We start from the raw sequence: 72,089 nt of genomic DNA, 5'->3' as shown, positions 1-72,089 counted from the left end.
CTCAGAAAGTCATAAAGCCTATTTTTACAGGGACATCAGACGGCCCTTACTATTCTTTAAAGGCCAGCAGTCGGCCCTAGCTATTGTTAGAGAGCCATCAGCCAGCTATGCTTTGTTGTTCCCATTATTAACAAGTGGGTCTCCTATACTGTTATTGCGTATCCAGTGATGGCAAGGGCTGCCAAAAATTTAGACGCAACCCAATACCCCTTTGAAGAGACATAGAGGAGGGTCTCAGTAAAAAAAATGTTCCCATTTTAAAGGAGCGGGTCTCCTATAGTGGTAATGCCCATGCAGTGAGTCCAACGGCTGACCAATTTTAGGAAAAATACCACTAAGAATTTAAAGACACATGGAGCAGGGTCACAGTAGCAAGGTACGACATGTTCCCATTAAAAAGGAGAGGGTCTACTATACAGTTATAGGGTGTGCAGTGAGTCCAACGGCAGACCAATTTTAGGAAAAAGCCCACTAAGAATTTAAAAACACATGGAGCAGGGCCTCAGTAACAAGGTATGACATATTCCCATTAGAAAGGAGAGGGTCTGCTATACAGTTATAGGGTATGCAGTGAGTCAAACGGCTGACCAATTTTAGGAAAAACCCCAATAAGAATTTAAAGATACACGGAGCAGGGCCACAGTAACAAGGTACGATATGTTCCCATTAGAAAGGAGAGGGTCTGCTATACAGTTATAGGGTATGCAGTGAGTCCAATGGCTGACCAATTTTAGGAAAAATCCCACTAAGAATTTAAAGACACACAGAGCAGGGCCACAGTAACGACAAATTCCCTTTAGAAAGGAGAGAGTCTCCCATAGTGTTGGCCAATGCAGTGAATGCAAGGGCTGCCAAAAATTTGGAGGCACTTCAATGCCCCTTGGAAGAGACGTGGAGGAGGGCATCATAAAAAATGTTCCCATTATAAAGGAGCGGGCCTCCTATACTTATAATGCCCATGCACTAAGTGTATGGGCTGACAAACATTTACTCCTCGGGGGTATACATGAACATACTGTATAAAAAAAAATTTTCACGGGCATCATACACACCCTTTAAAAAAAATATGTGGGTGTTGCATCACGGCCCATTGTCACCCTGGTGATATGGTGGTGGTGGATGAGGACAAGAGCAAATAGACAAAATCAGGAAGCGTATACCCATGTGTGGTTGTGAAAAGGTGCATGGGAATACACCTCCCAAGAAAAGACACTGGATTTGAGTTTATGTTACGCTGCTATCATTCGGTGGTGTTGAGAAATCTGGCCCAATCCAGCCCTTGTTCATTTTTATAAGAGTCAGCCTGTCAGCATTTTCAGTTGACAGGCGGATGCGCTTATCAGTTGTAATTCCACCAGCGGCACTAAAAACCCGCTCTGAAAAAACTCTGGCGGCAGGGCAGGACAGGACATCCAAGGCATAGAGAGCCAGTTCATTTCACGTATCCAGCTTGGATACCCAATAATTATAAGGCACAGAGGAATCACAGAGGTCATTGGTACGGTCGGCAAGGTACTCCCTCAGAATCTTCCCAAACTTTGCACTCCTTGTGAGAGTACCCCGCGCCTCAGGGCCTGTGCGATGGGAGGGTCTGAGAAAACTCTCCCAGAACTTCGACAGTGTTCCCCTGCCTCTGCTGGATTGAAGTTGTGTCTCTCTCGCCTGTACTCCTTGGTTGTCCAACGAAGTGTGCCCTCTGCCACCAGCATTTTCAGATGGGGATTTTTTTAATAGTTCTGCAACAAGGGCTTTCTGGTACTGCCCCATTTTTGTAGACCTGTCCACCTCAGGAATAAGAGATATAAAGTTCTCCTTGTAGCGTGGGTCTAGAAGTGTCACCAACCAGTCACCTAAAATTTTGAGAACGCGAGGGTCATGGGAAAGGCAGCGTAACATAAACTCAGCCAAGCATGCCAGACTACTAGCAAGCAAGACTTCCGTGTCCTCACCAAGATGATGACTGACCATGCTCTCCTCCTCCTCCTCCTCTCTGTCCTCTTGCCATCCATGCTGAACAGACGGTATGACAGCTGTGCAGGTAGTACTGTCTATAGTGCTTGAAACTAGCTCCTGTCCTCCTCCTCTTTCTCATTGTCACCCAATCCACGTTGGGGTGAGATGAGGCTTGGCTGTGTGTAATCACCCTGTATGGTTCCTTGCTCCATCTCATCGTGCTCCGCCTGCAATGCATCCTCTTTGATTGTGAGCAGAGAGAGTTTCAGGAGACAGAGAAGCGGGATAGTGACGCTAATTATGGCGTCATCGCCGCTCACCATTTTGGTGGAGTCCTCAAAGATTTGGATGATGGTACATATGTCTGACTTCCATGTCCACTCCTGAGATGTTATGTGTGGAGTCTGAACTGAATACCGACGGCCTTGTTGCTGCTGGTACTCAACAACTTCCCTCTTCTGCTCACGAATATTGTTGAGCGATACCTTCCGATATCGGGAATTATCGGATGGGATTGGATTGGACCGATAGCAAAAAAATATCGGATATCGCTGATTCCGATACCGGAAACCAATGCAAGTCAATGGGACACAAATATCGGAATGAAAATAAACCCTTTCTTTCCTTGTAGGTTAATTCTACAAGATGGAAAACAACTAAGAATAATGTAGAATGTATTGGGGGAGGTGGAGGAGACATTAAAGGCATAGAGGTTTAGCCCAATCAAATGGAATAGCAGGAATTAATATTTTTTTTAAGACGTTTGGAGTTACAAAGATATTGACTATGTTAAGCTTTTTTATATTTGGTCAGATATTTATGTTTCACTACTTCCATGCTTTTCACCTTCTTTTTCACTTCTCCCACACTTTCTCCTTCATCATCCTCAGCAGCAGCATCTTTTTCATAAACTTCTTTTTCACCTTATTCATCTTCTTCTTCTTCACCTTCTTCCTATTATTCTTTTTTTTTACATTCTTCATAATCTTCTTATTCAATCATTATTCTTCTTCATATTCTACTTCTTCATCTTCTTCATATTCTTCTTCTTCATCATATTCTTATTTGTGACAGGCATTCCTGTAGTTGTTATATATAAAAGTTTGAAGATTACACTTTCCGTTCTGCCTGTCACAAAAGATTTACAAAAGGATTTGTCCGCGTTCAGTGTGGCCTGCAGCAGCAGGTATTTTCCAGGGGCACCACGAGGAGGAATGGACTCACCCCCATACACTGCTTAGTCTTCTTCTGCTTATAATTTAGATAATATCTTTTGCTCTGATTTTTAGTCTTATGCTTAATGTTCTTCTGCTTTTTGTTCCGCAGCTTCTTGTTCTTCTTCTTCTTGGTCTTTTGTCCCTTGTTCTTCTGTATCTTGGTGGTTGTCTTCTTGCTCTTTGACCTCTTGGTCATCTTCTTCAGGGTTATCTTCTTGATCTTCTTTGGGGTGGTCTTCAGGGTTGTCGTCTTCAGGATCGTCGTCTTCGGGGTCATCGTCTTCTTCGGGGTGGTCTTCAGGGTCGTCGTCTTCAGGGTCCTCGACTTCTTCAGGGTGGTCTTCAGGGACGTCGTCTTCAGGGTCGTCGTCTTCGGGATCCTCGTCTTCTTCGGGGTGGTCTTCAAGGTCGACGTCTTCAGGGTCATCATCTTCGGGGTCGTCGTCTTCTTCGGGGTGGTCTTCAGGGTCGTCGTCTTCGGGGTCCTCATCTTCATCTGGGTGGTCTTCAGGGTCGTCGTCTTCAGGGTCGTTGTCTTCTTCGGGTGGTCTTCAGGGTCGTCGTCTTCAGGGTCGTCGTCAGGGAGATCTAGAGTGATTACCAAAAACCATTTCAAAAAGCTTGAACTTGGAAATGTAGCAGAAGGTACAAGAAAGCTGAGGAACTGCCGAGAACCAGCTGACGGTATTGGAACCCGGATGGGTAGTAGATGGTACAAGAGCCAATGGAACTACTGAGGACCAGCTGATGGTACTGGAACCCTGTTACTAAGCAGCAGGTACCTGTGCCAGAAAGCACTAGCAAGGACCAGCAGACATTGGTGGAATTCAGATACCGAGAAGGAGGCACCTAAGCCAAAGGCACTGCCGAGAACCAGCTGACGGTACTGGAACCCGGATGGGTAGCAGAAGGTACACATGAAAAAAAAGTTGCAAGGCCGCGAACCGGCCGGAGTTAACGAAACCCACAGTCCTACAGGGGGTGCTTGTCCTATTGGTACTATGGAACCAGCCTTCATTACCCGATCCCACAGCCCACATAGGAGTCACCTAAACTGCAGGCACCATAGAGTCAGCTAACCCGACCACAACACGACAGGACAATGTATTGGAGGCAAAGTGACTTTGACACTACCCGGAAACAGCTGGCGTGCTGGAACCAGGCTGGGCAGGAGGGAGAACCCGTGCCAAAGACACTGTCGAGAACCAGCTGATGGTACTGGAACCCGGTTACTAAGCAGGAGGTACCTGTGCCAGAAAGCACTACCAAGGACCAGCAGACGTTGGTGGAACTTGGATGCCGAGAAGGAGGCACCTAAGCAAAAAGCACTACCAAGAACCAGCTGACGGTACTGGAACCCGGATGTGCATTATAAGGTACAAGAGCCAATGGAATTACTGAGGACCAGCTGTTGGTACTGGAACCCGGTTACTAAGCAGGAGGTACCTGTGCCAGAAAGCACTACCAAGGACTAGCAGACATTGGTGGAATTCGGATACCGAGAAGGAGGCACCTAAGCCAAAGGCACTGCTGAGAGCCAGCTGACGGTACTGGAACCTGGATAGGTAGCAGAAGGTACACATGAAAAAAAAAGTTGCAAGGCCGCGTGCCGGCCGCAGTTACCGAAACCCACAGTCCTACAGGCGGTGCTTGTCCTATAGGCACTATGAAACCAGCCTTAATTGCCAGATCCCGCAGCCCACATAGTAGTCACCTAAACTGCAGGCACCATAGAGTCGGCTAACCCGACCGCAACACGACTGGACAACGTATTGGAGGCAAAGTGACGTTGACACTTCCTGGAAAAAGCTGGTGTGCTGGAACCAGGCTGGGCAGGAGGGAGTACCCGTGCCAAAGACACTGCCGAGAAACAACTGACGGTACTGGAACCCGGATGGTTAGTAGAAGGTAGAAGAGCCAATGGAACTACTGAGGACCAGCTGATGGTACTGGAACCCGGTAACTAAGCAGGAGGTACCTGCGCCAGAAAGCACTACCAAGGACCAGCAGACGTTGGTGGAACTTGGATACCAAGAAGTTGGCACCTAAGCCAAAAGCACTGCCGAGAATGAGCTGATAGTACTAGAACCCGGATGGGTAGCAGAAGGTACAAGAGCCAATGGAACTACCGAGGACCAGCTGATGGTACTGGAACCCGGTAAGTAAGCAGGAGGTACCTGTGCCAGAAAGCACTACCAAGGACCAGCAGACATTGGTGGAACTCGGATACCGAGAAGGAGACACCTAAGCTAAAGACACTGCCGAGAACCAGCTGACGGTACTGGAACCCGGATGGGTAGCAGAAGGTACAAGAGCCAATGGAACTACCGAGGACCAGCTGATGGTACTGGAACTCGGTTACTAAGCAGGAGGTACCTGTGCCAGAAAGCGCTACCAAGGACCAGCAGACATTGGTGGAACTCGGATGCCGAGAAGGAGGCACCAAAGCCAAAGGCACTGCCGAGAACCAGCTGACGGTACTGGAACCCGGATAGGTAGCAGAAGGTACACATCAAAAAAAAAGTTGCAAGGCCGTGAGCCGGCCGGAGTTACCGTAACCCACAGACCTACAGGGGGTGCTTGTCCTTTTGGCACTATGGAACCAGCCTTCATTGCCAGATCCCGCAGACCACATAGGAGTCACCTAAACTGCAGGCACCATAGAGTCCGCTAACCCGACCGCAACCCGACAGGACAACTTATTTGAAGCAAAGTGGCGTTGACACTACCCGGAAACAGCTGGCATGCTGGAACCAGGCTGGGCAGGAGGGAGTACCCGTGCAAAAGACACTGCCGAGAACCAGCTGACGGTACTGGAACCCGGATGGGTAGCAGAAGGTACAAGATCCAATGGAACTACCGAGGACCAACTGATGGTACTGGAACCCGGTTACTAAGCAGGAGGTGCCTGTGCCAGAAAGCACTACCAAGGACCAGCAGATGTTGGTGGAACTTGGATACCGAGAAGGAGGCACCTAAGCCAAAGGCACTGCCGAGAACCAGCTGATGGTACTGGAACCCGAATTGGTAGCAGAAGGTACACATTAAAAAAAAGTTGCAAGGCCACGAGCCGGCCGGAGTTACCAAAACCCACAGTCCTACAGGGGGTGCTTGTCCTATTGGCACTATGGAACCAGCCTTCATTGCCAGATCCTGCAGCCCACATAGGAGTCACCTAAACTGCAGGCACCATAGAGTCGGCTAACCCGACCGCAACACGACAGGACAACGTATTGGAGGCAAAGTGACGTTTACACTACCCGGAAACAGCTGGCATGCTGGAACCAGGCTGGGCAGGAGGGAGTACCCATGCCAAAGACACTGCTGGGAAACAGCTGGTGGTGCTGGAACCCACGGTAAATACTAAAAGCAGAGTGGAGCCAGAGGCCTAATTGGAGCAAGTTTGAAATCAGTAGTAATGTGAATGTAGACAGAGCAGGAGAAATTGCCGGGCACACAGCAGGGGATCAGCTGACAATACTGAACCCCAATAACACTGGAGCAAGTGTTGACTGTGCAGATGGCACTTCTGCGCAGCAACTGGCGGTGTAGGAGCCCAGGGTAAATACTGAAAACAGAGTGGAGCCAGAGGCCTAATTGGAGCAAGTTTAAAATCCGTAGTAGTGTGAATGTGGACAGAGTAGGAGAAATTGTCGGGCACACAGCAGAGGATCAGCTGACCTTACTGAACCCAATAACACTGGAGCAAGTGTTGACTGTGCAGATGGCACTTCTGAGCAGCAACTGGCGGTGTTGGAGCCCAGGGTAAATACTGAAAACAAAGAGGAGCCAGAGGCCTAATTGGAGCAAGTTTAAAATCCGTAGTAGTGTGAATGTGGACAGAGCAGGAGAATTTGCCGGACACACAGCAGGGAAACAGCTGACGTTACTTAACCCCAATAACACTGGAGCAAGTGTTGACTGTGCAGACGGAACTTCTGAGCAGCAACTGGCGGTGTTGGAGCCCAGGGTAAATACTGAAAACAGAGTGGAGCCAGAGGCCTAATTGGAGCAAGTTTAAAATCAGTAGTAGTGTGAATGTGGACAGAGCAGGAGAAATTGCCGGGCAGACAGCAGGGGATCAGCTGACATTACTGAACCCCAATAACACTGGAGGAAGTGTTGACTGTGCAGACGGCACTTCTGAACAGCAACTGGCGGTGTTGGAGCCCATGGTAAATTCTGAAAACAGAGTGGAGACAAAGGCCTAATTGGAGCAAGTTTAAAATCAGTAGTAGTGTGAATGTGGACAGAGCAGGAGAAATTGCCAGACGCACAGCAGGGTAACAGCTGACGTTACTGAACCCCAATAACGCTGGAGCAAGTGTTGACTGTGCAGACGGCACTTCTGAGCAGCAACTGGCGGTGTTGGAGCCCAGGGTAAATACTGAAAACAGAGTGGAGCCAGAGGCCTAACTGAAGCAAGTTTAAAATCAGTAGTAGTGTGAATGTGGAATGAGCAGGAGAAATTGCCGGACACACAGCAGGGGACCAACTGACGTTACTGAACCCCAATAACACTGGAGCAAGTGTTGACTGTGCAGATGGCACTTCTGAGCAGCAACTGGCAATGCTGGAGCCCAAGGGATTACAGTTCAGGTGGTTGAAACATGAACACAACAAGAGACCTGGATACTGTTGCCAACAAATTATTTAATCTGGAAGAGGACTGGCAAATTCATGCGAGATCCACGCCTTGTTCATTTTCAGAAAAGTAAGCCGGTCAACGTTATCGGAGTATGGTCAGATGCGACGGTCTGTTAGTACACCACCTGCGGCACTAAAGACGCGTTCCGATAATACGCTAGCAGCAGGGCAAGCCAGCACCTCCAATGCATACTGGCTAATCTCTGGCCATGTATCCAGCTTAGAGACCCAAAACTTGAAGGGGGAAGAGCCGTCAGGGAGTACACTGACAGGGCAAGACATGTAGTTTGTCACCATCTGACGGAAACGTTGCCTCCTGCTGACTGGAGCCGTCAGTGATGGGGTAGTCATTTGTGGCGGGGACACAAAACTTTGCCACATTTGGGCCATACTGGTCTTGCCTTGTGCTGAGGCTCTGCTTCTGCTCCCTCTTTGTGCAGAGCTGCCTCGATGCACTGAGCTGCTTTGTAAAGCACTAGCTGCACTGCTCTCGGGTGGAATGGAGAACATGATGGAATGCACCAGTGTGTCTTAGTACTCCTGCATTTTGCGCTCCCGCTTCAACTGTGTTATGAGGCTTTGTAAGTTGTCCCAGTAGCGAGGATCTAGGAGGGTGGACACCCAATAATTAGCCGTGTTGAGAATGTGGGTGATGCGGCGGTCATTTCTCACACACTGCAGCATGAAATCAACCATGTGCTGCTGACTGCCAACTGGCCAAGAAACGCTGTCCCCTGCTTGAGGCGTGATCTCTGCCTGCTCTGCATCACCGCACCCTCGCTCTAGATACTGACTACTAGAGCATTGTGTACCTCCCTCCTCTAGACAGATGTCTTCCTCCTCCATTGACTCCTCCTCATCCTCCTCACAAAGTGTTTCCTGCCTAGGCCTTTGTGAGGAACCACGTTGCGCAGACTGTACAGAAGCAGATGGCATTTGTGACTCCTCATCCTCCACCTCTTCCAAACCTCCTACCTTAGTGCTTGCAGTGTTTTTTCAAGCAGGCAGATAAGGGGGATAGTCATGCTGACTAGTGCATCATCTGCACTCACCATCTGCGTGGAGTAATCGAAGGCATGCAAAACGTGGCAGATGTCCTTCATAGAGGCCCACTCAGTGGTGGTGAAGTGTGAACGGCGCGCAGTGTGACTTGTTTGCGCCTGCTGCATCTGGTACTCCATTACTCCTGCCTGCTGCTCACACAACCTCTCCAACATATGTAATGTTGAATTCCACCTGGTGGGTAGGTCACATATGATGCAATGTTCTGGAAGGCATAATGGGCACTTCAGAGCTACAATGCGCGATCTTGCGATGCTGGAATGCCGCAAGTGAGCGCACTCTATGCGGACCATGTGCAGCAGTGCATCAAGAGCTGGATAGTCCCTCAAAAAACTCTGCACGACCAAGTTGAGCACATGTGCCAGACATGGGATGTGAGTGAGGTTGCCTTGGCCCTGAGCTGCCACCAGATTTCGGCCATTGTCACACACTACCATGCCTGGCTGGAGATTCGCTGGCACAAGCCACACGTCGCTCTGCTGCTTGATGGCATTCCAGAGCTCCTGCACTGTGTGGCTTCGATTCCCCAAATAAATTAATTTCAATACGGCCTGTTGACGTTTGGCCACGGCTGTGCTCATATCGGTCGTAACAGGTAACCGTTCACGGGTCGATGTGGAGGAAGACCGTGACGGCTCCGGCAGCACTGATTCAGAGGAACTGGAGTATGAAGAGGAGTCAATGTGTACAGACTGGATTCCTGCAATCCTTGGAGTTGGAAGAACATGAACAGCGCCACTCTCAAGATCTGTACCCGGCTCCACAACATTTACCCAATGGGCAGTGAGGGAAAGGAATCATCCCTGTCCATGCTTACTGGTCCATGCATCAGTGGTCAGGTGGACCTTGCTACTGACGGTGTTTTGTAGTGCATGTTTAATTTTTCCCTCCACATTCTCTTGCAGGGCAGGGACGGCTTACCTGCTGAAATAAAAGCGGCTGGGCACGTTGTATTCTGGGACTGCCAATGCCATCAAGTTACGGAAGGTGTCAGCCTCCACCAGCGTGAATGATAGCATTTCAAGAGCCAGTAGTTTTGCAATGCCAGCATTCAGAGCCTGTGCTCAGGGGTGGTTTGCCGAGTGTGGGCGCCTTTTCTCCCATGCCTGTGCTAACGATGGCTGTAGACTGGCCAGGGAGTGTGAGGATGACAGGGAACGTGGTGCTGTGGGTGGAATGACACTGTGTCTCTGTACAACACTGCCAGAGGTTCTTCCATGGCGATCCTGTAAGGAAGCCGAACCAGCTGTGTGTGAGCTGGAGTAAGAGGCTACAACATGAGCGGAAGAGGTGGCGCTGTAGGTTGGCCTAGGTCTTCAGTGTGTCTTTGAAACTCCACCATGTGCTTGGTCCCCACAAGTTTCCACATATTTGTGGTATTGAGGTTGCTGACACTTTTCCCTCTTTTCACTTTCTGATTACACAGCTTGCATTTGACAAAGCAAATGTCATCTGCAACTGTGTCAAAAAAGGACCAGGCACTGCAAGTCTTGGGAGCGCCCGGTTTGGGTTTTGGAAGAGGCATGCTCCTAATGGGTGCCGAAGTGGAGGCTACAGGCAACCTAGTCTGCCCCCTCCCTCTCCCTCCTTTTTGGGCCGTTCGGGGAATCTCTTCCTCAGAGCTGCTCCCACCACCTTCCTGTACCTCACGCCATGATAAGTCCAGGACCTCATCATCTACACTACCCTCTTTAAACAACTGCTTCTCCTGGGTAGTCTCGAGAGCACAGTACACACCAGAAAGTGGCACCTGAGTCTCATCATCAGATGCGTACTGAGGTGTGCTGACCATAGGCACTGGCCCACCCGCCTCTTCAGATTCAGAGAGACAAAGCGGTTGCGCATCACTGCATACTACCTCTTCCTCAAATTCTAGAATTCTGCTTGGCTAGCCCCCTCTTTTCAAGCCAAGAGATTCAGAGAACAGAAGTAGAGATGGCTCCTGTCCAGGGCTCTCTGACTGCCTGGGCAATTTGGCAGGTGGTGAAGAGACAGATGGGTGCTCTTCAGTGCTCAGGACCTGAGAGGATCTGGAACTAATTGAAGTCGATGCGTTAGCTGCCATCCATCCGAGAACGGCTTCAATTTGGTCCTCCCGCAACAGTTGGGTATGGGGAGCTCCTACAAAGCTGCGCATAAAGGACTGTTCCCTGGTAAAACTGGGAGATGCTGAGTCACTGGTGAACGCAGCAGGCACAGAATCCCCACGTCCTCTCCCTGCAGGCACAGAATCCCCACGTCCTCTCCCTGCAGAAACTCCATGCCCATGACCACGACCACATGCCTTACTCCCTGCCCTCTTCAACTTGGTAGACTGATAAAGATAGGCAGAAAAGTACTAAGGGCTTAGTGTGCTTATTCCTGAACAGCTACTAACAGGTATAAGAAACACTAATTTTATAAAGTGTGGACTAGACTTTAATATGAGCTAATGTGGCCTACACAACTGTAAAGTGGAGTGTTTGGTGAACTTTATTTAGGTTTTTTTTTTTCACAAAAAGACACTGGATGTGCCCAAAGATGTAAAACTGATAGTATCACAAACTTTTTATAGCTATTTCAATGCAGGAAGTTAACCTACAATGCAATAGATGAGGCTAAAAAAAAATAGGCTAATACTAATCTGGCTGGGGCTGCAGGGCACAAGGCTGCAGAAAGGCTCCTCTATCTACTCCTATATAGTGTGCTTGGAAGCAATCTAGCTGGATACCGATGGAACCACACTAATAGGAGAAATCAGGAAAAATGAGCAGCACTAATGCAAAAAAGCACAATGTATGAGGCAGTGACGCACGCTGAGCGGACTATAACCGGACGTGGCTGCAGAACACACTACAACGCGAGCTGCACTCACACACAGAGACCTCGCAGACAGCCGTGAACAGTGCAGAGAACTGTGCACTAGCGCTGCAAGGCAAAAGAAAGCTTCTCTATCTACTCCTATATAGTGTTTTTGGAAGCAATCTATCTGGATACGGATGGAACCAAACTAACAGGAGAAATCAGGAAAAATGAGCAGTACTAATGCAAAAAAGCACAATGTATGAGGCAGTGACGCACGCTGAGCAGACTACAACCGGACATGGCTGCAGCACACATTACAGCATGAGATGTACTCACACACAGAGACCTCGCAGACAGCCGTGAACAGTGCAGAGAACTGTGCACTAGCGCTGCAAGGCAAAAGAAAGCTTTATAAAGTAGCCTGGGGAAAGCACAATAAAGCAAATAGGTAGCTAAAACTGTCCCTCAGAACAGCAGCGTCCTGTCCCTAACTGAATTCACAGCAGAGTGAACCCAAAATGGCGGCGGTGGCTTTTATAGTGCATCATGACATCATTTCAGCAGCCAATCACAGCCATGCCATTAGTTAACAAGCCTAACATGCCTAACAGGATGTGCCCACACTTCTTAGGATCCTCATTGGCTGAATAAAATCAAACTGGCTAATTGCATTATGGGAACTTCCAATACCAGTATTCGATATTCTAAAAGGTTTGGAACTCAGTATCGGAACTCTGATACCGCGAATATCGGTCAATACCCGATATTTCAGTATTGACCGATACTACTCAACACTACTCACGAATCCTTCCCAACATCTGCAGTGTAGAGTTCCAACGCGTGGGGACATCACACACCAGTCTGTGAGCAGGAAGCTGCAAATGCTGCTGAAACACTGCAAGGGCGGCGGAAGCTTTAGCTGACTTTCTAAAATGGGCACACAAGCGGCGTACTTTAACAAGCAGATCCGTCAGCTCCAGGTAGGATTTGAGAAACCGCTGAACCACGTGGTTAAGCACATGGGCCCGGCATGGTACGTGTGTGAGCTCACCTCTGAGCCGCCACCAGGTTCCGGCCATTGTCACACATGGCCATGCCTGGCTGTAGGTTCAGCGGTGTGAGACACAGATCTGCCTGCTCTTTCAGAGCTGTCCACAACTCTTCAGCATTGTGCAGTTTTTCACCTAAGCATATTAGCTTCAGCACAGCCTGTTGCCGCTTGGCCGAGGCAGTGCTGCAGTGCTTCCAGCTTGTGACTGATGTGGTCATTTCGGAAATGGAGGCTAAGGAGGATGAGGTGCAGGAGCTGTAGACCATGGGGGTCCCTGATTGACCTAGGGCCCGCAAACCTTGGCGTCGGGAGGACGTGTTCAGTCCAAGGTCTGACTCGGTCCAGGCTTCCACTATGTTAACCCAGTGTGGCGTCAGCGAGATGTACCATCCCTGCCCACAAGCACTTGTCCACGTGTCCGTGGTTAGGTGGACTTTACCGGTAACTGCGTTGTTGAGACCACTGCTAATGTTTTGGGACACGTGCTTGTGTAATGGGGGACGGCACACCAGGAGAAATAGTGGCGGCTGGGGACCGAGTACCAAGGGACGGCTGCCTCCATCAGGTTGCGGAATGCTTCCGTCTCCACAAGCCTAAAAGGCAACATTTCAAGCGCAAGAAGTCGTGAAATGTGAGAATTTAGTAGTGTGGCCTGTGGGGCGTTGGCTGCACATTTGCGCTTGCATTCCAAGGACTGGGGTATGGACAACTGAACGCTGCGCTGGGACAAGGACATGGACGTGCTTCCTGATGCTGCTACTTGAGAGTGTACAATGACAGGTGCAGGGCAGGAGGCGTCTTCGCATGCACCATGGACAGGGGATTGGCTTGCATGCACAACAGCGGAAGAAGCAATGTGCCACTCGCAGACACTGTTCCTGGGCCCTCGGGTTTGGCCCACAAAGTTGGGTGCTTTGCTGTCATGTGCCTGATCATGCTGGTGGTGGTCAAGCTGGTCGTTTTGCCACCCCTGCTGATGCTGGCCTGGCAGGTGGTGCAAATGGCCTTTTTGAGGTTATCGGCAGAGTCTTTAAAAAACAACCAGACTCTGGAAGAGCTAATAGTTGTACTGGCAACTTCCTTCATGTTGGTGTTATGGGGAACGGTTGCCTGCCTCCTGTCTGCGGCCACCACACTGCTTGTTCCTGCCTGTTGTGGTGCTCTGCCTCCCTCACCCTGTGTTCTGTTGTCCTTGCTCTGTATGTCCTCCTGCCAGGTTGGGTCAGTTACTATATCATCCACCACCTTTTCTTCCACTTCCGCACCCTGGTCCTCCTCCTGACTTTCTGGCAATTGTGTATCATCATCGTCCTCCTCTTGTAACACTTTCCAACCCTTGCCTTCGTTTGACCGTGGCTGCTCAAATATTTGGGCATCACTACACTCGATCTACTCTTGCCCCGCTTCAAGTGGACCAGGCGAGAGGCCCGAATCTATAAATTGAAAAGTGAACAGCTCTTTAGAGTGTCCAGGTGTGGGATCAGTTGTCTCTGGGTACTCGGCATGGTCGGAGGAAGGAGGATCAGAGTGAGGAATATGCAGTCCAGACTCACAGCTACTAAGACTTGTCCATGTGGAAGACAGGGTGGTGGTTGTGATGGCTAAGTAACTGGAAGCATTTTCTGCTATCCAACCAACAACCTTTTGACACTGCTCTGAGTTCAATAGTGGTGTGCTGCGGTCCCCTAGAAATTGGGACAGGAAGGTCAGGCAAGAAGATGTGGGTGTTTGTTGTGGCACAATTTCGGCTTGCCCACGGCCTTGTCCCCGGCCTCTGCATGCACCATTACCATCACGTCCAGTTCCTCGTCCCTTGCCACGTGCCTTGCCCATTTTAAATGGAGGACAGCATCTTCCACGATCAATACAAATGACTGAGTTTGGAGCGAACTTATATGTGATCCGTGTGATAGAGAAAACACAGTTTTAAATACCTTGCCTGTAGGTAAGTAGTTTGAATAGCAAACTGCGGTGAATTGCTTCAATGACACTCTAAAGGAAATTTTTAATGGAGGCCAGAAATGGCTGTATTTTCTGACAATGTATATGTGATTCGTTTGATGGAGAAAACACAGTTTTAAATAGCTGGATTTCAATCGCTCTAATATGGAAAGGACCTGGCGTATTCTGCAGTGCCAGCAAGCAAATAGCACAGAAAAAATGGAGTTCTCTGGATAGTTTTTGAAGCAAATAATGAGGATTAAGAAAAGAAAAGTATTCCTGGCCCTTGAGACCTGGGCCTTTGTATAGAAATATCTAACAGCAGCAGAAGGCAGAATTGGAATGGAGCCTTTTGTGCTATATGCACTGCAGTCTGCTATATACACTGCCTGCCTATACACCCTGCCTGCCTGATATCTCTGCAGATGGATTAGACCTCAGAAGGAGAGTTTGTTAATATGGATATGTGTAATGTACAGTTTTTCTCCCTAAACTACCTAATACACAAGCAAATCTGTCCCTGACGCAGCAGCACCTCTCCCAAAACAAGCAAATGGCGCAGAAAAACTGTGTTCGCTGGATTGCTTTTTAAGCAAATAATGGGGATTAAGATCCTAAGAAACGTATTCCTGGCCCCTGAGACCTGGGCCTTTGCATAGAAATATCTAACAGCAGCAGAAGGCAGAATTGGAATGGAGCCTCTTGTACTATATGCACTGCAGTCTTCTATATACACCGCCTGCCTATATACCCTGACTGCCTGATATCTCTGCAGATGGATTAGTACTCAGAAGGACTGTTTGTAAAGTTGGATATGTGTAATGTATGGTTTTTCTCCCTACATTACCTAATACATGAGCAAATCTCTTCCTGACACAGAAGCAGCTCTCCCTACACTGTCTGATCTGGAGTGACTGACGATCATGGCAGCGCCAGGTCTGATATAGACCTGATGATGCTGTGCGGCCAGCGAATCACTGTAATGCCCACAACCAACATGTCTACGGCATTACAGTGCATAGCAAGTAATCCCTGCATGTTCATTAGCTCTCTAAAGAGCGCCAAACATGCAGGGAGGGCACCCGAGTTCCCGACCGAGCAACCCGGAAATACTCGGCGAGCGCCGAGCATCTCGAGCAGTGAGATGCTAGGGCGAGCACCGAGCAGTAGCGAGAATGCTCGCTCATCACTAGTAACTAGTGACGTTTGCGTATCTCTGCTGGTTTTGCACCAGTCGCACAACTGCTAGATAAAGAGAAGCTATTTATTTAACCAATATCATTTTTTTTTTTTATATCGACTTTATGACACACGACAACAGCAGACTCAGGGAAATTCCGGGTAACTAGTGACGTTTGAGTATCTCTGCAGGTTTTGCACCAGTCGCACAACTGCTAGATAAAGAGACGCTATTTATTTAACCAATATCATTTTTTTGTTGTTTTTTTATATCACCTTTAGAACACACAACAAATGCAAACCCAGGGAAATTACTGGTAACTAGTGATGTTTGAGTATCTCTGCAGGTTTGGCGCAAGTCGCACAACTGCTAGATAAAGAGACACTATTTATTTAATCAATATAACTTTTTTGTTTTTTTTATATTGCCTTTATGACACACGCCAACAGCAGACTCAAGGAAATTACTGGTAGCAAGTGACGTTTGAATATCTCTGCAGGTTTTGCGCCATTGGCACAACTGCCAGATAAAGAGACGCTATTTATTTAACCAATATAACTTTTTTTTTGCTTTTTTGTATCGCCTTTATGACACACGCCAACAACAGACTCAGGGAAATTACTAGTAACTAATGAGGTTTGAGTATATCTGCAGGTTTTGCGCCTGTCGCGCAACTGCTGGATAAAGAGACGCTATTTATTTAACCAATATAACTTATTTGGGGGCGTTTTATATCGCCTTATGACACACGCCAACAGCAGACTCAAGTTAATTATAGGTAACTAGTGATGTTTGCATATTTGTGCAGGTTTTGCACCAGACGCACAACTGCTAGACAAAGAGACGCTATTTATTTAACCAATATAACTTTTTTTTTGCTTTTTTATATCGCCTTTATGACACAAGCCAACAACAAACTCAGGGAAATTGCTGGTAACTAGTGACGCTTGCGTATCTCTGCAGGTTTTTTGGCAGTCGCACTACTGCTAGATAAAGAGAAACTATTTATTTGACCAATATAACTTTTTTAGTTTTTTATATCTCCTTTTTGACACATGCCAACAGCAGACACAGGGAAATTACTAGTAAAAAGTGACGTTTCAGTATATCTGCAGGTTTTGCGCTAGTCACACAACTGCTAGATAAAGAGACGCTATTTATTTAATCAATATAACTTTTTTTTTCTTTTTAATATCACCTTTATGACACACGCCTACAGCAGACTCAGGGAAATTAATGGTAACTAGTGAGGTTTGAATATCTCTGCAGGTTTTGCGCCTGTCGCGCAACTGCTGGATAAAGAGACGCTATTTATTTAACCAATATAACTTATTTGGGTTTTTTTATATCGCCTTATGACACACGCCAACAGCAGACTCAAGATAATTATAGGTAACTAGTGATGTTTGCGTATTTCTGCAGGTTTTGCACCAGACGCACAACTGCTAGAAAAAGAGATATTATTTATTTAACCAATATAACTTTTTTTTTATCTCGCTTTTTTGACACACGCCAATACCACACTCAGGGAAATTACTGGTTACTAGTGACGTTTGACTATCTCTGCAGGTTTTGCGCCAGTCGCACAACTGCTAGATAAGGAAACACTATTTATTTAACCAACATAACTTATTTTGTTCTTTTTTATATCCCCTTTATGACACACGACAAAAGCAGACTCAAGGAAATTACAAGTAAAAAGTGATGTTTCAGTATCTCTGCAGGTTTTGCTCCAGTCGCACAACTGCTAGATGAAGAGACGCTATTTATTCAACCAATATAACATTTTTTTTTCTTTTCTATCACCTTTATGACACATGCCAACAGCAGACTCAGGGAAATTACTAGTAACTAATGAAGTTTGAGTATATCTGCAGGTTTTGCGCCTGTCGCGCAAATGCTGGATAAAGAGAAGCTATTTATTTAACAAATATAACTTACTTTGTTTTTTTTTATATCGCCTTTATGACACACGCCAACAGCAGACTCAAGTCAATTATAGGTAACTAATGATGTTTACGTATTTCTGCAGGTTTTCCAGCAGTCGCACAACTGCTAGACAAAGAGACGCTATTTATTTAACCAATATAACTTTGTTTTTGTTTTTTTATCGCCTTTATGACACACGCCAACAGCAGACTCAGGGAAATTACTGGTAACTAGTGACGTTTGCGTATCTTTGCAGGTTTTGCACCAGTCGCAAAACTGCTAGATAAAGTGATGCTATTTATTTAACCAACATAGCTTATTTTGCTTTTTTCATATCACCTTTATGACACACGCCAACAGCAGACTCAGGGAAATTACTGGTAACTAGTGATGTTTGCATTTCTCTGCAGGTTTTGCACCAGTCACACAACTGCTAAATAAAGAGACTCTTTTTAACCAATATAACATTTTTTGGTTTTTTTCAATATCGCCTTTATGACACATCCCAAGAGCAGACTCATGAAAATTACTAGTAAAAAGTGACGTTTCAGTTTCTCTGCTGGTTTTGCGCCAGTCGCACAATTGCTTGATAAAAAGAAGCTAATTATTTAACCAATATAACTTTTTTGTTTTTTATATCGCCTTTATGACACATGCCAACAGCAGACTCAGGGAAATTACTGGCAGCTAGTGACGTTTGAATATCTCTGCAGGTTTTGCGCCAGTCGCACAACTGCTAGATAAAGAGACGCTATTTATTTAACCAATATAACTTTTTTTGTTTTTTTTATATCACCTTTATGACACATGCCAACAGCAGACCCAGGGAAATTACTGGTAACTGGTGACACTTGCATATCTTTGCAGGTTTTGCACCAGTCACACAACTGCTAGATAGAGAGACACTGCTTAACCAATATAACTTTTTTTAGTTTTTTTATGTCGCCTTTATGACACATCCCAACAGAGGACTCAGCGAAATTATTAGTAAAAAGTGACGTTTCAGTATCTCTGCAGGTTTTACGCCAGTCGTACAACTGCTAGATAAAAAGACGCTAATTATTTTTCCAATATAACTTTTTTGTTTTTTTATATCGCCTTTATGACACACGCCAACAGCAGACTCAGGGAAATTACTGGTAGCTAGAAACATTTGAATATCTTTGCAGGTTTTGCGCCAGTCGCACAACTGCTAGATAAAGAGACGCTATTTATTTAGCCAATATAACTTTTTTTTGTTTTTTATATCACCTTTATGACACATGCCAACAGCAGACTCAGGGAAATTACTGGTAACTAGTGATGTTTGCTTACCTCTGCAGGTTTTGCACCAGTCGCACAACTGCTAGATAAAGAGACGCTATTTATTCAACCAATATAACTTATTTTGCTTTTTTCATATCACCTTTATGACACACACCAACAGCAGACTCAAGGAAATTACTGGTAGCTAACGACGTTTGAATATCTCTGCAGGTTTTGGGCCATTGGCACAACTGCTAGATAAAGAGACGCTATTTATTTAACCAATATAACATTTTTTTTGCTTTTTTATATCGCCTTTATGACACACGCCAACAACAAACTCAGGGAAATTGCTGGTAACTAGTGACGTTTGAGTATATCTGCAGGTTTTGCGCCTGTCGCGCAACTGCTGGATAAAGAGACGCTATTTATTTAACCAATATGACTTATTTGGGGGGTTTTTATATCGCCTTATGACACACTCCAACAGCAGACTCAAGTTAATTATAGGTAACTAGTGATGTTTGAGTATTTCTGCAGGTTTTGCACCAGACGCACAACTCTTAGACAAAGAGACGCTATTTATTTAACCTATATAACTGTTTTTTTGCTTTTTTATATCGCCTTTATGACACACGCCAACAACAAATTCAGGGAAATTGCTGGTAACTAGTGACGTTTGCGTATCTCTGCAGGTTTTTTGGCAGTCGTACAACTGCTAGATAAAGAGAAACTATTTATTTAACCAATATAACTTTTTTTGGTTCTTTAGATCTCCTTTATGACAAATGACTACAGCAGACTCAGGGAAATTAATGGTAACTAGTGAGGTTTGAATATCTGTGCAGGTTTTGCTCCATTCGCACAACTGCTAGATAAAGAGACGGTATTTATTTAACCAATATAACTTTTTTTTTTGTATCTCACTTTTTTGACACACGCCAATAGCAGACTCAGGGAAATTACTGGTAACTAGTGACGTTTGACCTTCTCTGCGGGATTTGCGCCTGTCGCACAACTGCTAGATAAAGAGACACTATTTATTTAACCATTATAACTTATTTTGTTTTTTTTTATATTGCCTTTATGACACACGACAACAGCAGACTCAGGGAAATTACAAGTAAAAAGTAACGTTTCAGTATCTCTGCAGGTTTTGCTCCAGTCGCACAACTGCTAGATAAAAAGACGCTATTTATTTAACCAATATAACATTTTTTTTTTCTTTTATATCGCCTTTATGACACATGCCAACAGCAGACTCAGGGAAATTACTAGTAACTAATGAGGTTTGAGTATATCTGCAGGTTTTGCGCCGGTCACGCAACTGTTGGATAAACAGACGCTATTTATTTAACCAATATAACTTATTTGGGGGTTTTTTATATCGCCTTATGACACACGCCAACAGCAGACTGAAGTTAATTATAGGTAACACCAGACGCACAACTGCGAGATAAAGAGATACTATTTATTTAACCAATATAACTTTTTTTTATCTCGCTTTTTTGACACACGCCAATAGCAGACTCAGGGAAATTACTGGTAACTAGTGACATTTGACTATCTCTGCAGGTTTTGCGCCAGTCACACAACTGCTAGATAAAGAAACACTATTTATTTAACCAATATAACTTATTTTGTTATTTTTTATATCGCCTTTATGACACACGACAAAAGCAGACTCAAGGAAATTACTACTAAAAAGTGATGTTTCAGTTTCTCTGCAGGTTTTGCGCCAGTCGCACAATTACTAGATAAAAAGACGCTATTTATTAAACCATTATAACTTATTTTGTTTTCTTTTATATCGCCTTTATGACACAGGCTGACAGCAGACTCAGGGAAATTTCTGGTAACTTGTGATGTTTGCTTATCTCTGCAGGTTTGGCACCAGTCACACAACTGCTAAATAAAGAGACACTTTTTAACCAATATAACTTTTTTTTGTTTTTTTTTATATCGCCTTTATGACACATCCCAAGGGCAGACTCAGGAAAATTACTAGTAAAAAGTGACGTTTCAGTTTCTCTGCAGGTTTTTCGCCAGTCGCACAATTGCTAGATAAAAAGACGCTAATTATTTAATCAATATAACTTTTTTGTTTTTTATATCGCCTTTATGACACACGGCAACAGCAGACTCAGGGAAATTACTGGCAGCTAGTGACGTTTGAATATCTCTGCAGGTTTTATGCCAGTCGCACAACTGCTAGATAAAGATAAGCTATTTATTTAACCAATATAACATTTTTTTGTTTTTTTATATCACCTTTATGACACATGCCTACAGCAGACCCAGGGAAATTACTGGTAACTGGTGACACTTGCATATCGCTGCAGGTTTTGCGCCAGTCGCACAACTGCTAGATAAAGAGACTCTATTTATTTAACCAATATAACTTTTTTGTTTTTTTATATTGCCTTTATGACACACACCAACAGCAGACTCAGGGAAATTACTGGTAGCTAGAGACGTTTGAATATCTTTGCAGGTTTTGCACCATTGGCACAACTGCTAGATAAAGAGACGCTATTTATTTAACCAATATAGCTTACTTTCATTTTTTTATATCGCCCTTATGACACACGCCAACTGTAGACACAAGGAAATTACTGGTAACTAGTAATGTTTGCGTATTTCTACAGGTTTTGCACCAGTCGCAAAACTGCTAGATAAAGAGACGCTAATTAGTAAACCAATATAACTTTTTTTTTATTTTTGAAATCTCATTTATGACACATGCCAACAACAAACTCAGGGAAATTACGGGTAACTAATGATGTTTGCGTATCTCTTCAGATTTTGCGCCAGTCGCACAACTGCTAGATAAAGAGACACTATTTTACCAATATAACTTTTTTGTTTTTTTTATATTGCTTTTATGACACACGCCAACAGCAGACTCAGGGAAGTTAGTGGTAGCTAGTGACGTTTGAATATCTTTGCAGATTTTGCGCCATTCGCACAACTGCTAGATAAAGAAACGCTATTTATTAAACCATTATAACTTATTTTAGTTTTTTTATATCGCCTGTATGACACACGCCAGCAGCAAACTCAGGGAAATTACTAGTAAAAAGTGATGTTTCGGTTTCTCTGCAAGTTTTGCGTCAGTCGCACAACTGCTAGATAAAGAGACGCTATTTATTTAACCAATGCAGCTTATTTTGCTTTTTTCATATCACCTTTATGACACACGCCAACAGCAGACTCAGGGAAATTACTGGTAACTAGTGACGTTTGCATTTCTCTGCAGGTTTTGCACCAGTCACACAACTGCTAAATAAAGTGACACTTTTTAAGCAATTTAACTTTTTTTTGTTTTTTTTTATATCACCTTTATGACACATCCCAAGAGCAGACTCAGGAAAATTACTAGTAAAAGGTGACGTTTCAGTTTCTCTGCAGGTTTTGCACCAGTCGCACAATTGCTAGATAAAAAGACGCTATTTATTTAACCAATATAAATTTTTTTTTTCTTTTATATCGCCTTTATGACACATGCCAATAGCAGACTCAGGGAAATTACTAGTAATTAATGAGGTTTGAGTATATCTGCAGGTTTTGCGCCTGTCACGCAACTGTTGGATAAAGAGACGCTATTTATTTATCCAATATAACTTATTTGTTTTTTTTTTATATCGCCTTATGACACACGCCAACAGCAGACTGAAGTTAATTATAGGTAACTAGTGATGTTTGCGTATTTCAGCAGGTTTTGCACCAGACGCACAACTGCTAGATAAAGAGATACTATTTATTTAACCAATATAACTTTTTTTTATCTCGCTTTCTTGACAAACGCCAATAGCAGACTCAGGGAAATTACTGGTAACTAGTGACATTTGACTATCTCTGCAGGTTTTGCGCCAGTCGCACAACTGCTAGATAAAGAAACACTATTTATTTAACCAATATAACTTATTTTGTTCTTTTTTATATCACCTTTATGACACACGACAAAAGCAGACTCAAGGAAATTACTAGTAAAAAGTGATGTTTCAGTTTCTGTGCAGATTTTGCGCCAGTCGCACAATTGCTAGATAAAAAGACGCTAACTATTTAACCAATATAACTTTTGTTTTTTTATATCGCCTTTATGACACACGCCAACAGCAGACTCAGGGAAATTAGTGGCAGCTAGTGACGGTTGAATATCTCTGCAGGTTTTGCGCCAGTCGCACAACTGCTAGATAAAGAGACACTATTTATTTAACCAGTATAACTTTTTTTGTTTTTTTATATCACCTTTATGACGCATGCCAACAGCAGACTCAGGGAAATTACTGGTAACTAGTGATGTTTGGGTATCTCTTCAGGTTTTGCGCCAGTCGCACAACTGCTAGATAAAGAGACACCATTTATTTAACCAATATAACTTTTTTGTTTTTTTATATCGCCTTTATGACACACGCCAACAGCAGACTCAGGGAAATTACTGGTAGCTAGAGACGTTTGAATATCTTTGCAGGTTTTGCGCCATTGGCACAACTGCTAGATAAAGAGACGCTATTTATTTAACGAATATAGCTTACTTTCATTTTTTTATATCGCCTTTATGACACACCCCAACTGCAGACTCAAGGAAATTACTGGTAACTAGTAATGTTTGCGTATTTCTACAGGTTTTGCACCAGTCGCACAACTGCTAGATAAAGAGATGCTAATTATTTAACCAACATAGCTTATTTTGCTTTTTTCATATCACCTTTATGACACACGCCAACAGCAGACTCAGGGAAGTTAGTGGTAGCTAGTGACGTTTGAATATCTTTGCAGATTTTGCGCCATTCGCACAACTGCTAGATAAAGAAACGCTATTTATTAAACCATTATAACTTATTTTAGTTTTATTTATATCGCCTTTATGACACACGCCAGCATCGGACTAGGGAAATTACTAGAAAAAAGAGATGTTTCGGTTTCTCTGCAAGTTTTGCGTCAGTCGCACAACTGCTAGATAAAGAGACGCTATTTATTTAACCAACATAGCTTATTTTGCTTTTTTCATATCACCTTTATGACACACGCCAACAGCAGACTCAGGGAAATTACTGGTAACTAGTGACGTTTGCATTTCTCTGCAGGTTTTGCACCAGTCACACTTTTTAACCAATATATCTTTTTTTTGTTTTTTTTTATATCGCCTTTATGACACATCCCAAGAGCAGACTCAGGAAAATTACTAGTAAAAAGTGACGTTTTAGTTTCTCTGCAGGTTTTGCACCAGTCGCACAATTGCTAGATAAAAGGATGCTAATTATTTAACCAATATAACTTTTTTGTTTTTTATATCGCCTTTATGACACACGCCAACAGCAGACTCAGGGAAATTACTGGCAGCTAGTGATGTTTGAATATCTCTGCAGGTTTTGCGCCGGTCGCACAACTGCTAGATAAAGAGACGCTATTTATTTAACCAATATAACTTTTTTTTGATTTTTTATATCACCTTTATGACACATGCCAACAGCAGACCCAGGGAAATTACTGGTAACTGGTGACACTTGCATATCTCTGCAGGTTTTGCACCAGTCACACAACTGCTAGATAAAGAGACACTGTTTAACCAATATAACTTTTTTTTGTTTTTTTTATGTCGCCTTTATGACACATCCCAACAGCAGACTCAGGGAAATTACTAGTAAAAAGTGACGTTTCAGTATCTCTGCAGGTTTTGCACCAGGTGTACAACTGCTAGATAAAAAGACGCTAATTATTTAACCAATATAACTTTTTCGCTTTTTTATATCGCCTTTATGACACACGCCAACAGCAGACTCAGGGAAATTACTGGTAGCTAGAGACATTTGAATATCTTTGCAGGTTTTGCGCGAGTCGCACAACTGCTAGATAAAGAGACGCTATTTATTTAGCCAATATAACTTTTTTTTGTTTTTTTATATCACCTTTATGACACACGCCATCAGCAGACTCAGGGAAATTACTGGTAACTAGTGATGTTTGCGTATCTCTTCAGGTTTTGTGCCAGTCGCACAACTGCTAGATAAAGAGACACTATTTATTTAACCAATATAACTTTTTAGTTTTTTTTAATATCGCCTTTATGACACACGCCAACAGCAGACTCAAGGAAATTACTGAGAGCTAGTGATGTTTGATTATCTTTGCACTTTTTCCGCCATTCGCACAACTGCTAGATAAAGATACGCTATTTATTTAACCAATATAACTTATTTTCATTTTTTTTATATCGCCTTAATGACACACGCCAACAGCAGACTCAAGGAAATTACTGGTAACTAGTCATGTTTGCGTATCTCTGCAGGTTTTGCACCAGTCACACAACAGCTAGATAAAGAGACGCTATTTATTTAACCAATGTAACTTTTTTTGTATTTTTTAAATCGCATTTATAACACACGCCAACAGCAGACTCAGGGAAATTACTGGTAACTAGTGACGTTTGCGCATCTCTGCAAGTTTTGTGCCAGTCGCACAACTGCTAGATAAATATTAGCTATGTCAGCAATAGGCCCAGAATATTATTTAGCAATTAGCTTTTAAAAAAGATGTTTACTATATGCTGGCACTTATGATTATTATTTAGCTGTAAAAAAAATGTTTTTTTATATGCTGGTAGGCAAGAATATTATGTAGCGACAAAAAAATTGGTTTAGTATATGCTATTACTACTAAGTAATATTATTTGCCTCTGCTTTATGTATTATGCTAGTGGATGAAACCCTGCCTCTCTCCCTAATCCCACAGTTTGTTCCTACACTATACAACACAATGCAAAGTAGCAGAGATCTGCAGCATGTACTTGCAAACAAGCAGGTGCCTGACTTTCACTCTCCATCAGTTTAAATCTCTCACTACGCTATTTCCACCTAACTGAGAACTAATCTTCACCCTCAGGAGCTTTTTGTTAACAGTAACTCTCCCTATACGCTGCTTTCACCCTTCCTACACTCACATTACACTCTCTCTACGGTGTTTCCAGCTGTAATATGCGCAAGATGGCACCGGCAGGGATTAAATATCCAAAATGACGCTGTAAGGCCAGTTAATCACAGTAATGCCACACCAAAGATGGTGTCGGCATTACTGTGATTGGCAAGCAAACCCAGCATGTTCATTGGCTGCAAATTAGGAGGCAAACATGCTAGGTGGGTCAGTCGAATATACCAAGACGAACAGCTAATTACTCGCCGAGTAACGAAAAGCCTGAATACCATACTATTCAAGCGAGTAACGAATAGTGCCGAATGTATTCGCTCATCACTACTGATGACCAATTCTTTTGGGTTTCTGCTGGTATAGCAATGCTATTGATCAGCGAACAAGAGCGGATATATTTTGGACATAAAAGTAGCAGACACTAAATGGAGTATAATATTTTGCAGCTGGCAAAAAAATGTCAGGATTAATACCAAAGTATTTGATCAAGTCTGATGACCAATTTTTTTGGTCACTGGTGGTATAGCAATGCTGTTGATCAGCAAACAAGCGTGGATATGTTTTGGACACACAAGTAGCAGACTTTAAATGGAGTATAATATTTTGAAGCTTGCCAAAAACTCTCAGGATTAATACCACAGTATTTGATCAAGTCTGATGACCAATTCTTTTGAGCACTGTCGGTAAACCGATGCTATTGGTCAGCGAACAAGTGTGGATATATTTCGGACACACAAGTAGTAGATGTTAAATGGAGTATAAAATTTTTTAGCTTGCAACAAAATGTCAGAATTAATACCGCAGTATTTGATCACATCTGATGACCAATTCTTTTGGGCAGTGTTGATAAAGCGCTGCTATTGGTCAGTGAACAAGTATGAATATATTTTGGACACAAAAGTAGGAGACTTTAAATCGAGTATAATATTTTCAGCTTGCCAAAAAGTGTCAGAATTAATACTGCAGTACTTGATCACATCTGTATACCAATTCTTTTGAGCACTGTCGGTATACCGATGCTATTAGTCAGCGAACAAGTGTGGATATATTTTGAACACACAAGTGGTAGACTTTAAATGGAGTATAATATTTTGCAGCTTGCAAAAAAAATAAGAATTAATACCGCAGTATTTTATCATGTCTGATGACCAATTCTTTTGGGCACTGCCGTTATAGCAATGCTGTTGGTCAGTGGACAAGTGTGGATATATTTTGGACACACAAGTAGCAGACTTTAAATGGAGTATAGTTTTTTGCAGCTTGCAAAAAAATGTCAGACAAATACTCAGGAATTTGTATTTTACAAATCAATTCTTACTTTAAGTACTTTGAATGACTCTAAAGCTATCATTTTAGGTTTCTCAAACTTTTGGCTGAACTTTTAAATAGAATTCATCAGAAGAAAACACATTCATATGAATTCAACGTTATAAGCTTAAATTGTTTGAATGAATATTTAAGTGAGAAAGCAGGAATTATTCTGTTGAAAAAGAGTTATCTTCAGGGGGCACTCAGAGTTAAACCAAGGATTTCTTGGTCTGCAGTCAAATGATCTACCACTGAGCTATGACCCAAATATCTGAAAAAAAAGCACACTTTTTTTTTTAAATTACGTTAAACCTAAAAGAGTTTTACAAACTTTTACATTGTGATTACTTTTTTCTCTCCTATGTATATTTCTTCTCTAGAAATCTTTAATGAATTCACAAAGTATAGACAAATACTCAGGAATATTTATTTTACAAGTCAATTCTTAGTTTTACAGTCTTCCAAAGTGCTAAAAGTATCATAATATAGTTTTTTACATTCACTTTTTACAGGCAAGGTTTCTCAAACTTTTGGCTGAATTTTTAAATAGAATGCATATGAAGAAAGCACATCCATATGAATTCAACGCTATATGACTAAAATGTTTGTATGGATAAACAAGTAAAAAAGCAAGAATTATTTGGTTTAAAAATAATTATCGTCAGGCGGCACTCAGAGTTGAACAAAGGACCTCTGGAACTGCAGTCAAATGCTCTACCCCTAAGCTATACCCCCAATACTGAAATAGCATGCACTCTATATATTTTTTTTTCAAATTACATTAAACCTATAAGAACTTTACAAAGTTTTACATTGTGATTACTTTTTTCTTTCCTATGCATTTTTCTTCTCTAAAAATCTTTAATGAATTCAAAAAGTACAGACAAATAATCAGGAATTTTTATTTTGCAAGTCAATTCTTAGCTTTAGAGTCTTCCAAAGTGCTAAAAGTATTATCTTACAGATTTTTTACATTGACTCTTTACAGACAAGGTTGTTCGAACGTTTGGCTGAATTTTTAAATAGAATTCATATGAAGAAAGCACATAAATATGAATTCAACGCCATATGCCTAAAATGTTTGAATGGATAAACAATAGTATTGAGCGAGCGCTAAAATGCTCGGGTGCTCAAAGCTCGGGCTGAGCTCACCGTGATACTCAGGTGCTCGACCCGAACAACGAGCCCAATGTTAGTCTATGGGAGACCCGAGCATTTTTGCAGCGGCACCCGCGACAATCTGTAGAGAGCCTAAAAAGTGCCCAAAATGATAGTGACAGTGACATGGGGACAGCATAGGGATCGCCCCAGGAAGCATTTCTGACCCCCGTCATTTGCCGGCACCGCATGCGCAGGAGAATTCTCCCACGCTGTCAGTGACGTGCATGAGGTGAGCTGAGTTCATTGGACATGAACTCGGCTCATCTGGATGCCGTCACAGCAAGACACTGAGGAGCGCAAGCATGCCTGCGCTTCTCAGTGTCTGCGGCATGGCAAGCTGGATGGCATCTTTCGGCTGTGATCCAGCCTGTCATGTCAATGTAGCAGAGCTGAAGCCATCCTGGGAACCATGGAAAGGTAAGGATGAGGTTGGTTTATTATTTTACTTTTATTGCAGAAGACATTGGCTTTAGCTGGAATGGGTGTGACGGTAAGTATGGTAAAATTTTGATCATTAAAGGAATGTGTCTTTATTTCAATTAAAGGATTTTATTCTGGGTGTTTGTGTTTTTTTCAACTTTGACCATGGGGTTAGTAATGGGGGTGTCTTATAGACGCATCTCTATTACTAACCTGGGCTTGATGTCAGCTGGCATTATAAGCTGACATCAACCCCAGCCGTTTACCCCACTGCCACCGCTACAGGGCAGTGGGAAGAGCGAGGCTAAGTGCCAGAATTGGTACATCCTATGGATGCGCCATTTCTGGGGCGGCTGACGGCTGGTGTTTCTAGCCTGGGAGAGGGCCAATATTCATGGCGCCCTTCCTGGACTATTAATATCAGCCCCCAGCTTTCTGCCTAGCATTTGCTAGCTATTAAAATAGGGGGGACCCCAAGTCATTTTTTAATACCTAGTAAAGGCTAGGTACTCAGCTGGGGGCTGATATTAGTAGCCTGGGAAGCTACATGTGTATTAACCCCTTCCCAGGCTTCAAGCATCTGCCCCAGTCGTCTGCTTAACCTCCACTAGAGACTAAAATTACGGGGACCCCACGTCAATTTTTTTTTTAAGAAATCCTTTATTTTAACACTAAATGACAAGTACAGTAACCAACGCTGTCACTGTACTTATATATGTGATTGACATGTTTCTATCTATCTAATCTATGTGTGATGCTCTAATCTTTCTGTTCTAAATTGTCGGGTACTGGTGTATGCCGCTGCCTAATTGCGGGCTTTTCATGCTTCACAGTGAGCACTGTTCCAATCAATTTGGGCAATTACTGTAATTCCACAACCACTATGGCTGTGACATTACAGTGAGTGGCAGACAATCCCTGCATGATTGGTGCTCTAAATAGCGCCAAGCATGCAGGACGGGGACCCGAGCTCCCGTTCTAGCATCTCGAGTCCTGAGATGCTAGGGCGAGTGCCGAGCAATGGCGAGCATGCTGGATCATCACTAATTAACAGTATTGCTGTGAAAAAATCCAGTTACGCTTTTGGTACACGAACAGTTATCGAACATAACCTCGAACAGTTGAATTTTTTGCAAATCGTTAGTGTTCATCGAACGACTTGAACACCGCCCAAAACAGCTCGAATTTGAGATTGGTGAACAGTTCGAGTCGAACACCGCTTATCTCTAATCATGAGGCCATCCATCTCCTTAGCTTTCTGTTCTTTGGAATTCAAGCGCATGTATGTAGTAGCGGCTAGACCTGAGATGGTCAGCGTTTTGGCGCATATCCTACCTCCCGTTTAAACAAAGCTTCAGGTAATGAATGATGGATGAGGTGGTGGCAAAGGAGAAAGAGCAGGAGGAACAGGGAACAGGGAAATGACATGGAGGTCAGAGGGCCTTAACTAAACCATTTTTTCCATTTCTAGCAACTGGGTCTCCTGTACACTGTTGGCCTAAGCAGTGAAAGGAAGGCTTTCCAAAAATTATGAGGAACTGCAATGCCCCTTGAAACAGATGTGGATTACAGCGTACTAAAAACCTTCTATCCATTATTGGGGAGTGGGTCTCCCTTAGTGTTCGCCTATGCATTGAAAAGCAAAAGCTGACTAAAATCAGGAGGAAATGCAATGCCCGCTGGAAGAGTCATGGAGGTTAGAGGTAATTAAAAACAACATTTCAATGCCCCTTGGAAGAGCTGTAAAGTTCAGAGTGGTTTAACAAGACGGTTTTAATGCCACTTGGAAGAGACGTGGAGGTCACAGTAGCTTAACAAGATGGTTTTAATGCCACTTGGAAGAGTGGTGGAGGTTACAGTGGAATAAAAAGACAATATCAATGCCCCGTGAAGGAGATGTGGAGGTCACAGTAGCTTAACAAGATGGTTTTAATGCCCCTTGGAAGACTGGTGGAGGTCGCAGTGGAATAAAAAGACAATATTAATGCCCCTTGGAAGAGACGTGGAGGTCCCAGGGGAATAAAAAGACAATATCAATGACCCTTGGAAGAGACGTGGAGGTCACAGTAGCTTAACAAGACAATTTTAATGCCCCTTACAAAAGCCATGCAGTACAGCATATTAAAAACATTATTCCCATTATTGGGGAGTGTGTCTCCCATAGTCTTTGCCTATGCCTTCCAAGCAAAAGCTGCCAAAAATTAGGATGGAGGAACTTGCAATGCCCCTTACAAGAGCTATGCAGTACAGCATATTAAAAACATTATTCCCATTATTGGAGAGGGGGTCTCCCATAGTCTTTGCCTATGCCTTCCAAGCAAAAGCTGTCAAAAATTAGGACGGAGAAACTTGCAATGCCCCTTACAAGAGCCATGCAGTAAAGCATATTAAAAACATTATTCCCATTACTGGGGAGTGGGTCTCCCATAGTCTTTGCCTATGCCTTCCAAGAAAAAGCTTCCAAAAATTAGGATGGAGGAACTTGCAATGCCCCTTACAAGAGCCATGCAGTACAGCATATTAAAAACATTTTTCCCATTATTGGGGAGTGGGTCTCCCATAGTCTTTGCCTACGCCTTCCAAGCAAAAGCTGCCAAAAATTAGGACGGAGGAACTTGCAATGCCCCTTACAAGAGCCATGCAGTACAGCATATTGAAAACATTTTTCCCATTATTCGGGAGTGGGTCTCCCATAGTCTTTGCTTATGCCTTCCAAGCAAAAGCTGCCAAAAATTAGGACGGAGGAACTTGCAATGCCCCTTACAAGAGCCATGCAGTACAGCATATTAAAAACATTATTCCCATTATTAAGGAGTGGGTCTTCCATAGTCTTTGACTATGCTTTCCAAGCAAAAGCTGCCAAAAATTAGGATGGAGGAATTTGCAATGCCCCTTACAAGAGCCATGCAGTACAGCATATTAAAAACATTATTCCCAATATTGGAGAGTGGGTCTCCCACAGTCTTTGCCTATGCCTTCCAAGCAAAAGCTGCCAAAAATTAGGATGGAGGAACTTGCAATGCCCCTTACAAGAGCCATGCAGTACAGCGTATTAAAAACATTATTTCCATTATTGGAGAGTGGGTCTCACATAGTCTTTGCCTATGCCTTCCAAGCAAAAGCTGCCAAAAATTAGGACGGAGGAACTTGCAATGCCCCTTACAAGAGCCATGCAGTACAGCATATTAAAAACATTATTCCCATTATTGGGGAGTGGGTCTCCCATAATCTTTGCCTATGCCTTCCAAGCAAAAGCTGCCAATAATTAGGACGGAGGAACTTGCAATGCCCCTTACAAGAGCCATGCAGTACAGCATAATAAAAACATTATTCCCATTATTGGGGAGTGGGTCACCCATAGTCTTTGCCTATGCCTTCCAAGCAAAAGCTGCCAAAAATTGCGATGGAGGAACTTGCAATGCCCCTTACAAGAGCCATGCAGTACAGCATATTAAAAACATTATTCCCAATATTGGGGAGTGGGTCTCCCAGAGTCAATGCCTATGCCTTCCAAGCAAAAGCTGCCAAAAATTAGGACGGAGGAACTTGCAATGCCCCTTACAAGAGCCATGCAGTACAGCATATTAAAAACATTATTCCCATTATTGGGGAGTGGGTCTCCCATAATCTTTGCCTATGCCTTTCAAGCAAAAGCTGCCAAAAATTAGGACGGAGGAACTTGCAATGCCCCATACAAGAGCCATGCAGTACAGCATATTAAAAACATTATTCCCATTATTGGGGAGTGGGCCTCCCATAGTCTTTGCCTGTGCCTTCCAAGCAAAAGCTGCCAAAAATTAAGACGGAGAAACTTGCAATGCCCCTTACAAGAGCCATGCAGTACAGCATATTAAAAACGTTATTCCCATTATTAAGAAGTTGGTATTCCATAGTCTTTGCCTATGCTTTCCAAGCAAAAGCTGCCAAAAATTAGGACGGAGGAACTTGCAATGCCCCTTACAAGAGCCATGCAGTACAGCATATTAAAAACATTATTCCCATTATTGGAGAGTGGTTCTCCCATAGTTTTTGCCTATGCCTTCCAAGCAAAAGCTGCCAAAAATTAGGATGGAGGAACTTGCAATGCCCCTTACAAGAGCCATGCAGTACAGCATATTAAAAACATTATTCCCATTATTGGAGAGTGGGTCTCCCATAGACTTTGCCTATGCCTTCCAAGCAAAAGCTGCCAAAAATTAGGATGGAGGAACTTGCAATGCCCCTTACAAGAGCCATGCAGTACAGCATATTAAAAACATTATTACCATTATTGTGGAGTGGGTCTCCCATAGTCTTTGCCTATTCCTTCCAAGCAAAAGCTGCCAAAAATTAGGACAGAGGAACTTGCAATGCCCCTTACAAGAGCCATGCAGTACAGCATATTAAAAACATTATTCCTATTATTGGGGAGTGGGTCTCCCATAGTCTTTGCCTATGCCTTCCTAGCAAAAGCTGCCAAAAATTAGGACGGAGGAACTTGCAATAGCCCTTACAAGAGCCATGCAGTACAGCATATTAAAAACATTATTCCCATTATTGGGAAGTGGGTCTCCCAGAGTCTTTGCCTATGCCTTCCAAGCAAAAGCTGCCAAAAATTAGGATGGAAGAACTTGCAATGCCCCTTACAAGAGCCATGCAGTACAGCATATTAAACACATTATTGTGGTAGACTTTAAATGGAGTATAATATTTTGCAGCTTGCAAAAAAAATAAGAATTAATACCGCAGTATTTTATCATGTCTGATGACCACTTCTTTTGGGCACTGCCGGTATAGCAATGCTGTTGGTCAGTGAACAAGTGTGGATATATTTTGGACACAGAAGTAGCAGACTTTAAATGGAGCATATTTTTTTGCTGTGTGCAAAAAAATGTCAGGATTAATACTGCAGTATTTTATCACGTCTGATGACCAATTCTTTTGGGCACTGTCGGTATACTGATGCTATTGGTCAGCAAACAAGTGTGGATATATTTTGGACACACAAGTAGCAGACTTTAAATGGAGTATAGTTTTTTGCAGCTTGCAAAAAAATGTCAGACAAATACTCAGGAATTTGTATTTTACAAATCAATTCTTACTTTAAGTACTTTGAATGACTCTAAAGCTATCATTTTAGGTTTCTCAAACTTTTGGCTGAACTTTTAAATAGAATTCATCAGAAGAAAACACATTCATATGAATTCAACGTTATAAGCTTAAAATGTTTGAATGAATATTTAAGTGAGAAAGCAGGAATTATTCTGTTGAAAAAGAGTTATCTTCAAGGGGCACTCAGAGTTAAACCAAGGATTTCTTGGTCTGCAGTCAAATGATCTACCACTGAGCTATGACCCAAATATCTGAAAAAAAAGCACTCTTTTTTTTTTAAATTACGTTAAACCTAAAAGAGTTTTACAAAGTTTTACATTGTGATTACTTTTTTCTCTCCTATGTATATTTCTTCTCTAGAAATCTTTAATGAATTCACAAAGTACAGACAAATACTAAGGAATATTTATTTTACAAGTCAATTCTTAGTTTTACAGTCTTCCAAAGTGCTAAAAGTATCATAATATAGTTTTTTACATTCACTTTTTACAGGCAAGGTTTCTCAAACTTTTGGCTGAATTTTTAAATCGAATTCACATGAAGAAAGCACATCCATATGAATTTAAAGTTATATGCTTAAAATGTTTGAATGAATATACAAGTAAGAAAACAGGAATAATTCTGTTGAAAAAGACTCTTCTTCAAGGGGCACTTGGAGTTGAACCAAGAACCTCTTGATGTGCAGTCAAATGCTGTACCGCTGCGCTATACACCCAAAATATGAAGAAAACACATTCCTTTTTTTATTTTTTAATTACATTAACACTAAAAGAATTTTACAAAGTTTTACATTGTGATTACTGTTTTCTTTTCTATGCATTTTTATTCTCTAAAAATCTTTAAAAAATTCAAAAAGTACAAATACTCAGGAAATTGTATTTTACAAGTCAATTCTTAGTTTTAGAGTCTTCCAAAGTGCTAAAAGTATCATCTATACATTTTTTACATTCACTTTTTACATGTAAGGTTTTTTGAACTTTTGGCTGAATTTTTAAATAGATTTCATATGAAGAAAGCACATCAATATGAATTCAACGTTATATGACTAAAATGTTTGTATGGATAAACAAGTAAAAAAGCAAGAATTATTTGGTTTAAAAATAATTATCGTCAGGCGGCAATCAGAGTTGAACCAAGGACCTCTTGAACTGCAGTCAAATGCTCTACCCCTAAGCTATACCCCCAATACTGAAATAGCATGCACTCTATATTTTTTTTTTCAAATTACATTAAACCTATAAGAACTTTACAAAGTTTTACATTGTGATTACTTTTTTCTTTCCTATGCATTTTTCTTCTCTAAAAATCTTTAATGAATTCAAAAAGTACAGACAAATAATCAGGAATTTTTATTTTGCAAGTCAATTCTTAGCTTTAGAGTCTTCCAAAGTGCTAAAAGTATTATCTTACAAATTTTTTACATTGACTCTTTACAGACAAGGTTGTTCGAACGTTTGGCTGAATTTTTAAATAGAATTCATATGAAGAAAGCACATAAATATGAATTCAACGCCATATGCCTAAAATGTTTGAAAGGATAAACAATAGTATTGAGCGAGCGCTAAAATGCTCGGGTGCTCAAAGCTCGGGCTGAGCTCACCGTGATACTCAGGTGCTCGACCCGAACAACGAGCCCAATGTTAGTCTATGGGAGACCCGAGCATTTTTGCGGCGGCACCCGCGACAATCTGTAGAGAGCCTAAAAAGTGCCCAAAATGATAGTGACAGTGACATGGGGACAGCATAGGGATCGCCCCAGGAAGCATTTCTGACCCCTGTCATTTGCCGGCACCGCATGCGCAGGAGAATTCTCCCATGCTGTCAGTGACGTGCATGAGGAGAGCTGAGTTCATTGGACATGAACTCGGCTCATCTGGATGCCGTCACAGCAAGACACTGAGGAGCGCAAGCATGCCTGCGCTTCTCAGTGTCTGCGGCATGACAAGCTGGATGGCATCTTTCGGCTGTGATCCAGCCTGTCATGTCAATGTAGCAGAGCTGAAGCCATCCTGGGAACCATGGAAAGGTAAGGATGAGGTTGGTTTATTATTTTACTTTTATTGCAGAAGACATTGGCTTCAGCTGGAATGGGTGTGACGGTAAGTATGGTAAAATTTTGATCATTAAAGGAATGTGTCTTTATTTCAATTAAAGGATTTTATTCTGGGTGTTTGTGTTTTTTTCAACTTTGACTATGGGGTTAGTAATGGGGGTGTCTTATAGGCGCATCTCTATTACTAACCTGGGCTTGATGTCAGCTGGCATTATAAGCTGACATCAACCCCAGCCGTTTACCCCACTGCCACTGCTACAGGGCAGTGGGAAGAGCGAGGCTAAGTGCCAGAATTGGTACATCCTATGGATGCGCCATTTCTGGGGCGGCTGACGGCTGGTGTTTCTAGCCTGGGAGGGGGCCAATATTAATGGCGCCCTTCCTGGACTATTAATATCAGCCCCCAGCTTTCTGTCTAGCATTTGCTAGCTATTAAAATAGGGGGGACCCCAAGTCATTTTTTAATACCTAGTAAAGGCTAGGTACTCAGCTGGGGGCTGATATTAGTAGCCTGGGAAGCTACATGTGTATTAACCCCTTCCCAGGCTTCAAGCATCAGCCCCAGTCGTCTGCTTAACCTCCACTAGAGACTAAAATTACGGGGACCCCACACCAATTTTTTTTTTAAGAAATCCTTTATTTTAACACTAAATGACAAGTACAGTAACCAACGCTGTCACTGTACTTATATATGTGATTGACATGTTTCTATCTATCTAATCTATGTGTGATGCTCTAATCTTTCTGTTCTAAATTGTCGGGTACTGGTGTATGCCGCTGCCTAATTGCGGGCTTTTCATGCTTCACAGTGAGCACTGTTCCAATCAATTTGGGCAATTACTGTAATTCCACAACCACTATGGCTGTGACATTACAGTGAGTGGCAGACAATCCCTGCATGATTGGTGCTCTAAATAGCGCCAAACATGCAGGACGGGGAACCGAGCTCCCGTCCTAGCATCTCGAGTCCTGAGATGCTAGGGCGAGTGCCGAGCAATGGCGAGCATGCTGGCTCATCACTAATTAACAGTATTGCTGTGAAAAAATCCAGTTACGCTTTTGGTACACGAACAGTTATCGAACATAACCTCGAACAGCTGAATTTTTTGCAAATCGTTAGTGTTCATCGATCGACTTGAACACCGCTCAAAACAGCTCGAATTTGAGATTGGTGAACAGTTCGAGTCGAACACCGCTTATCTCTAATCATGAGGCCATCCATCTCCTTAGCTTTCTGTACTTTGGAATTCAAGCGCATGTATGTAGTAGCGGCTAGACCTGAGATGGTCAGCGTTTTGGCGCATATCCTACCTCCCGTTAAAACAAAGCTTCAGGTAATGAATGATGGATGAGGTGGTGGCAAAGGAGAAAGAGCAGGAGAACAGGGAACAGGGAAATGACATGGAGGTCAGAGGGCCTTAACTAAACCATTTTTTCCATTTCTAGCAACTGGGTCTCCTGTACACTGTTGGCCTAAGCAGTGAAAGGAAGGCTTTCCAAAAATTATGAGGAACTGCAATGCCCCTTGAAACAGATGTGGATTACAGCGTACTAAAAACCTTCTATCCATTATTGGGGAGTGGGTCTCCCTTAGTGTTCGCCTATGCATTGAAAAGCAAAAGCTGACTAAAATCAGGAGGAAATGCAATGCCCGCTGGAAGAGTCATGGAGGTTAGAGGTAATTAAAAACAACATTTCAATGCCCCTTGGAAGAGCTGTAAAGTTCAGAGTGGTTTAACAAGACGGTTTTAATGCCACTTGGAAGAGACGTGGAGGTCACAGTAGCTTAACAAGATGGTTTTAATGCCCCTTGGAAGAGTGGTGGAGGTTACAGTGGAATAAAAACACAATATCAATGCCCCGTGAAGGAGATGTGGAGGTCAAAGTAGCTTAACAAGATGGTATTAATGCCCCTTGGAAGAGTGGTGGAGGTCGCAGTGGAATAAAAAGACAATATCAATACCCCTTGGAAGAGACGTGGAGGTCCCAGGGGAATAAAAAGACAATATCAATGACCCTTGGAAGAGACGTGGAGGTCACAGTAGCTTAACAAGACAATTTTAATGTCCCTTACAAAAGCCATGCAGTACAGCATATTAAAAACATTATTCCCATTATTGGGGAGTGTGTCTCCCATAGTCTTTGCCTATGCCTTCCAAGCAAAAGCTGCCAAAAATTAGGATGGAGGAACTTGCAATGCCCCTTACAAGAGCTATGCAGTACAGCATATTAAAAACATTATTCCCATTATTGGAGAGGGGGTCTCCCATAGTCTTTGCCTATGCCTTCCAAGCAAAAGCTGTCAAAAATTAGGATGGAGAAACTTGCAATGCCCCTTACAAGAGCCATGCAGTAAAGCATGTTAAAAACATTATTCCCATTATTGGGGAGTGGATCTCCCATAGTCTTTGCCTATGCCTTCCAAGAAAAAGCTTCCAAAAATTAGGATGGAGGAACTTGCAATGCCCCTTACAAGAGCCATGCAGTACAGCATATTAAAAACATTTTTCCCATTATTGGGGAGTGGGTCTCCCATAGTCTTTGCCTACGCCTTCCAAGCAAAAGCTGCCAAAAATTAGGACGGAGGAACTTGCAATGCCCCTTACAAGAGCCATGCAGTACAGCATATTGAAAACATTTTTCCCATTATTGGGGAGTGGGTCTCCCATAGTCTTTGCTAATGCCTTCCAAGCAAAAGCTGCCAAAAATTAGGACGGAGGAACTTGCAATGCCCCTTACAAGAGCCATGCAGTACAGCATATTAAAAACATTATTCCCATTATTAAGGAGTGGGTCTTCCATAGTCTTTGCCTATGCTTTCCAAGCAAAAGCTGCCAAAAATTAGGATGGAGGAACTTGCAATGCCCCTTACAAGAGCCATGCAGTACAGCATATTAAAAACATTATTCCCAATATTGGAGAGTGGGTCTCCCTCAGTCTTTGCCTATGCCTTCCAAGCAAAAGCTGCCAAAAATTAGGATGGAGGAACTTGCAATGCCCCTTACAAGAGCCATGCAGTACAGCATATTAAAAACATCATTCCCATTATTGGAGAGTGGTTCTCACATAGTCTTTGCCTATGCCTTCCAAGCAAAAGCTGCCAAAAATTAGGACGGAGGAACTTGCAATGCCCCTTACAAGAGCCATGCAGTACAGCATATTAAAAACATTATTCCCATTATTGGGGAGTGGGTCTCCCATAATCTTTGCCTATGCCTTCCAAGCAAAAGCTGCCAAAAATTAGGACGGAGGAACTTGCAATGCCCCTTACAAGAACCATGCAGTACAGCATATTAAAAACATTATTCCCATTATTGGGGAGTGGGTCTCCCACAGTCTTTGCCTATGCCTTCCAAGCAAAAGCTGCCAAAAATTAGGACGGAGGAACTTGCAATGCCCCTTACAAGAGCCATGCAGTACAGCATAATAAAAACATTATTCCCATTATTGGGGAGTGGGTCACCCATAGTCTTTGCCTATGCCTTCCAAGCAAAAGCTGCCAAAAATTGCGATGGAGGAACTTGCAATGCCCCTTACAAGAGCCATGCAGTCCAGCATATTAAAAACATTATTCCCAATATTGGGGTGTGGATCTCCCAGAGTCAATGCCTATTCCTTCCAAGCAAAAGCTGCCAAAAATTAGGACGGAGGAACTTGCAATGCCCCTTACAAGAGCCATGCAGTACAGCATATTAAAAACATTATTCCCATTATTAAGAAGTGGGTATTCCATAGTCTTTGCCTATGCTTTCCAAGCAAAAGCTGCCAAAAAATTAGGACGGAGGAACTTGCAATGCCCCTTACAAGAGCCATGCAGTACAGCATTTTAAAAACATTATTCCCATTATTGGAGAGTGGTTCTCCCACAGTTTTTGCCTATGCCTTCCAAGCAAAAGCTGCCAAAAATTAGGATGGAGGAACTTGCAATGCCCCTTACAAGAGCCATGCAGTACAGCATACTAAAAACATTATTCCCATTATTGGAGAGTGGGTCTCCCATAGTCTTTGCCTATGCCTTCCAAGCAAATGCTGCCAAAAATTAGGATGGAGGAACTTGCAATGCCCCTTACAAGAGCCATGCAGTACAGCATATTAAAAACATTATTCCCATTATTGGGGAGTGGGTCTCCCATAGTCTTTGCCTATTCCTTCCAAGCAAAAGCTGCCAAAAATTAGGACAGAGGAAATTGCAATGCCCCTTACAAGAGCCATGCAGTACAGCATATTAAAAACATTATTCCCATTATTGGGGAGTGGGTCTCCCATAGTCTTTGCCCATGCCTTCCTAGCAAAAGCTTCCAAAAATTAGGATGGAGGAACTTGCAATAGCCCTAACAAGAGCCATGCAGTACAGCATATTAAAAACATTATTCCCATTATTGGGGAGTGGGTCTCCCATAGTCTTTGCCTATGCCTTCCAAGCAAAAGCTGCCAAAAATTAGGATAGAGGAACTTGCAATGCCCCTTACAAGAGCCATGCAGTACAGCATATTAAAAACATTATTCCCATTATTGGGGAGTGGGTCTTCCATAGTCTTTGCCAATTCTTTCCAAGCAAAAGCTGCCAAAAGTTAGGACGGAGGAACTTGCAATGCTGGCAACACCACAGTCACCCTGGTGGTATAGTGGTGGTGGAGGCTGAGGATAAGGAAAAGAGCAAAAAAAAGCCGAATTGAGGAAGCTTATACCCATGTATGGGTGTGAAGTGGTGCATGGGAATACACCTCCCGAATTAACACAGTGGATTTTACTTTATGTTACTCTGCTGTCATTTTGGTGGTGATGAGAAGTCTGGCCCAATCCAGCCCTTGTTCATTTTTATAAGGGTCAGCTTGTCAGCATTGTCAGTTGACAGGCAAATGCGCTTATCAGTTATAATTCCCCCAGTGGCACTAAAAACACGCTCTGATAACACGCTAGCGGCAGGGCAGGCCAGGACCTCCAAGGCATACAGAGCGAGTTCATTCCAAGTGTCCAGCTTGGATACCCAATAATGAAAAGGCACAGAGGAATCATGGAGGACACTGGAAGGTACGGTTGGCAAGGTACTCCCTCACCATTTTTTGAAACTTTCCACTCCTTGTGAGAGTACCCCACGCCTCAGGGCCTGTAATCTGGCGGGTCTCAGAAATCTGTCCCAGAACGTTGACAGTGTTCCCCTGCCTCTGCTGGATTGAAGTTGCATTTCTCCCGCCTGTACGCCTTGGTTGGGCAACGAACTGTGACCTCTGCTGCTAACGTGTTCAGATGGGAATTTTTTTAACAGTTCTGCAGCAAGGGCCTTCTGGTACTGCCCCATTTTTGTAGACCTCTCCACCTCAGGAATAAGAGAGTGAAAGTTCTCCTTGTAATGGGGGTCTAAAAGTGTCACCGAAATGTATTGACTGTCACCCAACATTTTGACAACGCGAGGGTCACGGTTAAGGCAGCGTAACATAAAGTCAACCATGCGAGACAGACTGGTAACGGGCAAGACTTCTGTGTCCTCACCAAAATGACGACTGACCATGCTTTCCTACTCCTCCTCCTCTTCCTCCTCCCCCCTGTCCTCAGGCCACCCACGCTGAACCGACGGTATGACAGTTGTACAGGTACTACCGTCTACAGTGCATGATACCAGCTCCTGTTCTTCCTCCTCCTCCTCATCCTCCTCTCCCTCATTGTCCCTGAATGCAGGTTGGGAAGAGATGAGGCTGGGCTGTGTGTAATCGCCCGGCTTCTTGATCCATCTCATCATACTCTGGCTGCAATGCCTCCTCTTTAACTCTCTGCAGAAAGTGTTGAAAAAGACAGACAAGTGGGATGCTGACGCTAATGATGGCGTCATCGCCACTCACCATCTTTGTGGACTCCTCAAAGTTTGTCAGGATGGTACATTTGTCAGACATCCAGGTTCACTCCTGAGGTCTTATGTGTGGAGTCTGACCTGAATATCGACGGCCTTGTTGCAGCTGGTACTCCACAACTGCTCTCTTCTGCTCAGAAATGCTTTGCAACATGTGGAGGGTAGAGTTCCAACGTGTTGGGACATCACTCACCAGTCAGTGTGCCGGTAGCTGCAAATGCTGCTGCAACACAGCAAGGGCAGCTTAAGCTGTAGCCGACTTCCGAAAAAGAGCTGACAGGTGGCGTACTTTGACAAGCAGATCTGGCAACTCGGGATACGATTTAAGAAACTGCTGAACCACGAGGTTAAGCACATGAGCCAGGCATGGTACGTGTGTGAGCTCGCCTCGCCTCAGAGCCGCCATGAGGTTATGGCCATTGTCACACACAACCATGCCTGGATGTAGGTTCAGCGGTCTCAGCCACAGGTCTGCCTGCTCTTTCACAGCTGTCCACAACTCACAAGCAGTGTGAGGTTTATTACCTAAGATTATGAGTTTCAGCACAGCATGTTGCCGCTTGGCTGAGGCAGTACTGCAGTGCTTCCAGCTTGTAACTGATGTGGTGATATCTGAGATGGAGGCTAAACATGAGGAGGAGGATGATGCACAGGAGCTGTAAACTGTGGGGGCAACTCTGACTGACATAGAGCCTGCAATCCTCGGTGTGGGGAGGATGTCTTCCGTCCCAAGGTCCGACTGGGTCCCGGCTTCCACTATGTTTACCCAGTGTGCCGTCAGGGAGATGTACTGTCCCAAGCCACAAGCACTTGTCCACGTGTCCGTTGTCAGGTGGACTCTACCAGTAACTGCGTTGTTAAGGGCGCGGCAGATGTTTTGGGACTCGTGCTTGTGTAGTGCGGGGATGGCACACCAAGCAAAATAGTGTCGGCTGGGGACCGAGTACCGAAGGACGGCCACCGCCATAAGGTTGCGGAAGGATTCCGTCTCCACCAGCCTAAAAGGCAGCTTTTCCAATGCAAGCAGTTGTGCAATGTGAGAATTTAGGACTGTGGCCTGTGGGGCATTGCCTGCAAATTTGCGCTTTCGTTCATAGGTCTGGGATATGGACAATTGAACGCTGCGGTGGGACGTGGACGTTGATGCTGTTTCTTGAAAAACTTCCATAACAAGTGAAGACTGAGAGGAGGGGCATCTTTGCATGCAGTATGGACAGAGGATTGCCTTGCATGCACAACAGGGGGTTCTCTTACATGCACAACAGCGGAAAAAGCAGTGGTGACACCCGCTGACACTGGTCGTGGACCCTGGGGTTCACCCCACAAAGTTGGGTGCTTTGCAGACATGTGCCTGATCAGGCTGGTAGTTTTATCACCCCTGCTGATGCTGGCCTGGCAAGTGGTACAAATGGCCTTTTTGGGGTTATCAGCATAGTCTTTAAAAATATTCCAGACTCTGTAAGATCTACCGGTTGTACTGGAAACGACCCTCGTGTTGGTGTTAGGGGGAAAGGTTGCCCGCCTTCTGTCTGTGGCCACCACACTGCTTCTTCCTGCCTCTTGGGGCACTCTGCCTCCCTCCCCCTGTGTGCTGCTGGCCTCGCTCTGTGTGTCCTCCTGCCACATTGGGTCAGTTACTAGATCATCCACCACCTCCTCCTCTTCCACTTCCGCACCACGATCCTCCTCCTCACTTCATGGCAATTGTGTCTCGTCATCGTCCACCTCTTGTGACAAACTGCTAGCGTCACCTTCCTGTGGCCGTGGCTGTTCAAATATTTGGCCATCGCTGCATGGGATCTCCTCTTCCACCACTTCAAGCGGAGCAGGTGAGGGGCCCAAATATGGAAATGGACCAGTGAACAGCTCTTCAGAGTGTCCAACTGTGGGATCAGTTGCTGTCTGACGACACTCGGCATGGTGGGAGGAAGGAGCAACAGGGTGAGGAGGAGTATGAAGTCGAGACTCAAAGCTACTTAGACTTGACTGTGTGGAAGACAGACCGGAGTTGGTGGTGCCCAGGTGAGTGGAAGTATTATCTGCTATCCAATTAATAACCTGTTCACACTGATCAGTTTGCAATAGTGGTGTTGTGTGCTTTCATAGTAATTCGGTTAAGAACTGGGAGCGAGAAGATGTGGCTGTTGGTTGTGGCACATTTTCACCTTGGCCACGGCCCCGTCCTCTGCACGCACCATTACCAGAGGGTCCAGTTCCAAGTCCCTTGCCACGCGCCTTGCCCATTGTAAATTAAGTAAAATAGCTTACACTCGCACTGTCAATGGCAAAAGGGTAATAAAAAGGAGATTTGAACCGTGGAAGAGGAAAACCACAGTTCTAGTTCTCTGGCCTACACCAGAATCTTTTAAACAGATATATTTGTGTCTGAACAGTCAGCAAGACAGTCAAACTGTTTTTTTTATGTAAAAATGGCAAAAAGGTGGATTACACCCAGATTTGAACCGTGGAAGAGGAAAACCACAGTTCTATTTTCCTGGCATATAACAGACTTTTTAAAATAGATATATTTGTGTCAGAACAGTCTCCGAGACACTCAAAATGTTTTTTTTATGGAAAAAAGGCAAAAAGGTGGATAACACCCAGATTTGAACTGTGGAAGAGAAAAACCACGATTCTATTTCTCTGGCCTACACCAGAATCTTTTAAACAGATATATTTGTGTCTGAACAGTCAGCGAGACACTGAAACTTTTTTTTTTTATGTAAAAAAGGCAAAAAGGTGTTTGATACCCAGATTTGAACTGTGTAAGAGGAAAACCACAGTTCTATTTCTCTCGCCTACACCAGAATCTTTTAAACAGAAATATTTGTGTATGAACAGTCAGCGAGACACTCAAACTCTCTTTTTTATGGAAAAAAGGCAAAAAGGTGGATAACACCCAGATTTGAACCGTGGAAGAGGAAAACCACAGTTCTAATTTCCTGGCGCATACCAGACTTTTTTAAATAGATATATTTGTGTCTGAACAGTCACTGAGACACTCAAAATGTTTTTTTTATGGAAAAAAGGCAAAAAGGTGGATAACACCCAGATTTGGACAGTGGAAGAGGAAAACCACAGTTCTATTTCTCTGGCCTATACCAGAATCTTTTAAACAGATATATTTGTGTCTGAACAGTCAGCGAGACACTCAAACTGTTTTTTTTTATGGAAAAAAGGCAGAAAGGTGGATAACACCCAGATTTGAACCATGGAAGAAGAAAACCACAGTTCTAATTTCCTGGCGTATACCAGACTTTTTTAAATAGATATATTTGTGTCTGAACAGTCACCGAGACACTCAAACTGTTTTTTTTTATGGAAAACTGGCAAAAAAGTGGATAATACAGAGATTTGAACCGTGGAACTGCAAAACCACAGTTCTAGTTATCTGGCCAAAACCAGACTATTTTAAACAGATATATTTGTGTCTGAACTCTCACAGACACACTCAATTTTTTTTGGGGGGGGGGCAAGAAATACCAGAAGGTTAATAAAACGGGTATTTGTACAGTCTGACTTAGGAAAAAAAAAAAAGAGGATTTAGATGAAAAAAAGGATTTTTCCTGGCCCCGGAGACCTGGGGCTAATTCTAGCAATTTGAGCAGTAGCATCACACAGGACTGTAATGCAGTGTTTGTTGGTATAACCACTGCGTCTCTTATACAGCCTGCCTGCCTGATATCTGGGATGAATATTAGTCCTCAGAAGGACTGTTTGTTTGATTTTGCAAACTATAGAGACCCTACACTACCTATTTTGCAGTATAAATCTCTCCCTAGCTCAGCAGCACTCTCCCTACACTGTCTGATTCGGAGCTACTGTGTCCAAGATGGCAGCTCCCGGTTTTAAATACTCGAGGTGATGCTGTGCGGCCAGCCAATCACTGTAATGCCCACAACCAACATGGCTGCGGCATTACAGTGAATGGTTTGCAATCCCTGCATGTTCATTGGCTCTGTAAAGAGCGCCAAAAATGCAGGGCGGAGACCCGAGCTCCCGCCCGAGTAACACGAAAATACTCAGTGCTCGCCAACTATCCCGAGTAGTGAGTTGTTCGGGCGAGCACCGACAAGCGTCGAACATGCTCGCTCAACACTAATAAACAAGTAATAAAGCAAGAATTATTTGGGTTAAAAAGAATTATCTTCAGGTGGCACTCAGAGTTGAACCATGGACCTCCTGTTCTGCAGTCAAATGCTCTACCACTCAGCTATACCCCTAATACTCTATAAATATGCAAGTTTTTTTTATTATTATTATTAGAGATGAGCGTTGTTCTACTCGAACTGTTCGCCAATCTCAAATTCGAGCTGTTTTGGGCGGTGTTCGAGCCCTTCAGCGAACACGAACAATTTGAGAAAAATTCGGCTGTTCGAGGTTATGTTCGATAACTGTTCGTGCACCAAAATCATAACTGGATTTTTTCTCAGTAATGATGAAAATTAATGTTAATACGCAGCTTGAGTGTACAGCGGGGTGGGGGGAGGGGCAGGGGATGGATCTCTGCAGGAACAATGAAGATCTCCATTTTTTTTTCTCTTTCCCGCATTTACAGTGGGGAGGTGCAATCTGTCAGCCTATCAGCAGCGCACACATGGAGCGAAGTGCTTTTTTTCACACAAGCAAGGGCATGTGTCATTGGCAGTGTATGTCACATGTCCTTGCCCTATAAGACCAAGCCATTTTCCCCGTCGCCACCATTTTCTCACTGCTGCAGCTGCGTGTTAGACGGCACCGCTGTTGCTGTGTGCGCTATACCTTGTTAATTTCAAGCCAATTTTCGCACAAATCTACAGATAGCTTTGGAGTAGGGAATAGTTGTGATTGCAGTCCTTTTAAGGACTAGGTTACAGCATTTCCTACGACTTTTATCAGGCAGGTCTGTGCTCTTAAATAGATAGATTGTGGGAGTAAAGACTAATTGTAATTGGAGTCCTTTTCAGGACTAGGTTACATCAGTTCCTATCAGTTTTTGCCAGGCAGGTCTGTGCCAGTGCTGTGCAAATTTTTTTCACAGCATTTGGCTGAATCTAGCAAAGCTAATCCTTTTTGGCCTATTGCAGAGTGTGTTAGTCAGTGGAGTAGCCTATCTGTGTTGCAAGATATACCACCTGTGTATAGAATACCAATTTTTTTACTGCACCTAGTGAAGTAAAATCTTTTGGGCATAGCATCATTCTATTAGTCCATCTATACTGACCTCCATCAGGTTGCAAATTGAATATAATTTTTTTCTGCATCTAGCTCTGAAAAAATATTGGGCTTCTAGCTGTGTGTGGGACTTGTTGTATTAGTCCATCTATACTGACCTCCATCAGGTTGCAAACTGAATATATTTTTTTCTGCATCTACCTCTGAAAAAATATTGGGCTTCTAGCTGTGTGTGGGACTTGTTCTATTAATCCATCTATACAGACCTCCATCAGGTTGCAAACTGAATATATTTTTTTCTGCATCTACCTCTGAAAAAATATTGGGCTTCTAGCTGTGTGTGGGACTTGTTGTATTAGTCCATCTATACTGACCTCCATCAGGTTGCAAACTGAATATATTTTTTTCTGCATCTACCTCTGAAAAAACATTGGGCTTCTAGCTGTGTGTGGGACTTGTTCTATTAATCCATCTATACAGACCTCCATCAGGTTGCAAACTGAATATATTTTTTTCTGCATCTACCTCTGAAAAAATATGTGGCCTTCTAGCAGTGTGTGGGACTTTCTCTATTAGTCCATCTATACTGACCTCCATCAGGTTGCAAACTGAATATAATTTTTTTCTGCATCTAGCTCTGAAAAAATATTTGGCCTTCTAGCAGTGTGTGGGACTTTCTCTATTAGTCCATCTATACTGACCTCCATCAGGTTGCAAATTAAAAATAATTTTTATCTGCATCTACAGTACCTCTGAAAAAATATTTGGGCTTCTAGCTGTGTGTGGGACTTGTTCTATTAGTCCATCTATACTGACCTCCATCAGGTTGCAAATTGAATATAATTTTTATCTGCATCTAGCTCTGAAAAAATATTTGGCCTTCTAGCAGTGTGTGGGACTTTCTCTATTAGACCATCTATATTGACCTCCATCAGGTTGCAAATTGAATATAATTTTTATCTGCATCTAGCTCTGAAAAAATATTTGGCCTTCTAGCAGTGTGTGGGACTTTCACTATTAGTCCATCTATACTGACCTCCATCAGGTTGCAAATTAAAAATAATTTTTATCTGCATCTACCTCTGAAAAAATATTTGGGCTTCTAGCTGTGTGTGGGACTTGTTCTATTAATCCATCTATACAGACCTCCATCAGGTTGCAAACTGAATATAATTTTTTTCTGCATGTAGCTCTGAAAAAATATTTGACCTTCTAGCAGTGTGTGGGACTTGTTCTATTAGTCCACCTATACTGACCTCCATCAGGTTGCAAACTGAATAAAAAAAATTTCTGCATCTACCTCTGAAAAAATATTTGGGCTTCTAGCTGTGTGTGGGACTTGTTCTATTAGTCCATCTATACTGACCTCCATCAGGTTGCAAATTGAATATAATTTTTTTCTGCATCTACCCAGCCAATAGTTTTGGCTTAATACCACAGTTTGGCCACTCAGCTCTGCTCGGTTCCCATCCATTGTTTTTTTGTGCAAACAACTCCAGAGTTGTGAATTAGTTAACCACCAAAATGAGTGGAAAAAGGCCTGCTGCTGGTGGAAAGGGGAATAGGCGTGTTGGGAAGGGGAAAAAAGGTTGTGTCCGTGGGGTAGGTGTTAAAGCAACAGTAACATCTGCAGAAGAAAGACCATCTTCCAGCCAAACTAAAATGTCTACTTCTTTTAGCGGACAATGTGATAAGATCCCTTTCTTACGGCCATGCCAATCGCTACAAATTCCAGATGAGGCACAAAAACAGCAGGTGCTTCAACGGATATCAAGTGCTCCTTTAAGTGGGCTCTCCTCCACATCAACTTCAACATCACAAATACTCCAGTCCTCAAAGGTGTCACCCCAATCGCACTTGCTTCCTCACAGCTCCCAAATCTCCAGCTGCCCGTCTGAGTATGAGGTAGAACAGATGGTTGAGTCTGCAGAGCTGTTTACTCATACTATAGCCTGGGAATCAGAGGTCGACTTCAGCGCTTCTGTGAATCCAGACGAGGAAATGATCTGCACTGATGCCCAGAATCTTTATGAGTCGGATCCAGGACCAGACGCAGAAGGTTCTGACCATAATGTAGACCCTCATTCCCAAACTGTAACTCCTGTTGGTGGAGACAATGAGGAAGACGATGATGAGACTCAAATACCTGATTGGAGCGACAACTTTAGTTTTTTGTCAGGGCAGGAACAGGTTGGCTCTGAGGACGACGGGTGTGATAACGCACAGGGTGATGATGATGAGGTTGGAGATCCCACTTACTGTCAACCCACAGTCAGCCAAGAGATGAGGTCAGCAGAGGAGGTGGAGGAAGATGCTAGTGAAGACGAGGTCAGGTTGCGCCTTCCTGGACAGAGACGTAGTACTGGAAGCACGTCAACAACTGCATCCTCAAACACAACTCTGCCTCTCACCACAAGTCGTGGTGGCTCTTCAGGTCGCATGGGTGCTAAGCCTTGCATAGCCTGGGCATTTTTTCAGATCGATAAAGATGACCCAACTCGTGTTATCTGTAACATTTGTCAGCAAAAGCTAAGTAGAGGCCAAAAAATACATAGTTTGAGTACTTCATGCATGAACCGGCACATGGACATGAAGCATAAGTTGCAGTGGGAAGCTCAGTGTGCTACAATGCGGCCTAGCCGGCCGGGCCAACCACCGTCTGCCATATCTTGTGCATCCGCGGCCTCTTCATCCTCTGTGACTGGGGGGACAGCAGTCACACCTGTTTTGGGGCGCAGACCTGCCACCTCTTTACCCGCAACAGCCAGCGTGATTGGCAGGTCATCATTTTCTTTGGAGGTGGTAACACCAGCTGGTGTTGAGCGCTGTCCGACATCGATAGCACCACCTTTGGATCAAGGCAACCAAACATGTCCGCCTGCATCTTCCTCACAGACCGGCAGTTTGCCGGGGACACCCTTATCAACCCCGTCTAAGCACAATAGCCAGCCCTCGGTCCCTCAGATGTGGACAAGTAAAAGACCATTTCCTCCTAGCCATGAGAAAGCTAAGAGGTTGAATTTCACCATCTGCAAGCTCTTGGCTACAGAAATGCTGCCTTTCCGCCTGGTGGACACAGAGGATTTTCGAGACCTTATGTCCGTCGCAGTGCCCCAGTACCAGATGCCCAGTCGGCACTACTTCTCAAAGAAAGGTGTGCCTGCGCTCCACCAGCATGTCACACACAACATCATCGCTTCTTTGAGAAACTCTGTGTGTGACAGGGTGCATTTCACCACAGACACTTGGACGAGTAGGCATGGACAGGGGCGTTACATGTTGCTGACTGGGCACTGGGTAACTATGGTGACAGCAGGACAAGGGGCTGCTGTCCAAGTCTTGCCATCCCCACGAGTTGTGCGTCAATCCTCTTTATGTCAAAGTTCCTCCACTGCTTCTGCCTCCTCAACCTCCTCTCCGTCTTCCACCTACACTCAAAGCCTGTCTGGTCATGCCACAAGCTTTCTAACTGCGCAGAAGGGATCCTGCACACCTCCTTACTATGCTGGCAGTAGGGCTCAACGTCATCAGGCGGTTTTTACATTGAAATGTCTGGGAAATGTGAGTCACACAGCTGAGGAGTTGTGGTCAGCTCTGGAGAACCAATTTCATGAATGGTTGTCTCCACTGGACCTGAAACCAGGGAAGGCCGTGTGCGACAATGCTGCAAACCTGGGTGCGGCCCTTCGCCGGGGCAATGTCACACACGTGCCTTGTATGGCTCACGTGTTGAACCTGGTTGTCCAGCAATTTTTAGCCCACTATCCCAGACTAGATGGCCTTCTGCAGAGGGCACGGTCGCTGTGTGCTCACTTCCGCCGTTTGCATCCCGCAGCTCAGTGACTTACATCTCTACAGAAGTCGTTGGGCCTGCCACTTCACCGGCTAAAATGCGATGTGCCTACCCGGTGGAATTCAACTCTGCACATGTTGCAGCGACTGTGGCAGCACCGACAAGCCCTGGTGCAATACGTTCTGACGTATAGCCTGGGCCAACGAGATCCAGAGGTGGGGCAAATCACGCTGGAGGAGTGGTCTCAGATCAGGGACCTATGCACCCTTCTGCACAGTTTTGAAATGGCGACGAAGATGTTTAGTGCTGACGATGCCATTATCAGCATGACTATTCTGGTGATTTACATGATGGAGCACATGTTAAACAGAATTTGGAGTCAGGTGGTGGCACAAGAGGAGGTGGAGGAAGTAGAGGAGGAGGAGTTGTATGCGGAAGGGCTAACATCTGCAAGGTCCAGACGGTCGGCAGCACCAAGGCGGCAGGCATGTGAGGGTGGGGGAGGTGGTTTTACCAGGGCGCATGGTAGCAGCCAAACTAGTGAGGAAGGTGCAGGAGCCCAGGAAGAAGTGGAGGACGAACTGATGGAAGACTCATCAGATGAGGGTGACCTTGATCACATTTCTGTTGTGCAAGGTTGGGGGGAGAGGACAGAGGAAGGAAGCATGATTGTTACCTCGCCACCAACACAACAGGGACTTGGTGCTCCTGGATGCGCAACACACATGAGTGCCTTTTTGCTGCACTACCTGCAACATGACCCTCGAATTGTGAGAATTAGAAATAATCCTGACTACTGGGTTGCCACACTGTTAGATCCCCGGTACAAAAGTAAATTTGCAGAAATTATTCCTGCCATAGAAAGGGATGCACGCATGCAGGAGTATCAGCAGAGACTGTTGCAGAATCTTACATGTGCTTTTCCACAAAATACCAGTGGTGCACGTAGTGAATCTCACAGTTCCAACTTGCCAACCGTGGGACCGTCAAGTGTTCAGCACTCAAACCGTAACAGAACCACAGTATCTGCTGGTAACATCAATTTTGAGGAATCATTTCACCACTTTTTTAGCCCATCCTTTGCAAGGCCACAGAAGACAAGAAGTCTGACACATAGTCAACGCCTAGAGACGATGGTACAGGAGTATCTCCAAGTAAACATTGAATCCATGACTGTGTCACTAGACCCTTGCTCTTTTTGGGCTTCCAATCTGGATAAATGGCCAGAGCTAGCCACTTACGCCTTGGAGATCTTGTCATGTCCCACAGCCAGCGTTCTGTCTGAACGTGTGTTCAGCGCTGCTGGTGGTGTGCTGACAGATAAGCGCACGCGGCTCTCCACTGATAATGTAGACAGACTCACGTTCATAAAGATGAACAAATCATGGATCCGAAACGACTTTTCTACCCATGTGTCATCCTGGGGAGAGGAAAAGCTTGATTATTGGTTAAAATCACCCTACCAACCGTTTTAAGCTTTCAAATTACTAATCATGTTTATCTGTATCTTGGCTGGAAAATAATTTGGGCTTTGTAGCAGTGTGCAGCACTGATTCTATTAGGCCATCTATAATAAGCTCCACCAGATTTAAAATTACTAATCATGTTTATCTGTATCTTGACTGGAAAATAATTTGGGCTTTGTAGCAGTGTGCAGCTCTGATCCTATTAGGCCATCTATACTAAAGCTTCACCAGATTTAAAATTAATAATAATTTTTAGCTGCATCTAGCCCGGAAAATAATTTTGGGGCTCCGAGATGCGTAAGACACATAAGTGCCTTCTTGCTGCACTACCTGCAGCATGACCCTCATATTGTCAGAATTCGAAGTAATCATGACTACTGGGTTGCCACGCTCTTAGATCCCCCAAACTTTTCGATCAACCTTTTCATTTTAATAAAGACCAAAAAAATAGTCATTTTTGAAATTATAAGCATTAGCAGGATGTTAGAAGCTGAAATCAAACAGTTTTCAGCTCAAAACTTTATTCTAGGTGATGTTACATTTTCACATAGGACCCCTTGTTCGAAAGGAGCTTCTGAACTCTCTCGTCCATTGAATTTGTCAGGTTTTGGATGGTTTCTGCTTCAATTGTTTTGCATGAGGACAGAATACCCTCCCAGAGCTGTTGCTTAGATGTGAACTGCCTCCCGCCATCATAGACACTCCTTTTAATGATGCTCCAAAGGTTCTGAATGGGGTAGAGGTCAGGGGAGCATGGGGGTCACACCATAAGTTTGTCCCCTTTTATGCCCATATCAGCCAGAGATGCAGATGTTTTATGTGCAGCATGAGATGGTGCATTATCATGCAAAAAAATGATCTTGCTGTGAAATACACGGTTCTTCTTCTTGAACCATGGCAGGAAGTGCTGTTTGAGAAAATCCACATACATTATGGAGTTCATCTTTAGCGCCTTCAGGGATCCTATAGGGGCCGACAATCTCTCTCCCCATGATTCCAGCCGAAAACATTACTCCACCTCCTCCTTGTTGGCGCTGTAGCCGTGTTTGCGTGGGGTGTCCATTAACCAGCCATCCTCCACTCCATCCATCTGGACCATCGAGCGCTGCACGGCACTCATCCGTGAACAAAACAGTTTTGAAATCAGTCTTCATGTAATGTTTGGCCCACTGGAGCCGTTTCTGCTTGTGTGAAGTGGATAGAGGAGGTCGATAGGATGGCGTATGCACAGCTGCAAACCTCTGAAGGACCCTGCATCTTGTTGTTCGGGGGATGTTGGAGGCACCAGCAGCTTCAAAAACTTGTCTGCTGCTATGACAAGGCTTTTTTGCCGCTGCTCTTTCAACCTGACGTAATTGCCTGTAGGAAAGAGTCCTCAATTTGCCCTTATCAGCACGCACACGTGTGTACTGTGAATCAGCTACATACTTCTTGATTGCCAAGACACTTCATCCTGATCATCGCACAATGTTGATTGTAGTCATGCCTTGACCTAAACACTCCACAATTTGTTGCTTCTCAGCAGCTGACACATCCTTTTTCTTTCCCATTTTGGCAGAAAATGTAGGCTGCTTAATAATGTGAGACAGCCTTCTTAAGAAGTCTTGCCTTTCATTGGACACACCTGCCAAACTAATTAGCACAGGTGTCTGCAATTGCTTACAGTGATATAAAGAGCCCTGACACACATCACCATCAATGAGTTTAACTGACAAACAAACAAATTCTTCCCTTATCACTCCTAAACACTTTTTGCATAATAATTTGGAACACAGTGTACATGTGCTTTTCCACAAAACACCAGTGGTTCACGTAGTGAATCTTACAGTTCTAACTTGCCAACCGTGGTCTGTATGGAGTTGTTCAATAAAGGGCCCAAAATTAAGATAACATAGATGGGAGAGGTCTCTATGAATAGGAATTCCTAAGTATTTGATACCCTGTGAGGGCCAGGCAAAGGGAAAGTTGGACTGGATGGAATCCTATATGGATTTGGGGAGGGAGACATCGAGGGCCTCAGACTTCACTGCATTGATTTTAAAATTTGACCATGTAACAAAGTGATCTATTTCAGCCATAACAGCATGGATGGATATATGTGATTGAGTGATATATACTAGGACATCATCAGCAAATAGAGAGCACTTGTACTCGATGCCTCCCACCTCAATCCACCTAATATTGGGGTTATGGCGAATTGATGAGAGCAGGTGCTCCGTCACTAGGATGTATAAGAGAGGGGACAGAGAACATCCCTGCCTTGTCCCATTGGTGATTGTAAAAGGTGATGAAAATGTTCTGACGCGCCCCCTGGGCCTTGGGACACCCGAAGCCGGACCCTTTTTGGTGGATGCTGGTGGTTGTAGTCTCCGTGGCGGCGACCCGGTTCTGTGGCTCAGAGCGGTCAAACCAGTGGCGGAACTATTTATGTGGTTTTGATGTTTAAATGTCCGACTACGCCACCCGTGGATTGCGGTCAGAGTGAACCGCCGCTCCAGGGCAGACCGCTGAGGCTGGTGTTGTGGGTGAAGCAGAGCGTAGCATAACTCCCCACGGGAGGAGTATAGCCTCAGGGCAGTGTATGCGGAGGATGGGGGTGATGGTGCAGGGCAGCAGCAGTAACGACACGGAGTCAGTGATGCAGTCCAGGGCCTTTACTCACAGTTCTTATTATCCAGACCACGTCTGCAGGTAACGGCTGGCAACGTCGTACTGTGCTCACCAGGTGAGGGGCTCAGACAACTCCCAGATAACTTTGGAGCGCTTCACAGGACCCCCTTTGTATGTCCTTTGTCTGGCCTTTCTTACCAACCCTTCTGTCCGGCTGCCTCGGGCCTCCTCTTGGTAAACTTGGCGCCAGTTTCCCTGACCCTATGTGGTGCCTTCCTAGCGGGTGTAGCGAGGGGCTGCGCCACATAAAATGTCACAGCCTCCTGTTTCTAGCTGAGGGTCGTTGCCTGCCTCCACTAGTTTCGGGGACCGGTCTCCCCCTTTGGCCTGACCCCTCCACGCAGGTGGATTCGGGCGTGCGGTGGTGACTCGCCCGTCCGCACCCCTGGGATCCCTTCGTTCCTCGTTCCTGGAGCCTTCTCCGCTCCTCTTCCTTCCTTCTCCCTCTTCCAGGCCTGGGCCTCTGTTACTAGGCCCGCCTCCAGAGCAGAGCTCATGCAGAGCCCCTGCTCCCTGCCACCTCTGCTCAGACTTCTCTGCACTGAACTAAGATGGTGCCCACCTTTTATACTCCCTTCTCAATGCACCCAGGAACTGCTTCCTCCCTGCTCCTGCACTACAGGGTTCCCCTTCCTCAGTGTTCCCTCCCCCCACTCCAGCCAGGGACAGGGACTGTCGTGCCCATCTCAGGGGCATATTGGTCACCCTGCCCCACGGCAATGTGGTGTAATGCATGCAGGTGTCGGGTCCTGATCCACACTCCATCCTTACCTGAGAGTGAGATATCACACCTCTGGGTGAGGTGCAATACCTCTGTAGCAACCGAGCCCTTAGGGTGCTACAGTTCCATTTATCTTCAGCCTAGGTGACGTATTGCGATACAGGGCCGTGATTTTGGCTATAAAAGGGTCCCCTAGACCCCTACCCCAAGCTTTTTAAGAGAATCATATAGGGCGTGCCAGGAGACTCTATGGAATGCTTTCTCAGCATCCAACGAGAGTATCTAATTACAAATTTTTAACTGCATCTAGCCAAGGAAATACTTTGTGCCTAGTAGCAGTGTCTGCTAGTCAGCGGATTATCCCGGCTGTTAAGCAAACTACACCACCTGTAGTTTGGACACTTAATTTTTCAAAGGAAATGTTTCGGGACCACGGGATACTCAGTGAAGAGCATCAGGAGGCACCCCAAGGCATAGGGGCTGGGACTGGCAGTAGGATGCCTTGCGGTGGACAGCCGAGCTCGATCCTTATAAAAGCTTTTTAACTGCAGCAGCTTTAGTGGACGCTACTGGAGCTGGAATTACGCGGCTGCTGGCATGAGACTTGCCCTCCAATAGATCCTTGTAAATGGATTTAAAGTGTATTCATTCAAATTAGAGAGACAATTTAAATTAAAAAGCTTAGAGCTGCCTCCACCACAGGGGGGCTTACTCGACCCACCAGCGGACAGGCACCAGTATTGGGAGAGGGGGGCTGGCCGTCAGGGTTCACCGCGGCTCTGGCACAAACCCGGCGACGCGGAGGTGGCACGGGCAGGAGCGGACTGAACGTGTCGGCTTCTCACTTTTTGGATTTTAGAAGGGCATGACATGCCTATATCTGTGTCTCCCCCTCCTTTTACTCCTCCACCTCTTTTCTTTTCGCATGACTATATGTACTTGTCACTTTTCCATGTGTTAGTTGTGTCTTCTGAGCAGTTTGTCAGCTTTTGGACACCTTTGAAGGTGTTTTCTATGTGTTTCTATGTGTTTTTGTTTGCCTGCCATTGGTTTTAACGGTGTTCGAAGGTGTTCGACGAACAGTTCGACGAACAGTTCGGCGAACACACGGGTGTTCGACGAACCGAACCGAACTCGAACACTACGGGGGTGGCTCAACACTAATTATTATATTAAACCTAAAAGCATTTTGCAAAGTTTTGCATTGTGATTACTTTGTTTTCTTTCCTATGCATTTTTCTTCTCTAAAAATCTTCAATGAATTCAAAAATTACAGAAAAATACTCAGGAAATTTTATTTACAAGTCAATTCTTAGTTTTAGAGTCTTCCAAAGTCCTAAAAGTATCATCTTTTACATTTTTTACATTCAATTTTTACATGCAAGTTTTTTCGAACTTTTGGCTGAATTTTTAAATAGAATTCATAAGAAGATAGAACATCATTATGAATTCAACGTTATATGCCTAAAATGTTTGAATGAATAAACAAGTAATAAAGCAAGAAATATTTGGTTTGAAAGACTAATCTTCAGGGGGCACTCAGAGTTGAACCATGGACCTCCTAATCTGCAGTCAAATGCTTTTCCACTGAGGTATACCCCCAATATTTAATAAACAAATAAGTTTCTTTTTTTTAATTACATTAAACCTGAAAGCATTTTGCAAAGTTTTGCATTGTGGTTACTTTTTTATTTCCTATGCATTTTTCTTCTCTAAAAATCTTTAATGAATTCAAGAAGTGCAGACAAATAATCAGGAATTTTTATTTTACAATTCAATTCTTACTTTTAGAGTCTTCCAAAGTGCTAAAAGTATTATCTTATAGATTTTTTACATTGACTTTTTACAGACAAGGTTTTTCGAACTTTTGGCTGAATTTTTAAATAGATTTCATATGAAGGAAGCACATCCATATGAATTCAACGTTATATGCCTAAAATGTTTGCGTAGATAAACAAGTATTAAAGCAAGAATTATTTGGTTTAAAAAGACTTATCTTCAGGGGTCACTTGGAGTTCAACCAAAGACTGCTTGATTTTCAGTCAAACACTCTACTACTGAGCTATACCCCCAATTTTTAAAAAACATGCACTCTTTTTTTTAATTACATTAAATCTATATGAACTTTACAAAGTTGTGATTACTTTTTTTCTTTCCTATGCATTTTTCTTCTCTAAAAATCTCAAATGAATTCAAAAAGTACAAAGAAATACTCAGGAATTTTTATTTTACAAGTCAATTCTTAGTTTTAGAGTCTTCCAAAGTCCTAAAAGTATCATCTTATATATTTTTTATATTCACTTTTTACTAGATATGAGCGATGTTCGACACAAACAGTTTGCCAGTCTCAAATTCGAGTTGTTTTGGGCGGTGTTCGAGTCGTTCGGCGAACAGAAACGATTTGCAAAAAATTCGGCTGTTCGATAACTGTTCGTGCACCAAAAGCTTAACTGGATTTTTTCAAAGTAATACTGTGAATCAATGTTAATATACAGTTTCAGTGTAGAATGGGCGAGGGAAGGGGCAGGGTTGGATCTCTGCAGAAATATTGCCGATCTCCTTTTTTTTTCTTTTCCACATTTACAGTGGGGCGGTGCAGTCTGTCAGCCTATCAGCAGCGCACACACGCAGCAAGTGATTTTTTTTCACATAAGCAAGGGCACGTGTCATTGGTTGTGTATGTCACATGTCCTTGCCCTATAAGACCCAGCCATTTTCCCCGTCGCCACCATTTTCTCACTGCTGCAGCTGAGTGTTAGATGGCACCGCTGCTGCTGTGGGCGCTATACAGTATTACTGTGAATTGTGAGCGAATTTCCAGTTCCATAGAGAGATAGATTTAGGGAGTAGGGATTAGTTCAAATTGCAGCCCTTTTGAGGTCTACATTACAGCAGTTTATAGCACATTTTGCCAGGCAGGTCTGTGCCAGTGCTGTGCAAGTGATTTTCACAGCATTTGGAGAAATGTAGCTCAGCCAATTCTTTTGGACCTGTAGCAGTGTCTGTTAGTCATTGGAGAAGCCTATCTGTGTTGCAAACTACACCACCTGTGTATCTAATACCATTTTTTTACAGCATCTAAGCCAGTCAATCCTTTTGGGCCTGAAGCAGTGTCTGGTAGTAAGTGGAGTAGCCCATCTGAAGCACGCTACATCACCTGTGTATCTAATAACAATTTTTTACTGCATCTAAACCAGTAAATCCTTTTGGGCCTAGTAGCAGTGTCTGGTAGTCAGTGGAGTGGCCCATCTGAAGCAAGATACACCATCTGTGTATCTAATAACAATTTTTTACTGCATCTAACCCAGAAAATCCTTTGGGGCATAGTAGCAGTGTCTCATAGTCAGCGGAGTAGCCCACCTGTGAAGGAAGCTACACCGCCTGTGTATCTAATACTAATTTTTTACTGAATCTAACCTAGAAAATCTTTTTGGGCCTAGTAGCAGAGTCTGGTAGTCAGAAAAGTAGCCCACCTGTGGAGGAAGCTACACCGCCTGTGTATCTAATTCTAATTTTTAACTGCATCTAACCTAGGAAATATTTTAGGGCCTAGTAGCATTGTTTCGTAGTCAGCAGAGTAGCCCACCTGTGAAGGAAGCTACACCACCTGTGTATCTAATTCTAATTTTTTACTTGCATCTAACCCTGTTAATCCTTTTTGGCCTAGTAGCAGTGTCTGGTAGTCAGTGGAGTAGCCCGTCTGAAGCGAGCTACCCCACCTGTGTATGTAATTAAATTTTTACTGCAACTAACCCAGTTAATCCTTTTGGGAATAGTAGCAGTGTCTGGAAGTAAGCGGAGTAGCCCAGCTGTGAAGGAATCTACAGCGCCTGTGTATCTAATTCTAATTTTTTACTGCATCTAAACCAGTGAATCCTTTTGGGCCTAGTAGCAGTGTCTGGTAATCAGTGTAGTAGACCATCTGCAGCATGCTACACAACCTGTGAATCTAATATCAATTTTTTAATCCATCTAACCCAGTAAATCCTTTTGGGCATAGTAGCAGTGTCTGGTAGTCAACGGAGTAGCCCACCTGTGAAGGAAGCTACACCGCCTGTGTATCTAATTCTATTTTTTTACTGCATCTAACCCAGCAAATCTTTTTCGGCCTAGTAGCAGTGTCTCGTAGTCAGCGGAGTAGCCCACCTGTGAAGGAAGCTATACCACCTGTTTATCTTTTTCTAATTTTTTACAGCATCTAACCCAGTAAATCCTTTTAGGCCTAGTAGCAGTGTCTGATAGTCATTGGAGTAGACCATCTGAAGCAAGCTACCCCACCTGTGTATCAAATAACAATTTTTTACTGCATCTAACCCAGAAAATCCTTTTGGACATAGTAGCAGTGTCTGGTAGTCAGTGGAGTAGCCCATCTGAAGCAAGCTACACCACCTGTGTATCTAATAATAATTTTTTACAGCATCTAACCCAGTAAATCCTTGTGGGCATAGTACTAGTGTCTGGCAGTCAGCGGCGTAGCCCACCTGTTGAGGAAGCTACACAAACTGGGTTTCTAATTCTAATTTTTTACTGCATCTAACCCATTAAATCCTTTTGGGCCTAGTAGCAGTGTCTGGAAGTCAGTGGAGTAGCCCATCTTAAGGAAGCTACACCTCCTGTGTATCTAATAACAATTTTTTACTGCATCTAACCCAGTAAATCCTTTTGGGCCTAGAAGCAGTGTCTGCTAGTCAGTGGAGTAGCCCATCTGAAGCAAGCTACACCACGTGTGTATCAAATAACATCTTATTACTGCATTTAACCCAGAAAATCCTTTTGGGCATAGCAGCAGTGTCTCGTAGTCAGCGGAGTAGCCCACCTGTGAAGGAAGCTACACAGCCTGTGTATCTAATGCTAATTTTTTATTGAATCTAACCCAGTAAATCCTTTAGGGCATAGTAGAAGTGTCTGGTAGTCAGTGGAGTAGCCCATCTGAAGCAAGCTACACCACCTGTGTATCTAATAACAATTTTTTACTGCATCTAACCCAGTAAATCCTTTTGGGCATAGTAGCAGTGTCTGGTAGTCAGTGTAGTAGCCCATCTGAAGCAAGCTACACCACCTGTGTATCTAATAACAATTTTTTACTGCATTTAACCTAGTAAAACCTTTTGGATATTGTAGCCGTGTCTGGTAGTCAGTGGAGTAGCCCATCTGAAGCAAGATACACCACCTGTGTATCTAACAACAATTTTTTACTGCACCTAACCCAGAAATTCCTTTTGGGCAAAGTAGCAGTGTCTCGTAGTCAGCGACGTAGCCCACTCGTGAAGGAAGCTACACCGCCTGTCTATCTAATTCTTCTTTTTTATTGCATATTACCCAGTAAATAATTTTGGGCCTACTAGCAGTGTCTGGTAGTCAGCGGAGTAGCCCACCTGTGAAGGAAGCTACACCGCCTGTATATCTAATTCTATTTTTTTACTGCATCTAATACAGTTAATCCTCTTGGGCCTAGTAGCAGTGTCTGGTAGTCAGTGGAGTAGCCCATCTGAAGCACGCTACACCACCTGTGTATATAATAACAACTTTTTACTGCATCTAAACCAGTAAATCCTTTTGGGCCTAGTAGCAGTGTCTGTTAGTCAGTGGAGTAGCCCATCTGAAGCAAGCTACACCATCTGTGTATCTAATAACAATTTTTTACTGCATCTAACCCAGAAAATCCTTTGGGGCATAGTAGCAGTGTCTCAAAGTCAGTGGAGGAGCCCACCTGTGAAGGAAGCTACACCGCCTGTGTATCTAATTCTAATTTTTACTGCATCTAACCCAGGAAATCTTTTTGGACCTAGTAGCAGTGTCTGTTAGTCAGTGGAGTAGCCCATCTGAAGCAAGCTACACCACCTGTGTATCTGATAACAATTTTTTACTGCATCTAACCCAGAAAATCCTTTTGGGCAGAGTAGCAGTGTCTCGTAGTCAGTGGAGTAGCCCACCTGTGAAGGAAGTTACACTGCCTGTGTATCTAATTCTAATTTTTTACTGCATCTAACCCAGGAAATCTTTTTGGGCCTAGTAGCAGTGTCTCGTAGTCAGCGGAGTAGCCCACCTGTGAAGGAAGCTACACCACCTGTGTATCTAATGCTAATTTTTAATTGAATCTAACCCAGTAAATCCTTTTGGGCCTAGTAGCAGTGTCTAGTTGTCAGTGGAGTAGCCCATCTGAAGCAAGCTACACCACGTGTGTATCTAATAACAATTTTTTACTGCATCTAAGCCAGTAAATCCTTTAGGGTATTGTAGCCGTGTCTGGTAGTCAGTGGAGTAGTCGATCTGGAGCAAGCTACACCACCTGTGTATCTAATAACTGTTTTTTACTGCATCTAACCCAGAAATTCCTTTTGGGCATAGTAGCAATGTCTCGTAGTCAGTGGAGTAGCCCACCTGTGAAGGAAGTTGCACAGCCTGTGCATCTAATTCAATTTTTTTACTGCATCTGACCCAGGAAATCTTTTTGTGCCTAGTATCAGTGTCTCATAGTCAGCGGAGTAGCCCACCTGTGAAGGAAGCTACACCGCCTGTCTATCTAATTCAAATTTTTTACTGCATCTAACCCAGGAAATCTTTTTGGGCCAAGTAGCAGTGTCTTGGTGTCAGCGGAGTAGCTCACCTGTGAAGGAAGCTACACCGCCTGTGTATCTAATTCTTCTTTTTTATTGCATCTAACCCAGTTAATAATTTTGGGCCTAGTACCAGTGTCTGGTAGTCAGTGGAGTAGCCCATCTGAAGCAAGCTACACCGCCTGTGTATCTAATAACATATTTTTACTGCAACTAACCCATGGATTCCTTTTGGGCATAGTAGCAGTGTTTCTATTAGTCAGCAGAGAAGCCCACCTGTGAAGAAAGCTACACTGCCTGTCTAGCTAATTCTAATTATTTACTGCATCTAACCCAGGAAAACATTTTGGGCCTAGTAGCAGTGTCTGGTAGTTAGCGGAGTAGCCCACCTGTGAAAGAAGCTACACCACCTGTGTATCTAATTCTAATTTTTTACTGCGTCTTACCCATGAAATCTTTTTGGGCCTTGTAGCAGTTTCTGGCAGTCAGCGGAGTAGCCCACCTGTGAAGGAAGCTAAACTGCCTGTGTATCTAATTCTAATTTTTTACTGCATTTTAACCAGTAAATATTTTTGGGCAAGTAACAGTGTCTGGTAGTCAGTGGAGTAGCCCATCTGAAGCAAGCTACACCACGTGTGTATCTAATAACAATTTTTTACTGCATCTAACCCAGTAAATCCTTTTGGGCATAGTACTAGTGTCGGGCAGTCAGCGGCGTAGCCCACCTGTTGAGGAAGCTACACCACCTGTGTATCTAATTCAATTTTTTTACTGCATCTAACCCAGAAAATCCTTTTGGGCCTAGTAGCAGTGTCTGGTAGTCAGTGGAGTAGCCCATCTGAAGTAAGCTACACCACCTGTGTATCTAATAACAATTTTTTACAGCATCTAACCCAGTAAATCCTTTTGAGCCTAGGAGCAGTGTCTGGTAGTCAGTGGAGTAGCTCATCTGAAGCAAGCTACACCACGTGTGTATCTATTAACAATTTTTTACTGCATTTAACCCAAAAAATTCTTTTGGGCATAGTAGCTGTGTCTCTTAGTCAGGGGTGTAGCCCACCTGTGAAGGAAGTTACACCACCTGTGCATCTAATGCTAATTTTTTATAGAATCTAACCCAGTAAATCCTTTTGGGCCTACTAGCAGTGTCTGGTAGTCAGTGGAGTAGCCCATCTGAAGCAAGCTACACCACTTGTGTATCTAATAACAATTTTTTACTGCATCTAACCAAGAAATTCATTTTGTGCATAGTAGCAGTGTATCGTAGTCAGCGGAGTAGCCCACCTGTGAAGGAAGCTACACTGCCTGTGTATCTAATTCTTCTTTTTTATTGCATCTATCCCAGTAAATAGTTTTGGGCCTAGTAGCATTGTCTGGTAGTCATTGGAGTAGCCCATCTGAAGCAAGCTACACCACCTGTGTATCTAATAACATTTTTTTACTGCTTCTAACCCAGAAATTCCTTTTCGGCATAGTAGCAGTGTCTCGTAGTCAGCGGAGTAGCCCACTTGTGAAGGAAGCTACACCGCATATCTATCTAATTCTAATTTTTTACTGCATCTAACCCATTAAATCATTTTGGGCATAGTAGCAGTGTCTCGTAGTCAACAGTGTAGCTCACCTGTGTAGAAATCTACACCGCCTGTCTAGTTTATTCTAATTTTTTACTGTTTCTAACCCAGGAAATCTTTTTGGGCCTAGTAGCAGTATCTCGTAGTCAGCGGAGTAGCCCAACTGTGAAAGAAGCTACAACGCCTGTGTATCTAATTCTAATTTTTTACTGCGACTAACCCATGAAATCTTTTTGGGCCTCGTAGCAGTGTGTGGTAGTCAGCGGAGTAGCCCACCTGTGAAGGAAGCTACACCGCCTGTGTATCTAATTCAAATTTTTTACTGCATCTAACCCAGGAAATCTTTTTAGGCCTAGTAGCAGTGTCTCATAGTCAGCGGAGTAGCCCATCTGTGAAGGAAGCTACACTACCTGTGTATCTAATTCTAATTTTTTACTGCATATAACCCAGTTAATCATTTTGGGCCTAGTAGCAGTGTCTGGTAGTCAGTGGAGTAGCCCATATGAAGCAAGCTGCACAACCTATGTATCTAAAATCAATTTTTTAATCCATCTAACCCAGTAAATCCTTTTTGGCATAGTAGCAGTGTCTGGTAGTCAACGGAGTAGCCCACCTGTGAAGGAAGCTACACCGCCTGTGTATCTAATTCTATTTTTTTACTGCATCTAATCCAGTTAATCCTTTTGGGCCTAGTAGCAGTGTCTGGTAGTTAGTGGAGTAGCCCATCTGAAGCGCGCTACACCACCTTTGTATCTAATAACAATTTTTTACTGCATCTGAACCAGTAAATCCTTTTGGGCCTAGTAGCAGTGTCTGGTAGTCAGTGGAGTACCCCGTCTGACACAAGCTACACCATCTATGTATCTAATATCAATTTTTTACTGCATCCAACCCAGAATATCCTTTTCGGCATAGTAGCAGAGTCTCATAGTGAGTGGAGTAGCCCTCCTGTGAAGGAAGCTACACCGCCTGTGTATCTAATTTTAATTTTTTACAGCATCTAACCCAGGAAATCTTTTTGGGCCTAGTAGCTGTGTCTGGTAGTCAGTGGGGTAGCCCATCTGAAGCAAGCTACACCACCTGTGTATCTAATAACAATTTTTTACTGCATCTTACCCAGAAAATCCTTTTGGGCATATTAGCAGTGTCTCGTAGTCAGCGGAGTAGCCCACCTGTAAAGGAAGTTACACCGCCTGTGTATCTAATTCTAATTTTTTACTGCATCTAACCCAGGAAATCTTTTTGGGCCTAGTAGCTGTGTCTCGTTGTCAGCGGAGTAGCCCACCTGTGAAGGAAGCTACACCACCTGTGTATCTAATGCTAATTTTTTATTGACTCTAACCCAGTAAATCCTTTTGGGCCTAGCAGCAGTGTCTAGTAGTCAGTAGAGTAGCCCATCTGAAGCAAGCTACACCACCTGTTTATCTAATAACAATTTTTTACTGCATCTTACCCATTAAATCCTTTTGGGCATTGTAGCAGTGTCTGGTAGTAAGCGGAGTAGCCCACCTTTGAAGGAAGCTATACCGCCTGTGAATCTAATTCTAATTTTTTACTGCATCTAAACCAGTAAATCCTTTTGGGCCTAGTAACAGTGTCTGTTAGTCAGTGGAGTAGCCCATCTGAAGCAAGCAACACAACCTATGTATATAATATCAATTTTTTAATCCATCTAACCCAGTAAATCCTTTTTGGCATAGTAGCAGTGTCTGGTAGTCAACGTTGTAGCCCACCTGTGAAGGAAGCTACACCACCTGTGTATCTAATTCTAATTTTTTACTGCATCTAACCCAAGAAATATTTTGGGCCTAGTAGCAGTGTCTCATATTCAGCGGAGTAGCCCACCTGTGAAGGAAGCTATACCACCTGTGTATCTATTTCTAATTTTTTACTGCATCTAACCCAGTTAATCCTTTTGGGCCTAGTAACAGTGTGTGGTAGTCACTGGAGAAGCGCGTCCGAAGCAACATACCCCACCTGTTTATCTAATCAAATTTTTTACTGCATCTTACCCATTAATTCCTTTTGGCCATTGTAGCAGTGTCTGGTAGTAAGCGGAGTAGCGCACCTTTGAAGGAAGCTATACCGCCTGTGAATCTAATTCTAATTTTTTACTGCATCTAAACCAGTAAATCCTTTTGGGCCTAGTAACAGTGTCTGTTAGTCAGTGGAGTAGCCCATCTGAAGCAAGCAACACAACCTATGTATATAATATCAATTTTTTAATCCATCTAACCCAGTAAATCCTTTTTGGCATAGTAGCAGTGTCTGGTAGTCAACGTTGTAGCCCACCTGTGAAGGAAGCTACACCACCTGTGTATCTAATTCTAATTTTTTACTGCATCTAACCCAAGAAATATTTTGGGCCTAGTAGCAGTGTCTCATATTCAGCGGAGTAGCCCACCTGTGAAGGAAGCTATACCACCTGTGTATCTATTTCTAATTTTTTACTGCATCTAACCCAGTTAATCCTTTTGGGCCTAGTAACAGTGTGTGGTAGTCACTGGAGAAGCGCGTCCGAAGCAACATACCCCACCTGTTTATCTAATCAAATTTTTTACTGCATCTTACCCATTAATTCCTTTTGGCCATTGTAGCAGTGTCTGGTAGTAAGCGGAGTAGCGCACCTTTGAAGGAAGCTACACCGCCTGTGTATCTAATTCTAATTTTTTACTGCATCTAAACCAGTAAATCCTTTTGGGCCTCGTAGCAGTGTCTGGTAGACAGTGGAGTAGCCCATCTGAAGCAAGCTACACAACCTATGTATATAATATCAATTTTTTAATCCATCTAACCCAGTAAATCCTTTTTGGCATAGTAGCAGTATCTGGTAGTCAACGCAGTAGCCCACCTATGAAGGAAGCTACACCGCCTGTGTATCTAATTCTAAAATTTTACTGCATCTAACCCAAGAAATATTTTGGGCCTAGTAGCAGTGTCTCGTAGTCAGCGGAGTAGCCCACCTGTGAAGGAAGCTCTACCACTTGTCTATCTAATTCTAATTTTTTACTGCATCTAACCCAGTAAATCCTTTTGGGCCTAGCAGCTGTGTCTGATAGTCATTGGAGTAGACCATCTGAAGAAAGATAGCCCACCTGTGTATCAAATAACAAATTTTTACTGCATCTAACCCAGAAAATCCTTTTGGGCATAGTAGCAGTGTCTGGTAGTCAGCGGAGTAGCCCACCGGTGAAGGAAGCTACACCGCCTGTGTATCTAATTCTAATTTTTTACTGCATCTAAACCAGTAAATCTTTTTGGGCCTAGTAGCAGTGTCTGATTGTCAGTGGAGTAGCCCATCTGAAGCAAGCTACACCACCTGTGTATCTAATAATTTTTTACAGCATCTAACCCAGTAAATCCTTTTGGGCATAGTACTAGTGTCTGGTAGTCAGCGGCGTAGCCCACCTGTTGAGGAAGCTATAACACCTGTGTATATAATTCTAATTTTTTACTGCATCTAACCCAGGAAATCTTTTTGGTCCTAGTTGCAGTGTATCGTAGTCAGCGGAGTAGCCCACCTGTGAAGGAAGCTACACCGCCTGTGTATCCAGTTTTCATTTTTTATTTCATCTAACCCAGTAAATCCTTTTGGGCCTTACTGCATTTAACCAAGAAAATCCTTTTTGGCATAGTAGTAGAGTCTCTTAGTCATCGGAGTTGCCCACCTGTGAAGAAAGCTACACCGCCTGTCTAGCTAATTCTAATTTTTTACTGTGTCTAACCCAGGAAATCTTTTTGAGCCTTGTAGCAGTGTCTGGTAGTCAGCGGAGTATCCCACCTGTGAAGGAAGCTAGACCGCCTGTGTATCTAAATTTATTTTATTACTGCATCTAACCCATTAAATCCTTTTGGGCCTATTAGCAGTGTCTGGTAGTAAGTGGAATAGCCCATCTGAAGCAAGCTACACCATCTGTGTATCTAATAACAATTTTTTACTGCATCTAACCCAGAAAATCCTTTTGGGCATAGCAGCAGTATCTCATAGTCAGCGGAGTAGCTCACCTGTGAAAGAAGCTACACCGCCTGTGCATCTAATTCTAATTTTTTACTGCATCTAACCCAGGAAATCTTTTTGGGCCTAGTAGCAGTGTCTGGTAGTCAGCATTGTAGCCCACCTGTGAGGGAAGCTACACCGAATGTGTATCCAATTCTAATTTTTTACTGCATCTAACCCAGGAAATCTTTTTGGGCCAAGTAGCAGTGTCTCGTAGTCAGCGGAGTAGCCCACCTGTGAAGGAAGCTCCACTACCTGTGTATCTAATTCTAATTTTTTACTGCATCTAACCCAGTTAATCCTTTTGGGCATAGTAGCAGTGTCTGGTAGTCAGTGGAGTAGCCCGTCTGAAGCATGCTACCCCACCTGTGTATCTAATAACAATTTTTACTGCATCTAACCCAGTAAATCCTTTTGGGCATAGTAGCAGTGTCTGGTAGTCAGCGGAGTAACCCACCTGTGATGGAAGCTTCACCGCCTGTGTATCTAATTCTAATTTTTTACTGCATCTAAACCAGTAAATCCTTTTGGGACTAGTAGCAGTGTCTGGTAGTCAGTGGAGTAGCCCATCTGAAGCAAGCTACACCACCTGTGTATCTAATATCAATTTTTTAAGGCATCTAACCCAGTAAATCCTTTTGGGCCTAGTAGCAGTGTCTGGTAGTCAGCGGAGTAGCCCACCTGTGAAGGAAGCTACACCGCCTGTGTATCTAATAAAAATTTTTTACTGCATCTAACTCAGCAAATCCTTTTGGGCCTAGTAGCAGTGACTGGTAGTCATGAAGCAGCCCATCTGAAGCAATCTACAATACCTGTGTATCTAACAACAATTTTTTACTGCATCTAACCCAATAAATCCTTTTGGGCATAGTAGCAGTGTCTCAAAGTCAGCGGAGTAGCCCACCTGTGAAGGAAGCTAGACCACCTGTGTATCTAATTCTTATATTTTACTGCATCTAACCCAGGAAATCTTTTTGGTCCTAGTAGCAGTGTATCGTAGTCAGCGGAGTAGTCCACCTGTGAAGGAAGCTACACCACCTGTGTTTCCAGTTTTCATTTTTTATTGCATCTAACCCAGTAAATCCTTTTGGGCCTAGTAGCATTGTCTTGTAGTCAGTGGAGTAGGCTTTCTGAAGCAAGCTACACCACCTGTGTATCTAATTACAATTTTTTACAGCATCTAACCCAGTAAATCATTTTGGGCCCAGTAGCAGTGTCTGGTAGTCAGCGGAGTAGCCCACTTGTGAAGGAAGCCACATCACCTGTGTATCTAATTCTAATTTTTTACTGCATCTAACTCAGTTAATCCTTTTGGGCCTAGTAGCAGTGTCTGGTAGAAAGTGGAGCAGCCCGTCTGAAGCAAGCTACCCCACCTGTGTATCCAATAACAATTTTTTACTGCATCTAACCCAGTGAAACCTTTTGGGCATAGTAGCAGTGTCTCGTAGTCAGCGGAGTAGCCCACCTGTGCAGGAAGCTATACCACCTGTGTATCAAATTCTAATTTTTTTACTGCATCTAACCCAGTAAATCCTTTTGGGCCTAGTAGCAGTGTCTGATAGTGATTGGAGTAGCCCATTTGAAGCAAGCTACCCCACCTGTGTATCTAATAACAATTTTTTACTGCATCTAACCCAGTAAATCCTTTTGGGCATGGTAGCAGTGTCTGGTAGTCAGCGGAGTAGCCCACCTGTGAAGGAAGCTACACCGCCTGTGTATCTAATTCTAATTTTTTACTGTGTCTAACCCAGGAAATCATTTTGGGCCTTGTAGCAGTGTCTGGTAGTCAGCGGAGTAGCCCACCTGTGAAGGAGGCTACACCGCCTGTGTATCTAATTCTTTTTTTTTTCTGCATCTAACCCATTAAATCCTTGTAGGCCTAGTAGCGGTGTCTGGTAGTAAGTGGAGTAGCCCATCTGAAGCAAGCTTCACCATCTGTGTATCTAACAACAATTTTGTACTGCATCTAACCCAGAAAATCCTTTTGGGCATACTATCAGTATCTCATAGTCAGCGGAGTAGCCCACCTGTGAAAGAAGCTGCACCGCTTGTGTATCTAATTCTAATTTTTTACTGCATCTAACCCATGAAATCTTTTTGGGCCTGATAGCAGTGTCTGGTAGTCAGCAGAGTAGCCCACCTGTGAAGGAAGCTACGCCGCCTGTGTATCTAATTCAAATTTTTTACTGCATCTAACCCAGGAAATCTTTTTGGACCAAGTAGCAGTGTCTCGTAGTCAGCGGAGTAGCCCACCTGTGAAGGAAGCTAAACCACCTGTGTATCTAATTCTAATTTTTTACTGCATATAACATAGTTAATCCTTTTGGGCCTAGTAGCAGTGTCTGGTAGTCAGTGGAGTAGCCCATCTGAAGCAAGCTACCCCACCTGTGTATCTAATAACAATATTTACTGCATCTAACCCAGTAAATCCTTTTGGGCATAGGAGCAGTGTCTGGTAGTCAGCGGAGTAGCCCACCTGTGAAGGAGGCTACACCACCTGTATTTCTAATGCTAATTTTTTATTGATTCTAACCCAGAAAATCCTTTTGTTCTTAGTAGCAGTGTCTGGTAGTCAGTGGGGTAGCCCATCTGAAGCAAGCTACATCACATGTGTATCTGATAACTATTTTTTACTGCATCTAACCCAGAAAATCCTTTAGGGCATAGTAGCAATATCTCATAGTCAGCGGAGTAGCCCACCTGTGAAAGAAGCTACACCGCCTGTGTATCTAATTCTATTTTTTTACTGCATCTAACCCAGGAAATCTTTTTGGGCCTAGTAGCAGTGTCTGGTAGTCAGCATTGTAGCCCACCTGTGAAGGAAGCTACACCGCCTGTGTATCTAATTCTAATTTTTTACTGCATCTAACCCAGGAAATCTTTTTGGGCCAAGTAGCAGTGTCTCGTAGTCAGTGGAGTAGCCCACCTGTGAAGGAAGCTCCACCACCTGTGTATCTAATTCTAATTTTTTACTGCATCTAACCCAGTTAATCCTTTTGGGCATAGTAGCAGTGTCTGGTAGTCAGTGGAGTAGCCCGTCTGAAGCATGCTACACCACCTCTGTATCTAATAACAATTTTAACTGCATCTAACCCAGTAAATCCTTTTGGGCATAGTAGTTGTGTCTGGTAGTCAGCGGAGTAGCCCACCTGTGAAGGAAGCTACACCGCCTGTGTATCTAATAACAATTTTTTACTGCATCTAACCTAGCAAATCATTTTGGGACTAGTAGCAGTGTCTGGTAGTCAGTGAAGTAGCCCATCTGAAGAAAGCTACACCACCTGTGTATCTACTAACAATTTTTTACTGCATCTAGCCCAGGAAATCTTTTTGGTCCTAGTAGCAGTGTATCGTAGTCAGCGGAGTAGTCCACCTGTGAAGGATGCTACACCACCTGCGTATTCAGTTTTCATTTTTTCTTGCATCTAACCCAGTAAATCCTTTTGGGCCTAGTAGCATTGTCTTGTAGTCAGTGGAGTAGGCCTTCTGAAGCAAGCTACACCACCTGTGTATCTAATTACAATTTTTTACTGCATCTAACCCAGTAAATCATTTTGGGCCCAGTACCAGTGTCTGGTAGTCAGCGGAGTAGCCCACTTGTGAAGGAAGCCACACCACCTGTGTATCTAATTCTAATTTTTTACTGCATCTAACCCAGTCAATCCTTTTGGGCCTAGTAGCAGTGTCTGGTAGAAATTGGAGTAGCCCGTCTGAAGCAAGTAACCCCACCTGTGAATCTAATAACAATTTTTTACTGCATCTAACCCAGTGAAACCTTTTGGGCATAGTAGCAGTGTCTCGTAGTCAGCTTAGTAGCCCACCTGTGAAGGAAGCTATACAACCTGTGTATCAAATTCTAATTTTTTTACTGCATCTAACCCAGTAAATCCTTTTGGGCCTAGTAGCAGTGTCTGATAGTGTTTGGAGTAGCCCATTTGAAGCAAGCTACCCCACCTGTGTATCTAATAACAATTTTTTACTGCATCTAACCCAGTAAATCCTTTTGGGCATAGTAGCAGTGTCTGGTAGTCAGCCGAGTAGCCCACCTGTGAAGGAAGTTACACTGCTTGTGTATCTAATTCTTATTTTTGACTGCAAACAACCCAGGAAATCTTTTTGGGCCTTGTAGCAGTGTCTGGTAGTCAGCGGAGTAGCCCACCTGTGAAGTAAGCTACACCGCCTGTGTATCTAATTCTAATTTTTTACTGCATCTAACCCATTAAATCCTTTTGGGCCTAGTAGCAGTGTCTGGTAGTCAGTGGAGTAGCCCATCTGAAGCAAGCTACCCCACCTGTGTATCTAATAACAATATTTACTGCATCTAACCCAGTAAATCCTTTTGGGCA

The sequence above is a fragment of the Phyllobates terribilis genome, unplaced genomic scaffold (assembly GCF_046119375.1).
Source record: "Phyllobates terribilis strain yellow unplaced genomic scaffold, ASM4611937v1 Scaffold_1__5_contigs__length_1240528914, whole genome shotgun sequence".
NCBI classification, from domain to species: Eukaryota; Metazoa; Chordata; class Amphibia; order Anura; family Dendrobatidae; genus Phyllobates; species Phyllobates terribilis.
Note: the sequence above shows the minus strand (reverse complement) of the source record.